The 72,089-nt window shown below is 44.4% G+C and overlaps 1 long non-coding RNA gene across 1 annotated transcript; it reads right to left on the bottom strand.

Moving 5' to 3' along the window:
• Nucleotides 1-16,006: 16,006 nt before the first annotated feature.
• LOC120401639 lies at nucleotides 16,007-70,108 on the bottom strand. The gene is made up of 5 exons (XR_005596609.1): nucleotides 69,921-70,108; nucleotides 53,845-53,939; nucleotides 43,026-43,068; nucleotides 35,600-35,704; nucleotides 16,007-16,747 (listed from the first exon to the last, which is right to left on the bottom strand). It is a non-coding gene; the product is annotated as an uncharacterized LOC120401639 (long non-coding RNA).
• Nucleotides 70,109-72,089: the final 1,981 nt, after the last annotated feature.

The following is a 72,089-nucleotide window of genomic DNA, read 5'->3' as shown; positions in this document are numbered from 1 at the left end:
AAAATTTTTAGTTTGTGAATATTTTCAAGATCTTTGACTTTTCATCCTTATTCAAGGTGGGAGAGGGGAATCTGAACTGTCAAAAATATTGTGTAGGGGTGGCAGCCACAATCTTGGCCAACATTGTGGATTGAACCCATAATCTCCAGTTTTAGTCTCTATAGCTTGAATGAAAAGGACACATTCTGTAGCTGAGGGCTGTAGCAGATTCGTATTCTCTGGATCAGACGCACACACAAATCAGTGGGTTACACAAGGAGGAACCAGGATTTGAGGCAGCCACATGGGAGGTGTTCTCTTCCTGTGTGACAAGCTCTGCAGGGGCTCCATTGTATAGAGAAGTCATGGGAAGGACTGGACTGGGGAATAGAAAGGGTGGGGGGGGCGAGGCCAGAGGTTTTGCCACTACACAGATTTTCTGGTCCTTCCCCTTTCCTCATCCCCATAGGAGTGTTGGGCCGTTGCTTAGCATACTCCATTTCTTAGGCTGGGCTAGCAGATGCCCATTTCCTTCACACCTGTGCTGCTGCCTAGGGCGTGCGGATTCCTCGCTCTCATGAAGACCCCCTGTGTTCAGCCTTGGGCTTGGCACTTGGAGAGAATTTGGCCCTAAGAAATGAATGTATATACAGTATAGTCATCGACATGCCTTGACAATAACACTGGTTTCTGTCCTGACTGTGCGCCTCAAAAGTCCTCATGCAAAAGATAAAAACAAGCCCGCTTTTTCCAGGATTAAAAAAAAATCCAGAGAGAAAAGACTAGATTTACAATCATTAAACTGAAACAATCTAGGGAGGCAGCTAGAGAGCTTGCAATTTTAATACTTGTAAGGTAGAAATTGTGGAAATTAACAATGAAGTTGTGGAAATTAGAAGGTATTATTACAAAGCCTCTATTTAAGGGATAATGTTCTTGGCAGAGAAGTATATGAGGCAATAAAAATTAGTAGCTGATTACATTCCACATGCAAAACTGCACTGGTGGCTGATTAAGTAACCATAAGCACCATTATACAACAAGGAAAAGATACAAGCCATGATATTTTGCCTCTCTTTTCTTTAATTTACTTTTCTTGTCATAGGAGGGTGCCTGCGAGTTCTGTGCCTTTTACTTCCTGGATTTCCCATTGGGGTCATGTTTAGGGCCACTTTAGCTAAGCAGTTGTTAGTGGATGGAAGCAAGAGGGATTATATTCAGCCAGGTGCAGAGAGCCCTGGGCAGTCCCTTTGTACGCTGCAAGCCCCGCAGTGGTGCCACACAGAGTGTTTGTGGGCAGTGGCTGGGGAAGAGTCGGGGGTGCTCATCTTCAGCAGCCCAACTGCCTCTAAGTGGCCATCAATGATGATTCCAAATTGACAAGCACAGAGGGCACCATTAGAGGTGGGCCATGGAGAGGTCAACAGAGGCCCATTTACTCAGGTCCCAGTGGCCCAAAACCCAACCAGCTGAGGTTTGGTGGTGTGTGGCTCCTATTCCTGCCAAAGGTCATACAGAGATTGCTTCACAGCCCATAGCCTGGCCATAGGTTGGGGATGATGAATCCATCTTCCCTGCGTTTAGTTCTCTGTACAAACCCTGATTACCCGGGGCGAATTTCAACCGAAGGAAATAACTCTTCCAGGAAGTAGCCTACAAAGAGGTGGGCAGAATATAGCTTTCCTGTTTCATGAATATTTTCAAGAGTTCAAAATTTTCTCCTGTCTCCAATAAGGATAAAAGAACAAGATCTCAACAATACTTACAAACCGAGTAACTGAAATTTTGTTTGGTTTGGATCAAGGGAAACATTTTGTTTTGATATTTTCAAAAATGTTTTTGTTTCCACGTCTACATTTTTCAGTCTAATTAGCTTAATTTCTAAGCCAAACATCATTTTGAGCTGGAAGATTAGAATTTTTCATTTTGAAAATGCTGCAATGAAACATTTTGACAATTTCAAAACTGTTCTTTCAACATTTTTTTGAGTCGGGAAATTTGTCAAACCCCATCCTGTTTTGCAAACTCTTTCAATTAATCATTTTTTCCCATCAAACAATTCCCAATCAGCTCTAAGACTATCCCTCAACCTTCCAGATATTCTCTGTACCCCCAATAGAATATTCTCTTTCTCCACCTCCCCCATTTCTAATTATGCAAACTGAACCCTGGGCTATATCATCACTCTACCAAGTATCAATTGTAGGAACAGAACTGTAAGCATTTTCAGCAGATGCACTCAATGTACTTCAATGGTGCTTCAATGGGGGGAGGAATCGCTCAGTGGTTTGAACATTGGCCTGTTAAACCCAAGGTTGTGAGTTCAATCCTTGAGGGGGTCATTTATGGCTCTAGGGCAAAAATTTGTCTGGGGATTAGTCCTGCTTTGAGCAGGGGGTTGGGCTAGATGACCTCCTGAGGTCCCTTTCAACCCTGATATTCTATGCTACACACACTTATACCAGTTGAGGATCTGGCCCCAACATTGGTGCTAAACTTTTCCCACTCTCTCCCTTACCTCTGCTGTGACCTGTTGGCCCCAAGTGGTATTTCCATTGCTGTTGAGAATCAGAGTAGAATATACTAACCTATTTAGAATACACTAACCAAGTTAGAAGTTGAAACCTGCTGGAGTGGCCAATGAACAGGTCAGCCATTTATGCTATTACTAGGAAAGAAAAAGTCCTTAAAAAAACATGGTTTTAAATTGCCCAGAGCCTTGCTGTGAGTTGTTACAAATTACTGTACTGAGATTCAAAAAACCAACAGGTAAGGATTTCTATTTCTGCACCTTCAGTACAGTAATTTATAGCTGACAGGATCTGACAAACATCCCATTGGGGGAAAAAATTACCTCCATAGACAAGGTCGGCTCCAGACCCCAGCACGCCAAGCGCATGCTTGGGGTGACATGCCGTGGGGGGGCGCTCTGCTGGTCGCCGGGAGGGCGGCAGGCGGCTCTGGTGGACCTCCCGCAGGCGTGCCTGTGGAGGGTTCGCTGGTCCCATGGCTCCGGTGAACCTCCCGCAGGCGTGCCTGCGGAGGGTGCGCCGTGGCCGCGCAGGACCAGCGCACCCTCCGCAGGCATGCCTGCGGGAGGTCCACCGGAGCCGCGGGACCAGCGACCGGCAGAGCACCCCCCGCGGCATGCCGCCCTGCTTGGGGTGGTGAAATGTCTAGAGCCGCCCCTGTCCATAGATGTGCCTCGAACCCCATGGGAGCATCAAGGCTGAGGACAGGAAAAATGGAGTGAAGACCTCTGTGCCTGAAGGTGAAAACAGATGAAGTAAATGTGTTCAGCAATAGCATTTGGAACCGGCGTGCAAGAAGGAAGAAACAGCTGCCCTGTATAGTTCTACAGTTGAGCTTCATGTGGATCAAATGTGTTCTTAAACCAGCAAGGTGAGGAAGATCTCCAATGGAATGAGACTGTTCTGTTCAATTTCTTATCTATGGTCTTAAACCTGCACCCACTGAAGTTAACCAGCGTTGCCACTGATTTCACTGGACACCAGATCAAGCCCTGACATGGGCTTTCTGACCCTTGCTGAGGAGAAAAGGCCTTTCTGGACTGTGGATAGGCATAGTTCTGGACAGGCAATCTTCCAGAATTTCCCAAGGTCCATTTCTTCTGTGTCTGAACATGGGTGAGGAGCAATTAATTGGACTGGGAATGAAAACATTAAGTAGGAAGGAGACATAGTGTAAAGAACAGCCTTGTCTCTTTGGAAAATTGCATATAGAGAAAATGGGAAAGGTCAGCTAATTCCCAAATTGTGCGTGCTAAACTACCCAGAAAACTTTGTTATAGCTGACCTGAAAGAGAACAGATTTCAGGGGAGACTCACATAAGTGTCTCCGGACCATGTTCCGCTTCCAGGACAGAATACTAGGCCATACAGGGTGTCTTGAGAGGGAAGATGTCCAGAAACTGAATAACAAGGAAATGAGACCTGTTGGGATAGCCTCAACAGCCCTATAGGGGGACACTTGTCCTATTGTGGGGGCTAAGAGAATGTATTGCTCAGTAGAAATTGAACTAAAAAGAGTAATTCTATATATTCTAGGGAAGATTGGCTTCTACTAGAAAGACCTCCAGAGAATTGTCTGAATTTTTTGAAGAATGATGGCCAGGAGGGACCCATGGCTTGTAATGCTTGGTCCACATGCTCCCTGAAGAGGTTTTCTCCCTTAAAAGAGAGTGATAACAATATAAGACTTTGTCGAGAACTTTCCAACCAAAGTGTGCAGCCTTCCCTGCTGTCCTTAGCACTGAATGAAGTGCTGATGCCACCAATGAGCCACATCCTATAGAAAGGTGGTTGTTAGGCTGCAGCAATGCAAGATCTCTTTCACTCGCTTAAGCCTAGAGCTACTGGCAAGTTCAAACCATTTGGACCCCTTGGTGAACAGGAGTCGCCACAAGATATTAACTACATGGCATTATAATCAATATGCTTTCTGAGGCCCGCACCAGTCTCTTCCAAGTCATCCAACTAGTGGAATGCAAGGTCTCCTGAAACGCAAAGTTAGTGAGGGTGGGGGTGTGTCTCAATCTATGAGATTGAACTTGTATCTCAGCAAATCCTTTGGGAAGTTTGAACATCTTTTATGAGCCCAAGGTAGAAAGAACTAGCAGCCTGGATTCACCTACAGAAATGGACACAGGATTCCCTTGCCAGAGGAATGGGGAAAATGCCGTCACCCCCATCCTTCTGTACAATTACAGCTCCTGCCTTGGTTGGTTTTGGAGTCTGATGGCAAGGAGAGCTGCAGGATGGAGGAAAGCAGCTTGATGGCTGTGGTTAAACCTTTTACAATAAACATGAAACTCAACCTTCCCTTTAAAGCTAGCGACCTCAGGGGAGGAGTTCCCCTTCCTCGCAAGGGCACAAGAGACCAGTCAGAGGTATTATGAGACGCCTCACCAAATTCTGGAGGCTGATTCCCTTTCAGCCTCTGCCTCCTCCTCTTCTTCCAGCTTGTGGAAGTAGTTGTAAGATGGCTGAAATGACATGGAGTTGCATGAAGTTCCAGGACTTCTGACTGGGAGGTATGAGAGGAGGGGCCTCGGCCACAGAGACTGGAAGCAGTTGTAGAGGGTCCAGCAGGTACGGTGGTTCACTTCACTACAAACTCTGCAGCAACTAAGCAGAAAGCATGACACAAATCTTCCACAAAATCCCCTTATGCATTGCAGTATCGGGAGGAGTTCTAAGGCAGACAGCTAGATAGCATGTTTTACTTCAACAACTAGTTGATGACATTTGGCTGTAGAGTGCTCACAGTATAGGTAGCAGAGTGAGTGATTTTTCTGTGAGCATTTTTCAGCCCATGTACGTAGGCCAGGTAACTGTTGGTAGGCCCACCATCCTCTAACTGCCTCCTGGGGCAATGCAGCAGATCCAAATTTGCATATCAACCACGTTGCAGATGCCTGTAGGGGGAATTCAGGTTCCCTATGTTTTCTCCCATTTCTGGGTATGAGTCATGCGTGAGTTAAGTATTCTAGTGTAGATACACCAGGAGGTTTGCAGATACACCAGGAGGTTTGTAGGGGCACAGTGTGATTGTCTCCCTCAGGGGCAGAGAACAAAGAGAGGCAAAGACAGCTAGACACAGGTAAGGGTGGAGAAGAAGGATGAGGAAAATTCTGTCATGATTGGCTTTTCCACCCTTCAATTATGAGAAAGAAGGAGCAACATACATATCACATACCCTAGTGCTGGGGCATTTAAACAGATGCCTTCAAGATATGTTAAGGAAGGAGTAGCAAGCACACAGGTGAGCTGTTTGTTTTTAAATGGATTTTTAATTGAAAGGCAACATGGGGAAAGACAAGACAGAGGTCTGATCCAAGTGCCCACGGCAGGCATGTTAATGGTTTTGAGCAGGGTAACAGACACATAGTCAGAGCTGAAAATGAGTTGGAAGAGATGAGCAGATTTGGGGTCAGAGCAAAAAAGGCCTCTGACCCTTGCTGGAAGAACAGCGCTCTAAGATTCAGCCAGGGAGCCCAGGTGAGAATCGTGCTGCTTTGCTATTGGAATTCTCTCAGTTCTGAGTCCATTTGCAGCAACTGCATATGTGTCAATAAGAGCAGATTGGAACAATTTAATAAGCTCGTGCCTGCTGTCCATTCATTTTTCTTCCTTAAAAGAAATAAGCCACCTTTCCAGTTCCTACGTGCTATCCACTTGGCATGGAGACAAATTTGGGCTTGGATCTTCAGCACTGAAAGGTCAAACTACTCGATTAACACTGGCAGTTTAAAGCCAATTTAAAAGTCTTCAAAAATCTGTCTTTGATGAGAAGAATAATGTTGTTTAATTGAAAAGTCTCCTTTTCTGGAACCGCTGGATTTCCACAAGCTGCAGCAACTTCAAACGGATTCCCAGTAATATCAGAGCCTCTTACGTTTAAACTGTCACCAGCATGAGAACTGTTATAGGCGTTTGTCTCCTGTAGGTTTCTAAAGACTATACTGTATAAATATTCATATAAAGTGGTAGAAGTGCTTTAAAAAAGAAGGGGAAATGCTAAGAGCCATTCCTCTCAAAAAACTAGTGAGTTCAGTAACTGTCATGGACTGATTTTCATAGGGGGTGGATATTTATTTTTTTTAATGTTACTACTTTTGTTTTCTTGTTACTTAATTTACACTGTATGTAAATTGTTCTGAGAATAGTTGTTGCACACAGGTAAGAAAACGTAGAATTCCAGTGATATTTGAGCAATAATACATTGCATCTAAATGCAGATGGCAAATGCACTTAAGCATGCATTATTATACCATAATGTATGCCCTGTCATGTTTCATCAGACTTGACTAAAACTTGGTAACTCTTTACACTGCTGGCACAAAAAAATAGCACTGTGCCAGAATATGGCTAGACATATGATATTCTGTGCCAGGGTAAGCAAATAGTGGCTTAGTAAAAGTAATGGCACATGCTACCTCAACAAAGCACTTAAAATTAAATAGTGTTTGCTTTTTTAAATTTTGAATAAACTTCCATGCCTTAAATTTCATGACCAGTGCACAGTATTTTCTGTTTCTATATTTTGTTTAAAATCTATGGTGCATGGTGTCTTCAGTGTATTTTCTATAGATTAGAAAAAGCCAGCAGTAAATATAAAAACACCAAATATAGACAGATATAAACAATGGGGTTCTGCTGATCAGGCAGACAAGGAAGAACAAGCAGTGACTTACCTGAATGCATGAATTTATGGGACCAATTGTTGTATTGGTAAGGCAGGGAAGGGCTGCAACCATCTGATCATGGGAAATCTGTTCCATATCATGGTATGCTGCTACATATGAGGAAGACCGGTCCAGTGATTCACATGCTGGCTGTGCGCTTGTGAGCTACTGGTTCAATTCCCTGTTCTGCCTGAGAATTGGACAAGTCTCTGTGTCTCAGTCTCCCATCTGCACAATGGGAATAACAGTTGTGATGATAAATACATTAAAGATTGCCAGTTGCTTGGATACCATGGTGATGGGAGCCATGTATTAGTATGCTACACAGTATATGAAATTAAAATCCCCTTAAAATATATATTTAATGACCGCTGATCGTATCACTTTAAGGAAATCCTATGTACAGTACATGTAAGGATCCTTTTGCAATGTATTAATATCAGTTGATTGTGCTAGAACAATTAAGCCAATATATTTACTCTACTGTTTTACACTCTGGTATGTGCAGCTGATGTATTTCTAAATAGTCTTTTCTTGTTTGTCAGTAAATATCGGGTGCTTGTTTAGATTCTGTGCAATTATTTATATAGCTGTGCTATACACACTGAGCCAAATGTGTCCCTGGTGTAGGTCTATTAAGTTAGCGGAGTTGCAACAGGGATGAATTTGGCTCACTGCACTTAAATATCTTTGTATTTGATACTCATGGAAGTAATTATATATGAAGCAATATGTCCCTTATTACCAGCATAAGTCTTAGTAACAGCATAAACCCTGAATGCATAAGATATTTAGCCAATAAAAATGGCCAGGATCTGATCCTTTTTTGCATTGAAGTCAATGGCAAACCTCCCATAAACTTTAATGGGAGCAGAATCAGGCCCCAACTTTTCTGCCCCTTGGAGGGAAAGCTGCATTACCAGTAAGAGGTAATCTCCCCATAATGAGGAGTCGCTCACTTTGCAGTACATAACATTTTATGAAGTAGAGAATCTCTTTACCTAAGCAATTACAATTTTGAGAGAGAGGTTTTCAGATATTTGGAAAGCTTCTCCATTTCACAGCCCACCCCGTTCCGAATGGCTGCAGCTTCACAATGCAGCTGACCGGTCATTTACTATCGTAAATAATTTGTGAAATTTGATTTATTTAGAAATGAGAGATCCCAGCTGGATAATAAAATGCATGCTAGGGTTTTGAATCCACAGGCTTTTTCATTAAATGTATCATCCCACTTCTTCAGCTTTTTGCTTATAAGTGCCTGTTTCTCATCTAAAAACAGTAACCTTTATCCTTCTTGCTCTTACATTGAATTAGGGTGACCAGATGTCCCGATTTTATAGAGACAGTCCCAATATTTGGGGCTTTGTCTTGTATAGATGCCAATTACCTCCTCCCCCCCCCCCACAAGCCCCCGTCCCAATTTTTCACCCTTAATATCCAGTCACCCTACGCTGAGTGCTCTACACCTGTCCTGAAAAAGGTTCCCTTCGATTTTTTCATCTAATATTTAAAACAGCAAGAGAAACTAATTGCATACGTAATAATGTCAGCAACTGCAACTACAAGTAATCACCTTTGAAAACTAAACAGTTATCTCAGCACTGGTGGTATTTTAGGTATTCTTCTAGTAAACAAGAAGATGTGTAGGTAATACTGCCAATACGGAAGGAGGGTGGTTTCAATATCTAAGGCAAAATTGGCAGTGTACAGAGGAATATCATTAAAATTCAGTGGCTACCAAAATAAAGGAAAACCTGTTGCTTATTATTCAGCTCTGTTGTGTGGAATACAAAGAGTTAACAAATAGAGGGTAAGCCTCCCAGCCACATCTCTTTGTTAAGGAACAGAAAACACAAAGAAATAGGTAGAATATTGATTGGCACTTGCCTCGTTGAGGGTGTTTTTTTCCACCCAAGAAATAGTATATAGTAATTTAAGCAAAACAGCAATATTACCTTGACTAATTTCTCCCTCTAGTGGTCAACATGAAGAATAACCCATACCTTCACAAGCAACATTAGATTTTAAGTGCAACGCACACCAGCCTATAAATTCACATCCCACTTTTGCCCTTTTAATGTGGACAATTTAGAGCTGCAGCTCCTCGGCTAGTAGACTTACCATCTTTACTTTCAAGCAAGAGTTTGGGTGGGAACCCTAAACAAGAATGTCTGATTTTCCTCCAACAACCCTACCAGATCTGCTCATTGGACTCCCTGCCAACTCCTGACCAGGTCAAAGATTTGTTTCCCCAACCATGACAGTATTTGAAAGGCCACTGGTTTTGCAAAAATATCGAATTCTTTGTTCACAGAGGAAAATACAGTTATTTTAATCTGCAACTCGTCATATTTTCTGTACATAGCTATCCATTGAGAACATCTAAAGGTGTGCTAGTTTACTTCCATTTAAGACCCAAATTATCTAGCAGCATTGTAAATCTATCCCTAACATTTCAGATTTATGTGCTTCCAAAATTGTAGAAGGTGACTTTAAAAATGTGACGCAGCAACAGAAGTTGTATATCACAGTATATGAAACAGCTTTGGAAAAGATGGGACTAAGTATATTCTTTACAGAATACTTTCATTATGGGTAATTCTTTACATTCAAAGGTTCAACTTGCATGACACTGATACATAAGTCTAGTGCTTAATGATATTTAACTCTGACCATACAGTTTGTATAAATTACTGCTTAAGCTTAACATTCCTGATTATGAGATATACAATAACGTGATGTCATGAAGGCAAAATCTGTAAATTATAGTCTGTCATTTTACTTTAAATAAGTGCATTTCTTCAGACTATTTGTGTGATAAATATAAATGAAAATGAACCTCAGATCTCTTCAATTATTCTTATTTAGGATTCCTTTCCGTATGAACTTTCATGTATCTCAAATGACAATCTCTCCGCTATAAATCAAAGAGAGGTATGTCTTTGTGATAACAGAGACTTAAAATAGTGAAGCAACACCTCTGATTATTAAAGATAACATTTCAGTGTCCCAAGTTTGCTTTATGGCAATACAGTCCTATGTATCAGGCTGTGTTTCCTGTGCTTTTGAGGGCTTTTAGTATTCCTCCACTTGCTGTATAACGACCTCCACTTGCTGTATAACGAATACCTCACAACAGTTCCAATTAAATCTGTGATTAAAAATCCATATAAACTGTATTTACTTTTAGAACTATTAAGGGTAACCTAAGTAAACATAAATACCCCCCTAACTCTTCTTGTGTGAGATCTGGAGTATTTCCTGTTATGGCCATTGGTCGGCATATGATTGACACCATGATGTCAAGATGGGCCTGGCCTCCCAAACTGGGTTCCAGATCTGAATTCAAAATTCAAGAGGAGTGGAGATCTGGCGATTGGGTTCAGGCTCCTCCCTAGTGTGATGTTTTGGGCCCTGATCCTGCCAACACTTGTGCATGTGCATGTGAGAAGTTCCACTGTAGTCAATGCGGTCACTCAAATGCCTAAAGTGAAGCACGTCTGTAAGTGTTTGAAGGACTGGGGCCTGGGATTTGGAATTCTGAGCAATGATTCCTTCAGGTTTGTTCTTCCCACACCTGTTCTCATTGAGATTCCCAAATGTCTTTTATATTCCACCCCCTCCCCCATTGTCTTGGTCTTTGTGATCTGCAGTTGAGCAACTTATCGCACTTCCTGGGCTGCTTCTCCAGATTTGTGAGTCTTCTTGCTTCCTTTCACTGACACTGTCCTATTGTGAGCTGGTATGGTAGGCATAAAGGCAAAGAGATAATCAGGCAAGCGATGCGGATTGAACACTGCTCTTGTTATCTCTTTATGCATTCTCTCTTCAAACTGTCTGACCTGCATTTCAGGCACCCTTGGGCTTGGGATTTACATTTTTAATACTGGGGGTTTGTGACGTAGTTCATCTTGTTGGTTAATTGGTATCACAGCAAGTGTTTTCCCTTCCACTGAAATAAATCTCCACTAAATCTGCAATTGCTCATTCTTTTGTTCCATCCCTCATTTGAAATGGGTCCTGCAAAGCCTCTATACCCTGCTAAATAATCTTCGAGACTCACTTTTGGAAATCTATTGGTTTATGCTTTAATGGCTTTGATGGGCTTTACTATTCAGTCTTGTTACTTAAACTACTTTCCCCATATTCTTAAACTCTGTTTTCACTCATCCTTACCACTCCGAGCCCTTTGAGGCTGAAAGGATTTATTTATTATCCAGAATATTTTTCATAATTTTGGAAGCATACATTTTTAAATGACAATGTGACACATTTCAGAGTGTTTTCTTAGTCTAGAATCTCAAGCCTAAAACAAACATCATATTTAGTGTTCTGATTTGCTGAAAAATCCATATGCAGCTTTCAGGGACTCATTTTTCCAACAGATCCGCCTCAACTCCAAACAATTGAAATGTTGTGCTTATCATCGGTTTAATGTGATTTGAAATAACATTCTGTTCAAATTCAGTCATTAGTGGTGTTAATAAGAGCTAATCACTGGCAAGAGTGAAAATGTCTGGAAGATCATTGCATATGAACTGTAATTCACTGTCTTCAAATGCATTGCAATTTTAAATTAAACTAATTTGGACACGTAGAAAATGTCAGCCTGGGGTAACACTGTATAAACACACTGAAATATCACAGGGAAAGATCGGGAACAAATAAAGTTGGCTGTATGACTTTGTTCTTAAATCAATGTTGACAGGGCAACTTTGAGCTTTCATTACAGGTGATCCTTCTTGTGTGATTATGGAAATATCTAAAGGCGTAGTAATAATTTTGTCATTCTTTAATTTGACAAATACATTGAAACATTTGCGGCATTTCTGATAGAAATATCAGTCTAAGGCACTCAATTTGGCCTTCAAAACAGCATTGTGGTTCTCTGAAGTTTGGAATTGTGCGTGCGTGCATACTGGGGAGTTCTTCCATTCTCAAAAAAAGTTATCACATTCAGATGTCTTATGGGGTTTTGATGCCAAGTTTCCAAAACAGGACATGGTTTGACCAAAACTTAGTCCAGTGCATAAGTCAGTGGGCCTCTTCCCATTGATTTCAATCAATTTTGGATCAGGCCTTGAAAGAGATGGATCTTGTGTTAACACAGAGCTTGATCTTGCTTCCATTGGCTTCAATGGGAGCAGGGCTGAGTCCATACCGAGGACAAGTTACTACCCTGATGTGGAATAACATTTGTGTAACTAATCAGGAACTGGCTGGATGCAGTCGCTGCTTCTTATTGCGTAGCCGGCTAGAATGGCCGATCACCTGTTCAAAGTAGTTAACCATACACACGGGTTTGTAGGAAAGTGACAGAATGTCCCAGGCTGCTCTCTCATGCATCGGTGACCTCATTGTAACACAATCCCATAGAATTGGAATATGGCTCTATACTGCGGAAAAATTAGCTATTGGCCCTCACAGGTTTTGAATTTCTATTTGGTCATTCATCTCTCGCATGCTGCAATCCCACGTTGTAGGCTGATATTTTAGTTCTGGGGGCATGGTGTAAGCAAGAAGCTTGGAGTTAGGGGCTCCAAAATCTGTAATCCTGGCTGTGTGGTCCTGGGCCAACTATTTACCCATGCTGTTGCCATCTTCCTATTTATAAATTGGGGATAACAACATTTATTTTACTGGCTTGCAGTGGTTTTACGAGGCTTAGTTACAGCATCAAACCCCTTTATGAGCATTAAAGTGCGTTAAGTGCTAAGTACCATGGTTGTGTTTGGAACATGAGACCACTACCCACACCTTCACCAAATCGCTTTGGGGAGACTGTCTTCTCTGGGTGACAAGTGTCAGAACTTCAAGTCATGCAATTCCCAGTTCCTGGTTTATCTTATAACTAGGAAAGACTTGGGATCCTGCTTTGTGCAGAGAAGCCAAGTTGAAACACATCCAGAAGTATTTTCAGAATAAAACCCTTTTTTTCCATATTTATTTAATAAACAAAAATATCTTGGAGCTATTTACATCCCAGCGATTCTTACGTGCTTGTGCACTGAATTTCCTACAAGATCAGAAATGAAATTCAGTCTGCCCTGCAGATGCATTCTGGTCCAGATCCTTATCCCAATTAAGTCACTGGGAATTTTGCCATGTAGTTCTATGAGAGCACTAACTAGGTCCTACAGCTATGCCCTTAGTGTTATTTATATTGCAGTGACATCCAGAGGCCCTGATCCAGGATTAGGGCCCCATTGTGCTAGGTGCTGTCCAAACAGAGGAGGGGGGGGGAAAAACAGTCCCAGCCCCAAATGTCATACAACCTTAGGAGATGAAGCCCTATCTAGGTGATAACTTTGAGGCCAAGGCTTTGTCCACATGCAGTGTTTCTAACTATTTCAGTTAGGGTGTGTTTTTTACCAAAATAGTTATTCCCGTACATCCCCTTGTGTGAGCAGTTATATGAGTGCATAGGTGCCTTATACCAGTATAGCTGATTCCCCTTCCCATATGGGAATAGCTAAACTGGGGTAAAACACCTTTATACAGGTATAACTGAATCTGCACCTTAGCTATACCTGTCTGGTTAAAGTTGGTCAACTTGCGTGTAGACAAAAATGTGTGCAAGAAATGCTCTGTTTGGTCCAAGTCCAGCCCCTTCACACAACCTATTTCTACTAAGAGTGCATTGAGTCTGGGCATGCTGGTCATTGCTACATGCGGGCCCATGTAAGTACCTAAACCTTCACAGACTGCATCCCCTACCCCAAAGAATATGGAGCAGCCTGACCCTACTTATGCCCCGTGCTGCTGCAGATACTGGTTCTCGTTTTTCTAGTGTGAATCATCTGCATGTGCAGCACCAGCCCAGAATCTGGTTCAGGCAGACTGAACTTTGTGAACAAAACACAAATATCCTTCTCTTTGTTCACTGATTACTACGTCTTTCTGGCTGCTTCTACTCACTCTTAAAACCTACCATTCAAGGAGTGAAAACTTTTCCTCATTAGTGAGAATAATCAGATGAAAAATACTTGTCTTACTAATTACGGGTATTGTATTCTAATTCCTTTTCCTCTTGATCACCACTTCTTAATCCTTACGTTTTTCCTTGTGGTGCTGCCTCTGCTTATGTGGTGTGGTTCAGTGGATAGGGCATAGAGTCAGAAATCAGGAGACCTAGGTGCTATTCCTGGTTCCATCACTAACTTCCTGTGTAACCATGGGCAAGTCATTTCCTATGTCTCTGGCCGGGCTCCCTATCTGTATAATAGGAGATATGATTCTTACTCTTCTTTGTAAAGTACTTTGAAATCTAGGGATGAAAAGTGCTGTGTAATATTATTCATTAGAAAGCAACAACTGCCTCCTAAATCAGATTAGCCTTCAGTTTTCTCCAGCTTTAGCTATTTTCACAGAATTTATTCTCCATCCCATCTTGTGCTTGTACCACTTTAACTCCACTCAAGGAAAGAAATCAGGTAAGTCATATCTTGCAAAGACTAAATGCTGATATGACTTTCTGGATCATGAGCAAGGGCTATTGGATGAGAGCCAAAGCAAAACATCATTAAGCTTCAGAAAGAAAGTTAGAAGTAGAGCTGAGCTTAACACTCGAAATTGACATTTCCAAACTTGTTTTTATTAATCTTGTTTGCAGTGAGATAAATCTCGTTAGAGTTGAATTTCTGCAGAGCATCACAGTGACATCCAGTGGGCCAGTTGCAAAGCATGCATTTCCTCTAAATGTCCAAAGCAATCTCTCTGGACCCGGAGCTACAGGCAGCTGTTAGCTAGAAAGCCAAACTTGGGCAAAATAACTCTTCCAAGCTTGCATACTTACTCCAATTTGCCAATTAGGCATGTGAAGAGACTAAGGGGAAAAAAATCACAGCACTGCGTTGCCAGAAAGCTTCAATGTGCTCCAGTGATGGGAGCCAGTTGATCTACTGACACTATAATATAATATTCAGAGTGAGACTGCTGCCTCCCGATCCTGAAAGTAATCTGTAATTACTCTTTCTACAGCCTAGGAGGATTTTTCTCTTTAAGGGAGCCAGAAATCTCAAACTCCAACCTTTTGTGACTGCATGTGGTCAGGCTACCTATCAGGCTGCCTATCAAAGCACTAAAGGAAAGGCCAACATCTCTGCCTTGGAAAAAGTGACAGCTTCTGTGTATGGAAACCTAACGGACAACAATGCAATAGGGAACAGGGTGTACTAGTGAAGGACTGAAGTCAAAACCACTAATCTACTGGGATGATGAATAAAAGCAGGAAATGCTTGTACATCTGAATTACCATGAGGTATTACTCCCCGCCAGCTCACTCCGACAGCTGACCCAGCAAAATGACTCCCCAAAAGTTCTGTCCAAGGTTTAGTGTCTATCTCCTGCTACCAAACCCCAGAGAGGCATACAACCAGCCATCAAATAGGCTAGAGTGCATTTATATGCTTGTGTAAGATGTTTTATGTCAGCCATAACCTAACCTCTAATTTTGCTCAAGCAGATTTTGTTTGTGCATTCAGTTGTATATGAAATTTTAATTAAAAGCTACTTTAAAAAAAATGGCCTTTAATGTCCATTCACTTTTACTCAGTTTACCCAAGGCCCAGTGAGATGGCAAGTAAAATTATCCAGGCTTTTATTTTCAATCCCCTTTGATTTTATATTTTCATTGGTTTAAAATCTGAATGTATATGATCAGTAACTTCATCCTGTGATCTACATTTCCAGCTTTCCAGTGTATTAGCTTTCCAAGTTATTAGTACCAAATATGACCAAAGAAACTGTTTATAAGAAGGTACAGCTCAGACAAGTTATGACATGTATACAGTCTTTGCTTATTAATAGTCTAATATTTCTTTTGATTTATGAAGGCATAACAATGATCATCACTCTGGGTGCTTCTGACATTATTTAAAGTATATTTAATAAATACCCTTAGCTGTAGCCAGTTGTAATACTCTTTATAAAAATGAAAAATTGACTATTCTTCAATAATACTCCAAGCATTATAGTAACATTAATGCAATCTGTAAGTTGGACCATTACTGTAGAATATTCCAGCAGGCTTTTTTAAAAAAAATTGCATAATTATCAAAAAACTACACATTGATCATTTATTATCCTGTTACTGCAAGACCTCAAATAAAAATAAGTTTAAAAAATAAAGACAATTGGCTTTCAGAGCTTGCTTACTAAGCATGTTCTCCCAAACATCCCTCAGCTCTACAGTTATCCACTACTGCAAAGCTGCTGCCCAGAAGTGAAAACTTACAGGAGTTCCGAAGGGGAGGAAAAGCGGTTTTTAACCAAAAAAATCTTAAGTGGGTTTGGCCATTTTAAAATACATAAGGTTGCAACCACAAAATTTAAAAGTTTTCTGTTTAAGACATTTTTATATTCTTGTTTAACTGAAAACAGCTTCATATAAAAATATAGTTTTGCACGTCTGTCACATCCATAAAGTGAACTGTTCCCTTGTGCTTTGCGATATCTGTGTCCATTCCCTCCTGATACTTCAGGGATTTGGGTCACAACTGCTGTTCGCACTGATGAGAGTTATTCCCCATAAACTTCCTGCCTGGTGATATTAGACCTCTGAAATACAGACCCAAGTCAATGGGTGGAAAAACAGCATTAATTCTGAATTTATTTGGTGTTTTTGAACATGCAAAATTGTTGTGCGCTGATTTTAGGTCCTGATCCTTTAAAGACTCACACACATTTAATTTTACACACTGTCTTCAATAAAATTCTTCACAATGCAAAAGCTGAGCATGTGTGTAAGTCTTTAGACCAGTTTTCAACCTTTTGCATTTGTGGACCCCTAAAAAATTTCAAATGGAGATGCGGAGCTCTTTGGAAATCTTGGACATAGTTGGTGGACCCCCAGTGATCTGTGGACCACAGGTTGGAAACCACTGTTCTATGGTAATGACAACCTTTCGTGGACCCCTTAGACATAGCATGCAGACCTCCAGGTGTCTAAAGCAATGGTTTCCAACCTGTGGTCTACAGAGGAAGAGACCTTAGAAGTTGGTTTGAAAACATGGCCCTTCATATCACTTTAAAGGGACACCATCAATTGGAAAATCCCATTCACATCTGAAAAGTTTGTACCTACATTGGTTACCCATAACACCCAAGATTATTACAGCTGAAAGAAGTCAACAGGGAAAACACACCCTCTTTTTTTCCAGGTTGCACTCGTTGTGTATTTGACAGCCCTTCATGCACATTCAGTAAGGTCCCAATCCTGCAATGACCCTTGTACCCACACAGAGCGCTATGGACGTCACTACGGGGCTCTGCCTTTACAAAGGTCATTACAGGATCATACCCCTAGTCAATTTTCCCTTGCTTGAAAAGAACCTTATGAATGGGGCCCAACCAAATTCATGGTCCATTTTGGTAAATTTCACGGTCATGGGATTTTAAAAATCTTAAATGTCATGGTTTCAGATATGTAAATCTTAAACTTCACGGTGTTGTAACCATTGGGGTCCCAATCCAAAAGGAAGTTGTGGGGAAGGTAGTAAGGGGGGTTGCAATATTGCCACCCTTATTTCTGCTGGTGGCGGTGCTACCGTCAGAGCTGGGTGCCGAGCCAGCAGCAGCCACTCTCTAGCTGCCCAGCTCTGAAGCCAGTGCAGAAGTAATACTATGACCCCTCCTAAAATAGCCAGATTTCACGTGGGAGTCTGGATTCCATGGTCCGTGACGCATCTTTCACAGCCATTAATTTGGTAGGGCCTATATATGAACATCAACGAGCAAGCAGAAAAATATTTTTTAAATATGTTTTTCTTTAAAAAAAAATCAAAAAGAGGATTTAAATGGTCCTGGTCTCAGAAATTGGGGGGCTTATTCCTCTAATAAATCATTTATTAAAAAGGCAAATTGACAATGTCCCTTTAAACACTGGATGCTACATTAGGCCTACACTATTATAAATAAAGGGTATGCTCCTGCATGGTTCTGAGTACCACTTCTGAGAACCTTGAACTCATTTAGACCTTAGTGAGAACTGAGTGTGCTCAGCATCTCCTGGGCTGGTGCCCCAAAACTAATTTACTTCCATCTAACTAAGCATTAGTGTGTTTATGATTAAATCACATTTTACCTAATACCCTAAATTTATCCTTTCCCTGGTATTTGAAACTCAATAAAAATTATATATAGTCACCAGCATTACACATCCTATTGAATTTGAAGTTAATTTTCAGATTCTTGTCTTAAAAAACACAAGGGTTTCACAACAAATATGTGTTGCTATAGCGACAGAGTAAGCCTATGTAAACTTCAGGCATTCATATTCATAGAAACTCTTGAAGCAAGACTGAATCCTGGCCAGAATATCCCTACTCTTGCCAAGTTTCAAATAGTGCGTGAATTATGCCAAAAATAAATGGGTGTGACTAATACAAGCACAGCACACGGAAGAAACAAGCTTTTGCCTTTAAGGCAACATTTGTTGCTAGAGAAGATAGGTGTTTGGACAGTATAATTCCCCCCGCCCCCGATATATCTTTGCTTTATTTACACTGCACAAAAGACCTGCGTGCACATTTTTTCCATGCATTGTCCAACTGCTAGGAATCCCATCTTTGTACCCTATAGAACAAATCGATCTGACACTTGCTCCCTTTGTACTCGCCTGGCATTTAGGAGCATGTGTGTGCTGGAGCTGTTTTAACTCGTCCTGCTCCACACATAAGATCTCCACTTACAGAGTTGTCAGCAAGCCTTTTTGCAGCCATCAACCTCTAGGCTCAGATCCACCTTATCAACTCTGCATTGAAATCGGCAATGTAGAATCAGCCCTCTAGCTTTCTTTCTTCCTCTCTCCATCCCAGGACCCCTAGCTCTGTGCACCCCATGCCTAATTCACCAAGGTCAGCCTTCTCAAAGAGCTTGTCCTGCATTTACTGTGTCATGTCCAGATCCAGAAACGTCCTGCTAATTACTGTGGTCACACTCCCTCATCCAACAAGCAACAAACTGCAGGGTAGTCTCTCAGACGGAATAGGTCACCTAGCTGTCTGATCCAGGTCATTCAATTGGCAGTTCTTTCGTGATAAGAGGTAGCTTTGCAAGGTAGTTGTTCCAACACAAATGGTAACATGGGCTAATAATCTAGGACACACCCACTCTGACTCATGCAATACCACTGAGGGGGTGGGGGGGAAGCGATGCATAAGACAGGCAAGTTCATTGTGTACAATAGCCCCTCTATTCAGATACTGATTTTCTTCTATCCCATATGGAATCTGTGTCCTCTCAATTTTCTTCCTATGATTTACTAATGACAAGAATGTGAAGTTATTCAAATAAAACAAACACAGGGGTTAGGTCCCTCAGAGGGCAGTTCCCCCATCTCTCCCTGGTCTGATAGAGCAGCAGCTCCCCCCACAGCTTCCCCTCTTCTCCCTGGTGTGGCTGAGCAGTGCTCCCCTCTCAGCTCCCCCTCCTTGGCTGGTGCACTGAAACACAATGAGGAGTCTTGGTACCCTGCTTAGCTCCTAGCAGCCAGGCCCATCCCTCTCCACATCTAGGGAGGGAGTTTGTGTGCTCATGGCCCACTGCCCTCTTATAAAGGCCAGCTGGGCCCTGATTGGGGCATGACTGCATCTGTGGCTGGCTCCCCAATCAGCTGAGGCGTTCGGCTTTTCCTAGCAGCAGCCCTCTCGGAGCCTCAGCCCTCTCCCAGGGCTGATTTCAAGTCCTTCAGGGCATAAGCGTGTGGCCACCCCACTACAGCATGCTGCCTATTTGCAGCACATTAACAATATTTTTAGTCTTTCTGCCATGGCGCCTAGAGACCTTCAGGAATGGGTAAAGTAGATTATGAAATATTAGTATGAGAATACACATCATGTGTACAGTTTGATGAGAGTCCATGAACTCATTTTGTGTGCAGACTGCTGATAGGAGCCAAACCTGTACACTGGGAGATCTCATGGAAGAAACAATGAAAAGCTGGGAGAGTTGTCAAAACACTGGTGCTCACAAACAGCTTCTTGGATTATTTCAGAACGCCCATCCTACCTAAGTAACTGACCTCACTCTGCTCTAATGCACATTCTAGTTCAGGTTTGTATCGTGTCTCCACTTGCTAGAGGCAGAATTTACCCAAAATATCTCATCAGGTGATATGGGCCTGCCTCCAAGTGATACAGCTTAACACAACACTTAAAAATGCACGTATTCAGAGGGCTTTGCCAATCCACTACGCCTGTTTCAAACTGAGGTGGGCTTTCAATATTAACTGCAATGGTCTTTGGATCAGGCTCTCCCTTCTCCCATAATTGGGCTCTTATGCGTGCACACGCATGTAACCCACGCACCCCATGGGTGTGGTGTTCTGTCCCATCTAGTGGCACTGAGACTATGTAAAGAGAGATATGTAAAGAGAGATAAAATGAGTCTGCTCTACACCCTTTGCTAACAGCCAGTTGGCTTTTAGCTCATGCGCTAGAGGCTCCTGCACTAAGCTCGAGGTCCCAGGTTCAGTCCCGACGACCAGGTGGTGTCAGTATTACATATATGTGTAAGGCTTCTTATTGAGAGCATTTTTATCCTCTTGTGGGAAGTTTTATATGTTTGTTTTAAATACTGGCCACCTGGTGTATCCTGCTCCATTTCTAAGGCACAAGATTTGCACTTCTGTATTTTTGTGAGCCAAAAGTGTGTCCTCTAAGGCACAGTCAGCTGAGCCGTACTCTTAGAGGGAGTGAAATCCATTAAAGGAAACATCATCTCCCCTCAGAGCTTTAGTAAGGGGCTTCTATGACCTCCCTTCCTGCACATCCCTTCCTGCTTTGCCCACAACCCAGGCCTTTCCCATTCTTAGACTATTAACACAAGAGCTCCTGGGGGAAATGTGAGATACTCTTCCTGATGAGGAAGAGGTGGCATGGGACTGACTTCTGCTCTCACCTGGATGCATTTCCTTTTTGTTGTACTTTACTCTGTGTGCAGAAATGTTATTGAACCCAGGAGGACATCTGTGAATGTATGCTGTTCTAGGCTACTTTCGTGGTAGGTTCTCCCCAGCACCATACTGCCAAGGGCTCTGATCCAGCAAAGACTTACGCTCATGCTCTACTCTGAGGCTTGTTCATCTGCACATCTACCAATGTGATATATGCCATCATGTGCCAGCAATGCCCCTGTGCCATATACATTGGCCAAACCGGACAGTCTCTATGCAAAAGAATAAATGGACACAAATCAGATGTCAAGAATTATAACATTCAAAAATTAGTCGGAGAACACTTCAATCTCCCTGGACACTCAATTACAGACCTAAAAGTGGCAATACTCCAATAAAAAAACCTTCAAAAACAGACTCCAACAAGAAACTGCTGAATTGGAATTAATTTGCAAACTAGACACCATTAATTTAGGCTTGAATAAAGACTGGGAGTGGATGGGTCATTACACAAAGAACTATTCCCCCTACTGTTACTCACACCTTCTTGTCAATTGTTGGAAATGGGCCATCCTGATTATCACTACAAAAGTTTTCTCCTGCTGACAATAGCCCACCTTAACTGATTACACTCGTTATAGTTGGTACGGGAAAACCCATTTTTCCATGTTGTGTGTGTGTGTGTGTGTGAAATATATATATATTATACACACACACACACACTGCATACATCTGATGAAGTGGGTTTTAGCCCATGAAAGCTTATGTTTAAATAAATGTGTTAGTCTCGAAGGTGCCACAAGTAATCCTTGTTCTCTGTGCACGGAGCAGTCCTGTTGAAGGCAATGGAGATTACTCATGGTGTGCAATGTTAAGTATAGGGGTAAGACTTGGGAGGATTAGTGCTAAGGATTTAAATGGGGCTGCGCTGTAATATTTTATGAGTGGAAAAAATTTATTGTTGGAAAACTTCATTAATCATTTCAGTGTGGGCCAAAATTTTCAAACTTGTCTTTCTAACATTAGACACCCACATGGCCTGATAAGGATTTTTCTATATAATTTAATCTACCTTCTAAAAGGAGCATTTAAAATGATATATAATTGAATGTTTATGATTGTTCCTCCAGTAATATTTGTAGGCACCTGTACTGGGAGGGTGTGAGGGGAAAAAAATTTCAGTCAAAAAATTAAATTTAATTGTGGCAATCCTGCTAATTCCAAATAGTATCTGTAATGGCCATATATTTACAATAAGTCCTTTACAGCCATTTTAGAAAAGGAATATGGGTTGCAATCTTTAGACACACGCTAGCATGCGTAGGGAGAATTCCTGGTAGAAATCCCAATCACTTGATATAATGAATGTTTAAGTTAAATGGATAGGACTACTTATGATCACTTTGGCCTTGAGCCAACCCCCACTAAGTCAATGGGAAGACTCCATTGATTTTAACGGAACTGGACCAGACCCTATACTTGTTAGTAAATGTTTGCAGGATTGGGCTCATAACTTGCATTATATAGGGGATTTTTTTTTGTTTCGTTTCACTTTTAAACAAGGGGTAAAATTGCCTTCCCAGATTTTTTACACACACACACACACACACACACACACACACCCCAAATATCAAATAAATATCTATGGAAGCATCAAAAAAGAAAAAGAATGGCTCTGAGTTTACCAAATTAAAGTTGCCATCTTCCCTGTAACAGGATGAAAGTTTGGTGAATTGAGATGGAAAGTGTACCTCCTTGGTTTGATTTTAAATGGGAAAAGCATTTTACTTTGGGACCCCCCACTCCTAGGCATGTACTTATGTATACTAATGAATAGGGAACAGACTTAAGCCCATTTATAAGAGCTTTATGGAAGTGAGCCCTGAGTACAGTCACATGAGTTTCAACATGGATTTACAGGTATATGGACCAGCACTTGACAGATGCCCTTGATTCCTTTAAAAGACAAAAGGAGAGTCAACAAATTATAAAATGAGTGTCTGAAGGGAACGTGCTAGATGTAACACACTTGGCTTTAGCAAAGTACTTTGTACAGTGTTCCATGAAATCTTGTTCTCATTAATTGTGTTCCGTTTGGATATAAACAGTGTCACATGGACTGAAAATTGGCTGAAAGACCATAAACAAAGGATTATAAGTATAGAGTGGGGAGGTCTTTAATGGCATGCCAAGGAGAATTTTTGTTAAGTCCAGTCTTGTTCAAAAATGATCAGGAATAAGGAGTAAACAGCAAGTTAATGGAATTTGCAGATTATTCTAATAGGAAAGGAGCTGAAGCGCCAGAGATGGGAGAGAAATGCAGCCATACAAAGCACCTAGAGTGTTAGAAACATGGACAGAAAGTAATAAAATGAGATTCAACGTGGAAAAAGGCAAGCTAATATACAACTTTGTATATTAAGTCTTTGGCAGGGATTTATGGATTTTGATCAGCCTGAAAAACAACCACAAATAAGAGGATAGCTTTATTCACAAGGACTGCCGGCAGAATGCACTTTACAGTAGTCTGAACATTCATGTAGCTTTTGAGAGTAGCTTCACACATGTGGTATATAGGGCATATTGCTCCAGTCTTGTAGTTCATGGTTTTAGAATAATAGAATCAGTGTTAGAAGGGACCACAAGGGTCATCTAGTCCAACCCCCTGCCAAGATGCAGGATTTGTTGTGTCTAAACCATCCAAGACAGGTGGTTCTCCAGCCTCCTTATGAAAACCTCCAGTGGAGGTGCTTCCACAACCTCCCAAGGCATCTGTTCCATTGTCCTACTGTTCTTACAGTTAGGAAGTTTTTCCTGAAATTTAATCTAAAACTGCCATGCTGTAGTTTTAACCCATTGCCTTGTGTCCTGCCCTCTGTGGGCAGAGCAACTTTTCTCTCTTTTTTTTTTTAATGGCAGCCTTTCAAGTATCTGAAGACTGCTATCATATCCCCCCTTAATCTCCTCTTTCCAAACTAACCATACCCAGTTCCTTCAGCCTTTGCTCATATGACTTGTGTTCCATCCCTTTGATCATCTTTACTGCTCGCCTCTGGATCCTTTTGTTTCTCTACATCCTTTCTATACATTGGTGACCAAAACTGGATTCCAACAGACACCCAAGCAGAGCAGCACTGCACCTCCCATGATTTGCATGTGATGCCTCTGTTAATGCAACCTGAAATTGCATTTGCCTTTTTTTTTTTTTTTTTTTGCAACAGCACTGCATTACCAACTCATGTTGAGGCTGTGATCCACCACAATTCCCAGATCCTTCTTAGCAGTGCTGCTGCCAAGCCAGTTATCCCCCATTCTGTATTTGGGAATTTGTTTTCTTTTCCCTAATTGCAGGGCCGGCTCCAGGCCCCAGCACGCCAAGCGCGTGCTCGGGGCGGCATGCCGCGGGGGGCACTCTGCCGGTCGTCGGGAGGGCGGCAGGCGGCTCTGGTGGACCTCCCGCAGGCGTGCCTGAGGAGGGTCCGCTGGTCCCACAGCTCCGGTGGACCTCCCACAGGCGTGCCTGCAGATGCGCCACCAGAGCCGTGGGACTGGCAACCGCCAGAGCGCCCCCCACGGAGTGCCGCCGTGCTTGGGGCGGCGAAATTGCTAGAGCCGCCCCTGCCTAAGTGTAGCACCTTACATTTGTCTTTGTTGAATTTTATTTTGTTGTCTATAGCCCAGTTCTCCAATTTATCAAGATCCCTCTGAATTTTAGCTCTAGCCTCTTAAATATTGGCAACTCCCTCTAGCTTTGTCTCATCTGCAGACTTGATCAGCATGCTCTCTATTCCTACATTCAGGTCATTAATAAAGATATTAATGACCACTGGACCCAGAACACATCCCTGTGGAACCACCCTTGATATATAGCACAACACTTCCTCCTTTTCTCCCATACCTATCCTTTCTGAACAAGCTATGTCCCTCAGTGCTGGTACTCCAATCATGGTACTTATCCTACCAAGTCTCTGATCCCAGTTAAGTCATAATGTTCTTCATACACCATGGCTTCCAGTTCATCCTGCTTGTTTCCCATATTCCTTGCATTTGTATATAGGCATCTAAGATATTTTGCTGACTGGCCTGTTGCTTGTATTTTTGCCTTTTTAATGCAGTTGTGATTTCGAGACTTCTCCAGAAATTAGCCCCTTCCTCCTTGTCCAGCACATTGGCTGGATTTTTGTCACCATCCCCCACAAGACCTAGTTTAAAGTTCTCCTTATCGGGCTAGCCAGACGATGTCCAAAGATGCTCTTCGCAGTATTTGATAGATGGCGCCCACCCCAGCACAGTAATTCTCTTTCCTGGAACATCAGCTCATTGTCTAAGAAGCCAAAGCCCTCTCTCTGACACACCTGTGTAGCCACACATTTACTTCCACAATTCAACAGTCCCTGCCTGAGCCCTTTCCTTCAACAGGGGGGGAAAATGGACAACCTACTTTGGTTTCAGAATCCAGAAAAATTGGGAATTATTGTAGTCCAGTCTGCAAGTAGCCTGCTCTGTATCCAGGTGAAGGGAAAAAAATCCAGCCCAAGAGAAAGATGTTCCAAGATGGGATGTGAAGTGTTACAGCACATTCCGTAAGAGAAACAAGCTTGGCAAGGCTATTCCCATTCTAGTTCCAGATCAATGGAATCTAACACAGTATTTGACTCATCATTCTTGTCACAGGTGGATTATGGTTTTGTGGAGCCCTGGGCCTGGACAAGTGGTGGGGGGGGCTCTCCACCCCTTCCACCTGCAGTTCCCCATCACTCTCCCCTGCACTCCTGCCAGGGAAATGGGGTTGGGACACAGGAGCTTCCCCCCTCCGCCCTGCCCACCCGGTGCTCCTGCCAGCCATGTCCCTATTTGAGACCTCAGCAGTATTTTTTTTTTCCTGATCCTGTCTCTCACACCTTCTTTCCTCCCCACAGCTGAACATTCCAGAATCCTTCTATTTCCTGTCAGTGTTTCTGGACTGTGAACACACTGCATGCAAAAATGGCTATTCCTGTTTTTCACATTGAAAAAACAGATGTTGCCATGACATTTCACCAATAAGCAGAATTTCCTGGCTGAAAACCATCATAAATGGAATGGAGACATTGTTTGCAGGACATTTGGTGAAGAAACCATTCCTTACTTACACAAGCAATAAGGCTGAGGCCCTGCTCTGTGCCACCAGGAAGTAGGGTTGCCAGGCGTCCGGGTTTCTAATGGAATGCCCGGTTGAAAAGGGACCCTGGCGGCTCCAGTCACCACCACCGATGGGGCCATTAAAAGTCTGGTCGGTGGCGCAGCGGGGCTAAGGCAGGCTCCCTACCTGCCCTGGCTCCGAGCAGCTCCCGGAAGTGACTGGCAAGTTCCTGCGGCCCCTAAGCGCTGAGTGCCACCTCCGCAGCTCTGATTGGCTGGGAACTGTGGCCAATGGGAACTGCAGGGACACTGTCTGCAGGGACAGGCAGTGCGCATCACACGAAGCCACCTGGCTGCACCTCCGCCTAGGAGCTGGACATGGCAGCTGCTTCTAAGAGCACCACGGAGCCAGGGCTGGCAGGGAGCCTGCCTTAGCCCTGCTGTGCCGCTGACCAGGAGCTGCTGGAGGTAAGTACCACCCGGCTGGAGCCTGCACCCCAAGCCCCCTGCCCCAGGTCGGAACCCCTCCTGCACCCAAATGCCCTCCCAGAGACTGTCAGGATGGCTGGGACCAGGTTAAAAGGGGGACTGTCCCAGTCAAAACAGAACATATGGTTACCTTAACAGATGGCTGGAGCTGCATAAGAGAGGCTGGAGTGTAGGACAGAATCTGTCCCTAAATCTTTGTACCCAGAGAAATATGGATACATGAGATTTTTACAGGCCTCATATTGGAAATATTTATCCTCTCTTCCTTGTACATTTGTGGAATGCACAGCCCTCTGTTAGGTGTGCGGGCACGTCAAAAATCAGAAGAGGACTTCTGCTGAATGGTTATCTCTTGCCTGTGACTTCAGTGGGCTGGGTCTACCCACGCGAAACAGCCTGCAGGATAAGGGCCTATATTTGCTTCGTGAACCAACAGATATCAGTATGGTTGATCTCAACTCAGATATTCTGCTCTTTTTATATATGTGTAGCACTCTGCCACTCTGATTAGAGAAAACAAAACACTGGAGTCTACATCATTCTGCACTATAGATCTGAGAGCACAATTTAGCCAGAAGACACATTTCCCTATTAGTTCGGCATTTTTAAAAGCCACTATGGCTGTGACAGTGATATATCACGTTCCAGATTATAGAAAAGTAATTTAATCTGCCTGTCAATTAATCTACATATCCTTCTGAAAGTACCTTTAAATAAAATGTTTTCCTACAACTCTAATCCCATTTAGAATTTTTACCATGTGGGAATTAACTAACATTCATCAAAGCCTTCAATCAACGGGATATACAAGAACAAAGTGTGGTAAATGTATTTCAGAGAAGAATTATGTATTCTGTGTAACAATAAAGTTTCCTATCTAGAAACATGATATTGATAACGCTGTTCACCACTACTGCCAAAACTCTTTACAGTCCCAGATAAGTTTTTAGCCTAGATATTTACAAAATCAATTTCTTTTATAAATTTAAACACATTTAAATACTTTGGATAAATAATACTTCATAGAATTCCTAATACATTTGATTATATTTAATACCTCCATAGCTATTGACATTTTTAAAGGGCTGTGTAGCTGAATCAATAAGCTTTTTTCAGTAATAAATATCCCATGAAAAGTTAGTTTTATTTCTAACTAGTCAATGGCACAGGGTTGCAAATCATTCTTTAATAACAAAAAATCATGTTATCTAGCTTTCTAGAGTACAAGCACCTAATTCTATAATAACTTATTGCACCTTGTGATGGAGTTGGGACTCACCACCGTGGCGCCTCCCGCTGGTCACTTCAGGAATTAGCTCAGTCCAATGGGGTGTCCTCTCCCAGTGGTGTCCCATCCAGCGTCTCACCCTCGGTTGGCATGTGGAGCCACGTTGCTCCCCGCTCAGCAGCATCCTCTTCAGGCTACTGCCTTCCTCACCCCCTTCCGGGGGGGAGTTAGCAACAGTCCTTGCACTGGCCTCAGAGGCCAACCACAACCTCCAAAGTCTAGCCCCTTCTCTCAAGGGCCAGTTGCAGTTTGTTTCAGCCACCCTACTGCATGGCCAGGTGCAGTACAAGGGGGCAGGGGGGGACCCAGGCACGCCCACTACTCTGGGTCCCAACCCAGAGACCTTTTAGTGGCAGCCTCCCTGCCCTCCTTCTCTCCCCTTGTGCGCCTCTCTCCCTGGGCAGCTTCCCCTTTGGCCTCTTTGCATCAGCTAGGGCCTTCCCTCAAGGCCTACAGCCTGGCAGGTAGTGGGCTGGGGTTCCCTTCTGCTTCCCCAGTGCTGGTCTCCTCACTCTGGATACAGCCCTTCCCCTCTGAAGGTCTGGGAGAAACTACCTACTGCCCTTCTGGGCAGCCCTTATATAGGGCCAAGCTGAGCCTTGATTGGCTGTCTCTAATGTCGGCCCTGATTGGCTCTCAGTAAGCCCTTTTCTAATTGGCTGCCAGCCTGTGCAGCCACTCTGGCTTACTCTAGCCCCCTCTCACATGGGTGTGGGGCAGTTGCCCCACCACACCCCTACATAACTTCTTCCACCCAGTGAGTTCAACAAGCTTCACAAACATTAGCTGAATAGCCTATCACTTCTAGGAAGTGACAGGTATTAGCATCCCCATCCTACATATGAGGAAACTGAGGCACAGAAGATGAAATTCACCCCTGTGCATTGTCAGCACAGGGTCCATGCACTGCTTCAGTGTGCCAAACAGGGCTTAAGTAGCACACAGGCCTTGAGTTGGCACCTCTGCCCAGGTGTGAATTTTACACAAAGATGTTTGGAGCATGGTTGTCGGAAGTGCTGACCACTTGCAGTTCCCATTGACTTTAACTGAAGGTGGAGGTGCTCAGCATGTCTAAGAATCAGTCCCTAAGTGATTTTTCAATTATCAAGCGCATAGTCTCCCAATTCCAGCTCTAATCACCAAACAGCGCTGCCAGGGTTTGCTTTTGAACATGTAACTACCACAAGCTTAATTCATCATTAGACTAGATATCATGAGAGAGGACATGCTGCTGCCAAGGAGACCACAGAGCCTCCAGGACCTTCTGCCTCCATCATTCCCAGCTGGGAGTCTCTTCTCAGGGCCAGGCCTCTAAACCCTCACTCCTGAAGCTGGTACCCTGTCCTGCTGATTTACCCTGGTTCTAGTCCCTGGCAAGGACTCCTGTCCCCAGCTGGGTGCTGGCATGTCAGCGGGGGATGCGGAGCTGCCCTTAAGGACCTCCCAGTTCTTCAGCCAGGCACCTAAGGTGAGAGGAAGACTGCTGAGAAGAGGGAGAGTCTGGGCGAGGGCAGCAGTATGTGAGATGTCCTAGGAACTGACTGGTGTCATCCCTGACTGCACTGCTGTGCACCTCAAATGCTGGCTGCCCCTTCTCCCTTTGGAGGAGAGCAGCCTGGGAAGCTGGTGGGGCCCTGCCCAGACCCCACAGTGGCCTGAACAACACTTGGCTTTTCCCGAGCCCCTTTCCTTCAAGGACCTCCAAGCCCTTGACTTGCAAATGAAATCCCCATGCCCCTTGGGAGCTGTAGCAAGTCTGTCCCAGAAAGGAAAACTGGGTCATGGCGTGGAAGTGACAAGCAGGGTCCCACAGAGCTGGGAACAGAACCCAGGAGTCTGGGCTCCCAGTGCCCTGCTGTACGCACCACTGCACTCTTCTCCTGCCCACGCACAGATTCAGTATGCTGTGCTCAGCCCTGCTGCTCGGCTCTAGGGTACGGGCCAGATGCTCAGGGGCTGCCTGGTCGGACTGTGTCCATGTCAGCACATCCTGAATGCAAACATACTGGAAGGATCCCACTGCTGTGTGTCAGGGTCTCCCAACAACTGACCACTCAGCTCCAGCATCATAATGGGACCAAATCTGAGGGCCCAGATAATCTCCATCCAAGAATATTAAAGGAGTTGGCAGAAACTACAAGCCCAATAGCAAGGAGTTTTAATGAATCTGTAAACTGCAGGGTCATGCCCAATGATTGGAGAATTGGAAATATAGCACCTATATTTAAGAAAGGGGGAAAAGTGATCCCGGAAATTACAGGCTCATTCGTTTGACCAATTGTATGCAAGGTCTTAAAACAAATTTTGAGAGAGAGAGTAATTAAATGTTTGCAGTGTTGTTATAGCCAGCTATTATATCCCAGGCTATTAGAGGGACAGCTCAGTGGTTTGAGCATTCCCCTACTAAACCCAGGCTTGTGAGTTCAATCCTTGAGGGGGCCACTTAGGGATTTAGAGCAAAAATCAGTACTTGGTCCTGCCTAGTGAAGGCAGGGGACTGGACTCAGTGACCTTTCAAGGTCCCTTCTAGTTCTGGGAGACAGGTATATCTTCAATTATTATGAGATGGGTGAGGCTTTTGGGCTGAATGGGGCTCTTCAGTTCTGGGGAAGGGGACAAAGTACCAGACACTCTGCTTCCTTCCCTGGGTTTGGGGGTGAGCTCTGTGTAGCTCAGGGGCGTGTCTTCCACCAAAAGAAGTATAATTAAAGACATAGAGGTAAATGGTAATTTGTATAAAATACAACATTGTTTTACAAAAGGTAGATTTGTGCCAGACCTGTCTTTGAGAAGATAACCAATTTTCTAGACAAAGGAAATAGACTTCAGTAAAACATTTGATACAGTTCCACATGGGAAATTATTAGTTAAATTGGAGAAGATGGGGATTAATACGAGAATCAAAAAGGTAGGTAAGAAACTGGATGAAGGAGAGACTACAATGGGTCATACTGAAAGGTGAACTATCAGGCTGGAGGGAGGTTACTAGTGGAGTTCCTCAGGGATCAGTCGTGGGATCAGTCTTATTTAACTTTTTCATTAATGACCTTGACACAAAAAGTGGGAGTGTGCTAATAAAATTTGTGCATGACACGAAGTTGGGAGGTATTGCCAATACCGAGGAGGACCAGAATATCATACAAGAAGATTTGGACAATCTTAAAAACTGAAAAAATAGAAATGGGATGAAATTTAATAGTGCAAAGTCATGCACTTAGGGACTAACAACAAGAGCTTTTTCTATAAGATGGGGACTTACCAGTCGGAAACGACAGAGGAGGAAAAAGACTTGGGTGTATTTGTCGATCTCAGGATGACTATGAGCTACCAATGTGATGCGGCCATGAAAAAGGCTAATGCAGTCCTGTATCGGGGTGGTCACCTGCTCCTGCCTCCTAGGACTATAACAATGTTTAAAAGGGGACTGGATAAATTCATGGTGGCTAAGTCCATAAATGGCTATTAGCCAGGATGGGTAAGAATGGTGTCCCTAGCCTCTGTTCGTCAGAGGATGGAGATGGATGGCAGGAGAGAGATCACTTGATCATTGCCTGTTAGGTTCACTCCCTCAGGGGTACCTGGCATTGGCCACTGTCAGTAGACAGATACTGGGCTAGATGGATCTTTGGTCTGACCCGGTACGGCCTTTCTTATGTTCTTATGTTATGTTCTTAAAAGAGCTTAAAACAGCCTTGGGAGTGGGCTGTGGCAGGGGAAAGGCTAAGCTGATTGGAAAGCAGCCACAGTTGTGGCTGGCTTAATGGGGTCCCAGCTGGCCCTTATAAGAGGGCTGGGGCCAGAAGCCAGGGACAGACTCTCTCTAGCTTTGAGAGGGAGGGACCTGGTGCAGGAAGCTCAGAGAAGGTACCTGGAGTGGAGCAGGGCTGGGGGAAGGCTAAGGGAGCTGGAGAGCTCTGGCCTGGAAACCCCCCAGGCTGTGGCCTAGTGGAAGACCAATTAGGTACTGGGGCTGCAGGGGGCAGCCCACAGGTAGGCAGAGGCAGCAGGTCCAAACCCCCCTTGGCTATGATGAGTGGCTTATACTGCAGTCTACCCCAGGGAGCAGGGGCTAAATGGTGACTGGCTGTAGCCCATGGCTAAGGCAAGGTGGGGATAGAGGGTTGGGGGTTCCCCTAGGTGGCAGGGCTGCCCAGAGGATTCAGGGGGCCTGTGGTTTTTGGCAGCGGGGTCCTTCTGCTCTGGGTCTTCAGGGCACTTAGGTGGTGGGTCCCGGAGCGAGGGAAGGACCCACCGCTGAACTGCTGCCAAAGACCTGGAGCAAAAGGAGCCCTCGCCACCAAATTGCTGCTGAAGACCCGGAGCAGAAGAAGCTCCAGGTCTTTGGCAGCAGGTACTTCACTTGCTCTGGGTGTGTTTGGCGGCACTGAAGGACCTGCCGCCGAAGACTTGCCCAAAACTCTTGTGGTGGCCCCTGTGGGGCCCAGGGCAAATTGCCCCACTTGCCCCCCCTGGGCAGCCCTGATGGGTGGGGAGACCCTGAAACTGTAGGGGTATTGCCAGGGGGCAGCACCCCAAAGACGAGGGACACAGGGGCTAGTGGTAGCGGAACGCCAGCCTGCAGAAGGTGCTCTGGAGACTGGAAATGCTAATTCCCTGAGATGACCAGCAGGAGGTGCCGCAGCGGTGAGTTGTACTAAGATGCATTATGTGAGGTATTTCCAGTAGAGATAAGGAAGCGTTATCATCACTGTACAAGGTACTGGTGAGACCTCATCTGCAATACTGTGTGCATTTCTGGCCTCCCATGTTTAAGAAAGATGAATTCAAACTGGAAAAGGTGCAGATAAGGGCTACAAGGATGATGAGAAGAATGGAAAACCTACCTTATGAGAAGTGAGCTTTTTACCCACGAAAGCTTATGCCCAAATAAGTCTTTAAGGTGCCACCAGACTCCTCGTTACCTTATGAGAAAAGACTTAAGGAGCTTTGCTTGTTTAGCCTCATCAAGTGAAGGCTGAGGGGAGATATGATTGCTCTCTCTAAATACATCAGAGGGAGAGGAGTTATTTAAGATAAGGGCCAATGCTGGCACAAGAACAAATGGCTATAAACTGGCCATCAATAAGTTTAGGCTTGGAATTAGACAAAGGTTTCTAATCATCAGATTAGTGATGGTTCTGGAACAGCTTTCCAAGGGGATCGGTGGGGGCAAAAAACCTAACTTGTTTCAAGAGTGAGCTTGATAAATTTATGGAGCAGATGGTATGATTGCCTACAACAGCATATAGCCCATCCATGACTGTTGTTAACAAATCCTCCAATGGCCAGAAATGAGACACTAGATGGAGAGGGCTCTGAGTTACTACAGAGAATTTTTCCCAGGTGTCTGGCTGGTGGGTCTCATCCAGATGCTCAGGGTCTAAATGATCAACATATTTGGAGTTAGGAAGGAATTTTCCTCCAGGTCAGATTGACATAGACCTTAGGGGTTGTTGGCCTTCCTCTGCAGCATGGGGCATGGGTCACCTATTGGTTTAACCAGAATAAATGGTACATTCTGTCACCTGAAATCTTTAAATCAAGATCTGAGGACTTCAGTAACTCAGCCAGAGGTAATAGACCTACTACTACCAGAGTGGGTGGGTGAAGTTCTGTGGTCTGCAAGATGATCATGATGGTCCCTTCTGGTCTTAGAGCCTATGAGACTGAGCTATATGGACATTGAAAAATGCATAAGTATGCAAACACTGCAGGATAAATGAATAACTATATACAAAAATGGAGCCAAATTCTTTTCTCAGTTACACTGGAGTAAATCCAAAGTAACTCCATTTCAATTGTAATTTTATTGATTTATTTACACCATTGTAAAAGCGAACATTTTGGAGACACACAATTAAAATACATTTGTGTCTTCTTAATGCACTGCATGTACCAAGGGATATTGCTCATATGAGTGAGCTAAATAACAAAACTTCTCTTTATTCAATTGTGACCTCCACTGTTCCTTGTACATTTTGGAATAATTTTGAGTTTCCCATCAAACTTACTGCAGAAAAATCCTTGTAGTCATTCTTGCCATCCTCAAAGTGATTCCTTTAATTATCAATTCAGCCTGAGATAATGAGTTTTTGCTACACACATTTACATATATATTTAGATTAGATGATACTTTTCAGACTTTGAATTTCATTCATAAGAGATACATTACCAAATGCAGGCTATGAATTAATATTTCCTTTTGGATGAAATCTGACCTGCCATACGTGATGAATTTTGAGACCACTATGGATGTTCTCAATCAAGAGCCATACTTTTTTATTATTAGAAAGTTAGAGAAAGTAGATCAATATTGGACTAGCTTTTTAAGGTGGAATTTAAATCAAAGGGACCACACTGCTCTGATCCAAGGGACTTACCTTGGGCAACTTAGACGCATGTTAAAATGGAGTAGAAGTACTTCACAGTTGTCTGACAGTTGGCTAAAATTTAGCATGTTTTGCTAAATTTCATAACAAATTTTATTAATTGGGACAGGGGTACATCAGAAGTGCAATGACAATGGCGTTTCAAAGACATGCTGCGATAAGAATATTAATCTGTTGACCAGCAATGCAAATCAAAATATATACGAGGAACCACAGGGCCAGATTCTGCTGTTCTGTACACCTGCCTAAATCCAAAGTAATTCCACTTACACCAAACTTACACTGATGTAATGCAAGTGTTCAACAACTTGCAGGATGCTTAGAGGAGAGTTTGGCCCCATGCATTTATTCTTTCCATAAAGCATCATACACACCTAAAGGGGCTATATACAAATGTTAAATAACTAACAACAATCATGCATCACATTCTTTTAACTCATTCCTGACTTCAGGAAATTGCAGCTGATTTCTCAAATGACCGCTGGGCTCAAGAGGTAAAGAGACCAGCAATCCATTATTAATTGCTAGGCCATATCCTGAGATCCTCCCTCAAGTTTAACTCTTTCCCTCCTCTGGCCAGGTTCCACTGATTGCTCAAATGATTTCAATGGGAACTTGCTGGAGTAAGGGCTATGGTAAATTTGAGCAAGGACCTCAGGAACTGGCCCAATAATGGGCAGGTAATAATGGGGAGATTAGCTGCAAGTCAGAAAGTCAATTTTCAAGCTGGATTCAAGGAATGGCTTTTTCTTCCCAAGGTTGGTTGGCGTATGAAACAGCCTGCAGGTTGAAATACTGGATGTTGCTTGTATAAGTGAAATTAAGAACTATTTGGGGGATCATAATACACCCATTCAGAAATGGAATGTCCTGCTAAAAGGCAAAGGATGCATTTGATATTCTTACTCTGTTTACTTCCTCAATTTTTTTTCAAGTTTCTTTGGAAAATGTTTCAGATTAATTTGAATTTATCACTTGAATGAAAACCTAATTTAAGAGTGATCTTTAACATAAATTGACTTCAAACAAACTGGATGTGTTTTCTAGAGCGAAAGGCTCCAGTTCAGCAAAGTGCTTAAAATGGGCCTAAATCCTGTTGACCTTAATGGGACTTAAGCACTTGCTTAAAGTTAGGTATGTGATTAAATGCTTTGCTGAATCAGAGAATCAATATGCAATCATGAAAGAAGAATGGGGTTAACTTGTGACATCTAGAATTTCTGACCTACCAATCCTGATGTGTGTGGTTAGGCTGAATAATGGCAATTGCTTTGCTTCCATAACTGCTGAGGAAGGTCAGGAGATTTCAATGCTGTTTCTTTACTTTGCTGAACCTGCAAAAAAGGTTCAAACAAAAAATTAATGTGCATCACCTATAATTGCCTGATATCCATCACATATATCTTTCTATGGGAAATGCTACAGGTAGATGGCAGGATATCACCAGGGAAGAGTAAAATATGCTTAGAAGAATAGTCACCCTAATAGAACATGTTCGTGAAATTGACAATAGGATCAGAAAAGACCTCATCAATTTCAATCATTTTGTATCAATCTTAATAAGTTTGGAAAGTTCAACCAGCAAAGATTTTTAAGTTGGCTGATACCCAAATGCCAAGACACACCTGACCTTTTGTGTTCCACTGACTGTAAACGCAAAGTGAGTGAATGTTCCCCTTGAGATTCTGCTGGAAAGTGAGAGATTTCTAAATTTATTTAAAGTGATGCAGCACCCCAAGAAATGTCCATATATTTTGACTTCTCTTAAAACTCAGGGCAAAGTGACTACAGGGTTCAACCCAAAAAAAGGACATCAATAGTGTATAAAGAAATGAGATGGTACAAGTGGCTTGTTAGAGTAACTTCATTATCCTCATCTTACACAGGTGCTAAATGTTCTGCCTTTAGCATGGAGGAGGAAAGGAATTGGCCTCAGATGGAAGTGGCTGGTTGGTTCAAATACATTTGTGCAGTTGTAATTGAGGTTTTGTGTTGGGGTTTCAATTATAAACTCCCACCATCAGTAATGGTTAGCACTTACCCAGACTGTCTACTTTGTGGGATCTGAGATGCCACAGTTCTTTCAGCAGCTACAATGTCGTAATTGTGGGGGAATGATTACTTTTAAATAACCATCATTGTATAGACTTCAGTGGTGACCTTGGCTAGTGTCTATGTACTCCACTGCCCTCTACTGGGTGGAGTTAAAATTTTTCAACATGACATCTAATGACAGGAGGACTTGAAGTCTATCCCCTCTGTCACTAAGAAGTTCTGAACAATCAGGGTTTGTAGTGTGAGACTTCCCAGTTGTCCTTCAGTTGCCAGGGTTTGTTACAATACATTGCGTCTGGGCCTTTCTGTCCTTCCACAATGTGCACCATGGACTTTCGGTGAGTTGGGATAGGAAGCCTGCTTGTGCGCGTGATCATTTTGCTGTCTAAAGACTGTAACCTAAAAAGTACATACTTCCTGTTAGCAGTAACCTTTATGTTGTATAGTAGTTTTAGGAACTAACTGGCCATTATGAAGTTGCAGGACATTAAAGAGCTGAAAGCCATCCTCCTCAAAGCCAGGGGCAGGATGCATGGCTGCAAGACAATTTCTCTCCTGGCCACTAGTGCAGCCTGTGTGCTGGAATATCAAGTGCAGTCCCATTTTACCAGCATGGTGGGGACATTAGAGCTTCATAAACATGGATCCTGCAGCCCTTCTCCTAGCCCACTGGTATCACTACTCTTCACTCCAGCCTAAGCCAGGCCAGCACGCGACTTCCTCCGCTGCCGCAGAGCTCAAAGAGGGGCAGAGGAGTCCCTGCACAGCTGCTCTGCCACCAGCCACACTCCCAGACCCAGCGTGGCCATTAAACCATGCAGGGGCTCTTTTGCTGGCCCTCCACACTAGGGTTTCAGTATGACATTTCTAGGAGGAAAACAAATGCTCTACTTTTAACCCCTTGGGGGGGGGGGAGAGAGAGACAGAGACAGAGAGAACGCGCACACGCATGCCAGCTTATAAACAGGGAGATGAACTAAGATCAGCAGAGATCAAGCTGTCTCAAAGCCTAAATGTAACTGTATCCAGACAAAAATATAAAGCACTTTTGAATAACGTACCCTGAGTGACTTAGGAGCCCAAGTCCCATTTTCAAAAATGACTAAGGGCCAGATTTTTAAAGATCATTAGGCATCTAATGATGCAGATAAGAACCTAGTGGGATTTCTAAAGTGCCTAAGCTTTTGATCATTTTTAGGTGATTAAATACCTTTAAAAATCTGGCCCTAAGCCACCTGCAAGCCTAAGTCTCATAGGGTATGTCTACATTGCAATTAGACACCCGTGGCCAGCCCATGGCAGCTGACTCAGTCTTGTGGGGCTTAGGCTAAGGAGCAGTTTAATTGCAATGTAGACTGGGCTCTGGGACGCTGTGAGCTGGGAGGGACCCAGAATTCGGACTGCAGCCCAAGCCTGAGCACCACAATTAAACAGCTCCTTAGTATGAGCCCGAGTCAGCTGCCACAGGTGTGTAATTGCAGTGTAGACATACCCACTGAAAGTCAATGGGATGGAGGCTCCTAAGTCATTTAGAGGCTTTAAAAAAAATAGCCTTAAAGCTCACCTTTCCGATGACGCCTTTTTCCAGCAATGTGCATGTCTCTATACAAACAGATAACTAATGCAGTCTCCACAGGGTTAGTGACAGAGCCTGTTTTTCTCTCCCATAAATGTACCATTTGGAAACCCAGGTGCAGATGGCCAGCAAAAGAACCTAAAATATTTGTTTATTTTCAGTAGTTCAGATCTAAGCATCAAACCTTTTTATTTTAAAAGCACCAAATATTCCAAGTGGAGCCCTCTCCCAGGGTTTTATGGGATTTTTTTGGTTTCTCTTTTTCATTTCTGTCTATACTGAGTTACATTCAAACTTGGGCTCAGTCTAATCTCCTCTGGTCTCTATTCCCATCCATGTAGGCCTATAGCTATTTAAAATACCTTTTTCCAAATGACTGGCAAAGCTAACAACATCTGAATTAGAGTAAGAACAACAGGAAATTAACAAAATTCCCTTTATTGTATTGTATTTTCTTTGAACATTTTTGTTGACACTATCTATATAAGCTGAAACAAAGAAAACATGCTTTCTCCTTATATTCCCAGCAGCATCTTTTTGTTTTGCTTTGGGGTCTCTGAGATCTGAAAACACACTGAAATTTTTCACAAAGATATAAACAAATTTAAGGTCAGACATTCCCTGCTTGAACAGAGACAGTGAAAGTTTTTCTAATTGGAGCATGCTTTTCTCCTTCAGTTTTTATTAGAGACTCAATGTGGTCTCCTTAAGGCTTACGATAAATTCAAGAATTGCTAGCAGATATAATTTACTGTCTAAGACTTATCAGAGATCAAAGAATAGGGAAAAGAGGCCTCTCGTCATTCTTGTTCTTCCTGGCATGAATCGTTCAGATCTCTTAGATCTGGAGCACAGAAGACTGGAAGCTAAGAGAAAAAGGAACATAGCATGAGGCTATAAATGCTCACAGAAGAAAGATTCAGGTCTATGCTAGACTAGCTAAGGGACATGAACGATGACTTTCAAAAACTTCATAATTAGACATATATTGTAAGTCAGATGCAAATTACTAAGCACCATGAGCCAGATCCACAGCTGCTATAAATCAGCTTCAATGGAGCTATGCCAATTTATACCAGCTGAGGATCTGGCCCCCCCCTACTGGCAACCCTGCGGCAGATTTTGAAAGTCTCTCCACTCCATGACCTCTGTGTGTCAAACTGCCAGCCTGTGAGCCGATGTTTATCCAGCAGACTTCTCTCCAGTATCGCATGCTCTGCCAGCACCACCTCATTTCAGAGGTCACTGGACAGCCATCAGAAGGCAACTATGTTCAGTCACTACACACCTGGACAAAATTTCAACCAGGCAAGCAAAATCATCCACATCCAATTACTTGTCTTTTCATCCAACTATTATCTCCTCACAAGCTTCCCAACACTGCCAGAGAACAGGCTTGAAAGCTGCTGTCAAGGGGCTACTGCTAGGAGAACACAGATCCATTCCCAAGCCCAGAAAGTCTTTGGGCACTGTGTGGAAATTGCCTAAAAGGTTATTCATCGGTGCCATCTGTAATGAGTTCTGTGGTGTGGGGTACGAGTTAACTGACTGATACTACCAGCTCATTTTACATAAAGCAATGAACCACCAACTAGCATATGGGAACACATACTGGATCAGACCCATGGTCCATCTAGTCCAGTATCCCATCTTAGACAGTACCCAGAACCAAATGCTTCTGGGAAAGGTACAAAACTCTGCTCTCCATCCTAACCACTAATCGTTAGAGGTTGCCTTGAAGCATGAGGTTTCATGTCCCTTCCAAAACTCTTTTAGCATTAACTATTATAAATCTGAATAGTCTTGTTATGCAGATATGTATATGTAACATGGCAATCTGGCTCTTTAATAGCCCATGGGACAGGGAACCAGGAGCAGCTGACCACGTCCCAGAGAGAAGCCCAGCAGGCAGGTGCTGGGAATCAGCTGACACAGCTGATCAACATTGCATGATTGGCCCACACTCTCAGCTGGACAATATAAAAGGGGGAAAACCAGACAAGAAGAGGCTGGTAACCAGAGCAGGAGGCTCCAGGCTGGCAGACCCTGTGGAGCTCCCCCGGCAGAGTCAGAGTGAGTCCTACCCAGTAGCTACTGAAGGTTAGAGGACCTCACTTTGAACCACTAACCAGACTGTTTGTTACTTTTTGCGCACTTGTTTTCTTGTTTGTAAAGATAATAAACAGATCCCTGAAGAACGGAACAGAAAAAACTCACCTGGGCATGGCTGGCTGGCTATTCCCAAACTGGTGATTAGGGCCACCAGCATATAATATGCAATCCCTCTTTGAATCTTCCTAAATTCTTGGTCGCAACACCATCATGTGGCAATGAGTTCCACAGACTCGCTACATGTCATATGAAAGTCATTCCTTTTAGCAACTATTATCCTTCTAGCTCTTATCAGTTTTAAATTTGCCTCCTTTCATTGAATAACCCCTTGTTCTTGTGAGACAGGATGAATAGAAGCTCCCGCGCTACCTTCTCTAGACCAGTCATTATTCCATATACTTTCATTACGTCCCATCTTTTTCATCTCCTTTTAAGTTAAACAATCCCACTCTCAGGTAGCATCTTCCTTCAAATGGAGCAGTAGCTGGCCATTTGAAGCCATTGCTTGGCACTGGCAGTCTTGCCATATCTCACTCTATATTTCTAATCTTCTCATTTGGGAGGGAACTGCAGAGTGAAGCTGCAGGGAGAGAGGGTTTTCTGCAGTGGTCCCTGAGGAAGGGACAGTTCCTCAGGGAGGAGGGGCTGTGCCCTGCTTCAGCCGGAGGAGAAGATAGCTTGTGTGTGTGTGTGTTTGAGAACTTTGTTAATTTAATAAAAACCTAGACCCTAAAAAGGGCTGTGACTGAAAGAGAGACTGTGGCATTTGTTGAGGCAACCCCAGTAAAGAGGAAAACGGGCAGGACAAAGCGAAGGCACGCGGGCTATGAGGGGGCACTCAAGTGGCAGTTGACCCTTTTACAGGCCTGAATTTCAGAGGTGCTGAGTCTCCACAGCTCCCATTGTCTTCAGAAAGAGTTGTATAGTGCTCAGTGCCTCTGAAAAAAATCAGCCCTTTTTTTTATATAGAGCATTTCCTACTACGCATTGTTTGTATTCCAATATAAGGATGATGAAAACTGGCTGCTAATGTTTTACAGAAAGCAGTTTTATTTCAAATGGAACTGGAATCCAGTCCAAAATTCTAGAGTATGCACAGTAGCTGCTTCCAAAATGGCCGTAACTTTTAAAATATTTATGGGCATGATTACTTCGCAGCCTGCAGAAATCTGATTGTATCTCCATACCGAAATCTAAGTCTTCTGAACATTTATAAAGCTTGTTATCTTTGCAAAGTCAAAATGTTTGGAAATTACCAGAAAAACAAATAAAACATAAAACCTGTGCTGCCTTATAAAAGCCTGCCATGGCTGACAGCTGCCCAGAAAAGAATATACAATGAAATAAACATGAAAGCAGTCGTTCTTCCGCATTAGTTTACTGCGATTCTTGAACAGCAGGAAGCACTTGTTGAAATGGGTATTTTTGCGGTAGTGGAACTGTTCTGGTGCAATAGTAGTAATAATAATACCTTGTTCTTATGTAACATCTTTTATCCCTAGATCACAGCATGCTTTATAAAGGAGTATAAATAGTACTATCTCCATTTACAGGTAGGGAACCTTAGGCACTGAGAGGTGACGCGACTTACCTGCAGTCAGCCAGCAGGCCAGTGCTAGTACTAGGAATAGAACCCAGGTGTGCTGAGTCCTAGTGTGCTGATGTGCCTACTCAGAAACATCACTTCCCACAAGTGAACCCAGAGTGAGGGTGGGTAACTGAGCCACTTTCCTGAGGGCTTTCACCTGTGGAGCCCCACAGGGATTCATACTCTCTCTTCCCTCCTTTTCAATATCTATATGAGACCACATGGAAATGTAGTGAGATACAACGCTAGGCTGATGGCAGTCAGCTGTAAGCCATTTTCCACAGATGCAACCAAACCTACTACTAAGATATCACAATGTCTCCAAGATAACACTTCAGCTTCTGGATGAAGAGCAGCTGGCTCAAACTCAACTCAGGCACGAGTGAAGTGATGCTATTCGGCAGGGAGAATGGTTTGAAGAGCTTGCCAAGGCCCTATTTCCCCCCTCCATTTAATGAATTTGTCAAAGCTCATTTGACTCATCACAGAGCTTAGATGATCAGGTAGCTCCAGTAATTGAACCGTATACATATTCCTTCACCACTAGGAGACACTGCCCCTTCCTCTCAGACAAAGAGGGCCTGAATTTGTCACCTCCAGACCAGATTTGTGTCATTGACTGCATCACTAGCCAAATGTGCAAACAATGCCAAGGTTCCAGCTTCTGAAAAACACAAGCTGCCTGTCTCCTTGTTGTGTGACATCTGTGTGCATATTAAGCCTGTGCCCTGGTCCCTCCGCTGGCTCCCAGCCCAATTCCATTAGCAGTTCAAGGCCTGGGTCCTCATCTGCAAAGCCATCAATAGATCAGGTCAAGGGCCAGGTACATTAGTGAGCACATATCCATCAATGAACTGCCAGGACAGAGCAGAAAACCCAGGATGAAGTACACAAGAGCTTCAGATAAACATTTCTCATGGAGAGGATGTGGCTGTGGAATGAACTTGCAGAGAAGATTAGACTGACCCAGACCCCCTTCAGGTCATGCTGCAAGACCTTTCTCCTTAAGAAGGCTTTTCTGGGATGTTTACAAAAACAAACACCCTGTGACAATTCCCAGGGCACCCCTGGCAGAGTCTCCTTGTTACCACCTGCTTCCAGTGTGAGGTGTTGGCTCCTAACACAACCAGCCAGTCAGCCACTCAAGCACTCTCCTCAGGGCTACGCCAACCCAGTCTTTTGCAGACTGACAACAGATACACCCCACCTTTGTGTCCCTTCAGAGTGTCCCCTGGTGGTACCCCACCCTGACCACTGGATACCCACAGATATCCCAGATCCTCTGTTCCCAAAGGAACAGTGTGCCACAGTTGACCAGTTTTACCTTCCACCACTGCTCCTGTATTACGTCTAGTGCTTGAGTTCAACTATAGTAAAAACAAAAGGAAATTTATTTAAGAAAGAATAGAGATTCAAATAAAAACCAGTGTGTGACATGGGAACAAATGGTTACATCTAAAACATCATCATAACACTCTTTCTAGAGACTAAACTTAACTAACAAGGTATTCACCTATCTCCTACATGACAGCCTATCCCAAGTTCTCTCCCCAGTGTTTTCAACCCGTTTGGCTGACACCCCTTTTCATTAGATCAGCTTGTCCTCACAGACTGAAGGAATGCCAGGGTGTCTTTCTTCACCCCCAATATACCAGAACCAGACCTTTGATGTTCAGTTCAATATAGGATCATTTCACACACACACACACATCAGGAGCGGCAGAAGCTCCCTAAAATTGGACCCCGAACCATGGCCCTAGCCCCCCTGAGGCCCTGCCCTCCCGCCGCTCCTGCTCCCTGAACCCCAACCCTCACACTACCTATTCTCCCCGAGCCCCTGCCTTTGCACTGCCTTTTTCCCCGAGGCCCCGCCCTCTGTTCGCTCCTCTCCGCCCTCTCCCTCCCTCCATTGCTCACCCTTATGGCAAGTAAAATGTGCCCTCCTACTTTTAAAAGTGAGGGGCCATGACCCTCTGCCCCCACCTTGTTCTGGCCCCTCTGCCCCCCTCCATTGTGTACTTCCTCTTATTAATTTCCTTCTGAAGTATTTGCCAGCTCTTCATTAGCATTTGACTTAGAATGCTAATAGACTCCCACCGTAAGACAGAAAGTAAGACAGGTCCTCAAGGAAACCATTTTGAAGCACTTGGAGGAGAGGAAGGTAATCAGGAACAGTCAACATGGATTCACCAAGGGCAAGCCATGCCTGACCAACCTGATTGCCTTCTATCATGATGAGATAACTGGCTCTGTGGATATGGAGAAAGCAGTGGACATGATCTATCTTGACTTTAGCAAAGCCTTTGATACAGTCTCCCACAGTATTCTTGCCAGAAAGTTTAAAAAGTATGGATTGGACGAATGGACTATACGGTAGATAGAAAGCTGTCTAGATTATCAGTCTCAATGGGTAGTGATCAACAGCTCGATGTCTAGTTGGCAGCCGGTATCAAACGGAGTACCCCAGGGGTCGGTCCTGGGGCTGGTTTTGTTTAACATCTTTATTAATGATCTGGATGATGGGATGGATTTCACTCTGTAGTGGGGTGATCACCCCGCTCCAGCCATGGAAGGGTGAAAGCAGCCCTGGAAAGGGCTGTGGCTGGGGAAAGGCTGATTGGGGAAGCACCCTCAGCTGGGGACACACCCCAATCGGGCCGCAGCTGGCCCTTTAAAGGGGCTGCTAAGCTTGAGCAGAGAGAGTCTCTCTCTAGCTGTTGAGAGGAATGTGCCTGGCTGCTGGGAGATGAGCAGGGTACCTAAAATGGAGCAGGGCTGGGGAAAGGCCAGAGGAGCTGGGGAGCTCCGGCCTGGAAAACCCCCAGGCTGCAGGCCTCGTTAAAGGCCAAGAAGGATACTGGGGTTGCAGGGGAGCAGCCCAAGGGTAGGCAGAGGCAGCAGGTCCAAACCCTCCTTGCCAATGATGAATGGCAATTATACTGCAGTCTGCCCCAGTGAGTGGGGGCTAGGTGGTGACTGGCAGTAGCCCAAGACTGAGGCGAGGTGGGGATAGGGGGTTAGGGGTTCCCCAGGGAGGGGAGACCCAGCAAGACTGCGGAGTACTTCAGGGCAGGCAGAGCCCCGAGAGAAAGGGCACCGGGGTCCAGGAGGGACACTGGGGCCAGTGGCAAGCGAAACACTGGCCTTCAGAGGGTGCTCCTGAGTGGCCAGAGCTAATTCCCAGGACGACCAGCAGGAGGCACCATGTTGGTGAGTCGTCGCCCTGCTACACACCCTCAGCAAGTTCACAGATCACAGTAAACTGGGGGGAGAGGTAGATACGCTGGAGGGTAGGGATAGGGTCTAGAGTGACAGACAAATTGGAGGATTGTGCCAAAAGAAATCTGATGAGGTTCAACAAGGACAAGTGCAGAGTCCTGCATTTAGGAAGAAAGAATCCCATGCACCAGTACAGGCTGGGGACTGACTGGCTAAGCAGTAGTTCTGCAGAAAAGGACCTGAGGATTACAGTGGATGAGAAGCTGGATATGAGTCAACAATGTGCCCTTGTTGCCAAGAAGGCTAACAACATATTGGACTCCATTAGTAGGAGCATTGCCAGTAGATCAAGGGAAGTGATTATTCCCCTCTATTTGGCACTGGTGAGGCCACTTCTGGAGTATTGCATCCAGTTTTGGGCCCCCCACTATAGAAAGGGGGTGGACAAATTGGAGAGAGTCCAGCAGAGGGCAATGAAAATCATTAGGGGACTGGGGCACATGACTTATGAGGAGAGGCTGAGGGAACTGGGCTTGTTTAGTCTGCAGAAGAGAAGGCTGCTATCAAATCCCCCCTCACTCTTCAACTACCTGAAGGGGGGTTCCAAATAGGATGGATCTAGGCTGTTCTCAGTGGTAGCAGATGACAAAACAAGGAGCAATGGTCTCAAGTTGCAGTGGGGGAGGTCTAGGTTGGATATTAGGAAACACTATTTCACTAGGAAGGTGGTGAAGCACTGGAATGGGTTACCTAGGGAGGTGGTGGAATCTCCATCCTAGGAAGTTTTTAAGGCCCGGCTTGACAAAGCCCTGGCTGGGATGATTTAGTTGGTGTTGGTCCTGCTTTGAGCAGGGGATTGGACTAGATGATCTCCTGAGGACTCTTCCAACCCTGATATTCTATGATTCTATAAAGTACACAGTGGTTTGCCTTGGAGATAAGAACCTCCCACCCCTTGCCTGAAGGAGTTTGTCTCAAGACATACTACCTTTGGGTGACTGTTTTTTAACTACAGACCTAGAAATTTTTAGTATATATACACACACAGACACCCTCACATATTCTCCATACATACATCTTGCAATGATTATGATGACCAGTGTGACACAGGCTTTCATTTGAGACCTTATATGGCATTCTTTTGGTGAACCTAGGGGATCCCTGTACCTATATATATACCCCAGTGCCCTCTGCCAATTGGCATCCAGAGGTTCTTGGGTCATACCTCCACACCCCCAAAAGAAACCTCTCTCTAAGGCAGTGGTTCCCAAACTGTGGGGTGTGCCCCCTTAGGGAGTGCAGAGGAAAGTTGGGGGTGGCCCCCATAGAGGAGCGCCACACTTCCAGCCATGCTCTGCCACCAGAGCAGCTCCACCCCCAGGCTTGTTCCTTCTCCAACTCCATTCAGTCCCCAGTCTTGATCTGCCTCCAGGCCAGCTGTGCCCTCACTCCCTCTGCACCCCTAGACCAGCTCCACCCTCAGCCACAGCTCCACTCCACCCCATGCTCCACCTCAGCCAGGCTCTGCCCTCAGTCCCTCTCTGCCCCCCCACCCTGTTCGCCCCAGGGGCGTGGCCTCGGCCCACCCACTTGGCATCCAGGCCCACCCAAATCTGAGCAGGGGTGTAGTCCTGCCACAGCAGCCTGAAGCATCATTCAGGCACCTGAAATCCAGGACGGGGCTATGCACCCGCCCTTCAGAAAGCTACACCCCAGCAGCTCTGCCCTGCCATTTTCTGAGCTGCCCCACTGCCCAGCTCGGCTGGTGAAGCCCTGTGTCTGGGGGCACCAGGGCTAGGAAGGGAGCGTGGCATCGGGGGAGAAGCTGAGCTAGCACAGTCTGTCATTGCCCGTTCACCTGAAAGTCGGGGCCCACCTGAATTTCCACTCCTAGCTACGCCACTGCTCCGCCCCCAGCCCAGCTACGCTCTCATTCCCTCTCCACCCCCCAGCCCAGCTCTGTCTCTAGCCCCAGCTCCTTCCCCTTCCACACGAGCTCAGGTGCTGAGAAAGCCTTGGCTGTGAAGTAATGGGAGGTCACATAGGGCGCAGACAGATTCCATTACTGGTACTAAGGGAGGCACGATGGAAAAAGTTTGAGCACCACTGCCCTAAGCAGAGCTTCCTATAACCAGAGAAGGGAGAAAAGCTGAGGACTCCATGAAGCCCACTAGAGACCTCACTATGCCAATCTGTGAAACCTGGGAAATGCTCAGATACTAACTACAGTGATGGGCACCAGCATAACATCTTAAAACAGGCAGCTAAAGACTAGACAGATATATTTTCTTTTTATGAATATTGAGAGCTACAATCAGCTGTGCCTAATTATCACATATTGCACTTAATTTATTTGTAAGGGTTTGATTTAACTGCATCTGTCCTTAATCCGTGCCTTTGTGGCTTTTTTATTAATAGACGTGAGATGTGCAATCTCTCTAGAAAAAGAAACAATTTAATAAAAAGATATAGAAGTCTTAATGTGCAGATAATAAAACTACCACAAGATGTCGCACTTACCTAAGCCAGGGGTTAAGGTGGCCCTATGCTGGTCCGTTTACAGGGCAGTTGTGCTCAAATAAATTTGTTAGTCTCTAAGGTGCCACAAGCACTCCTGTTCTTAATGTAAAATTGGTACCTTTTTGCTCAGCAGGTCTGCTCATTTTGATCACATTCATAATCAAAATATATTTAAAAGCTACTTTTTACTCTTATTAGCCCTGAATAGTCAACCCAGAGAGGTGAAACAAAACTATATGATTCATGTGGCTAATAAGTCCGCAGCCAGCTCAAACAACAAGGTCTATAGTAAAACGAATTCAGTGCTTGTGTAGTTGAATGCATGCAGGCATTATGGGTCATATTCACATCGGGCATAACTACCAACTTGCATGGAGTTCAGTCAAGGATGAATTGGCGCCTAAGCTCCATAATAACTAGAGAATAAGATTCAGAAAACCACAAAAACTCCATTCATTTAATCATCTTTGATCTCTCAGAATAATTCCCAGACAGGTCCATAATATTTTACAAATATATTTTTAAAGCTACCCTAAAGCTGTCATTTTTATCATTTACTTGTTTTCCCTTCCCTTTCATCTCACATCCATTTCAAATTATATGAAATCAACATGACTATCAAGAAAAGTGAAAGCCACAGGTCTTAAATTCCTGGTGCCTTCATATGGTCTAGCAAATACTGCTTCAAAAAGTTAAAAACAGCAATCTAAAAGAATGCTTGCTATTCTCTGTTGCTAGGAGCTTTCCATTGATATATTATGACTCAGTATTAAGGTAAAAGAACTAGCATCTTTACTGAACACTTCCATCTGGACTGAATGTCCTTATAAAAATGACTAAACACTTCCAAATCTCTGATCCCAGCATGCAGTGGTCTTTCACAAAACTGAGCAAGAATTCTTCAGGATCTGCCTCTACTCTGATGCAAAGGAATTCTGGAAGAGACAACACAACAATTACACCCAGCCCTAGTTTTTTCCAGTCACACCAATGCGTGATCCAGTTGTGAGAGCCCTGGACCAGGGATCAGGAATTCCTGACTTCTGCGCCCACCTTTTCAAGTGACTCACTGGCTGACCCTGTATAAATAATTTGTTTCCCCATCTGTAAAATGGCAATGAACACCTCCCTACCTCGAAGAGGTACGGTGAGATTTAACTACATAATGTGTGTAAAGTGCTTTGAACTGCTAAAAAAGTGCTAGGTATTTTTGCTGGGTGCTAAGAGAAACAAGCTGCACAATGACACAGACGGGACAGGAAAAAGAAAACCGCTGTGAATTGCCAGGTGGCTTTGATAGTTTGCAAACCTCCGCTCAGGCACATGAGCTGATGAAGGCTGAGAATGAGGTTAACTTTCTCTCAGACTTACTGCTAAACCTCCACCATCTGCATCTCGGTTGTCCCAAAGAGCTACCCACAGTCCCTGACATACACCGCACCCACATGTAGTCCACAACATATGCTCCAGTGCTATCTTTTCATGAAGTGTGGCGGGGGGGAACCAGCCATGAGAGCAACCCAGTATGGCTGAGCCATTTTATAACAACAATCCCAGGCATGTAAATGATGCAGGAAAAATATTTAGGGCAGGAATCTGCCACCTTCATTCACACTGAGTAATAACTTACTCCACGTGTAATGCCACTGATGTCAGTGAACTACTCCTGGATTAGGGATGGCAAACCCTGGCCCTCAGAAAGGAATCAAGTTTCATTTTAAAACATTCACAGGATTATGATGAACATCTGTGAAAACACTTATTTTTAAAGTTATGGATAAGATCTTGACAGTCTCCTTTTTAGTGATAACTGGCTCTTAATGGCAGGACTCAGAAATTCTCACTGTACAGCTTTGAACACAGTTTTCTGATGTCAGTGTCGTCCTCATAAGAACCTAATGAGATTACGGCTCACTATATAACTAGCTTCACAGGCAAATTGTAGCCCCCAGTGTGGGGAGTTTTCCTGAAAGAGTATTTTATATTTAAGCACTTTTTCTTTTAAATGCACAGGTTTATTATCACATGATAAATACAATGGGGATTAGATGTTCATTTGGAACCTTTGCAAGAAGATTTAATGGTACTAAATACTGTGCAGGAAGCTACAGGGGGATGAAAGAGTTATATAGTGATTCAAGGCATGATTTATACAAGGCAGAGACCTGGAGCACAAGAGGATCCTGCCTAATCAACTCACTGTGTCAGATTTTACTGGTCTTCACTGGAAGTGGGAATTATGGGCTATTCCCATTTAAAAGAAGTGATGTAAAAGAAAAAAAACCTCTCCATTAAGAATATGATTATATTGAATCAGAATTATCTTCTACTAAACAAGGCAAATTTCATTACCATCCTGGCTTCTATGAAACCTATGCGATTTAGCATTGTAAGGAACTTATTTTCCATTTCCATAATAGAAACAGAGGGGGAGGGATAGCTCAGTGGTTTGAACATTGGCCTGCTAAACCCAGCATTGTGAGTTCAATCCTTAAGGGGGCCACTTAGGGATCTGGGGCAAAATCAGTACTTGGTCCTGCTAGTGAAGGCAGGGGGCTGGACTTTGATGACCCTTCAGGGTCCTTTCCAGTTCTAGGAGACAGGATATCTCCATGATTAGATCAGAAAGAAGATTTTGTGGTATTCGATCATCATCACCTCTTTAATCTGTGCCGCTCTGGTTTGACCATAATCCCTTTCAACTCCTGAGCTTTCCCTTCCAGAATGTATAACTGCTGACCTTTACTGTTCTTCCCTTTTACCCACAGAGGTAATAAAACATAAAGGTCTCTCAAAAACATCCAGTGATGACACTTGTAAATTAGCTGGCCTGGGAAAAAGAAAGCTCTGTTTGTATGAATAAATATTCAACACAAATCCAAGACTTGCAATAACTAGGAGTTAATTATCCCTATCTTTTATGACGCTGTTGCCTACTGGGTATACCCACCTTGAAATAGCCAAAATAATCCTTTGTCCATAATGCACTTTAACTACTCTATACAAACAATTTGGGTGGGGGGGGAAAATACATAGAAATTGCTGAATAATGATAACGTTTCTTATCTCCCATAGTCACTGCCTCTAGATAGCTAGCCTAGCAGGCACAATCCCTTATTATGACCTTTGATCACTCCAGTGGTTCTGGATCATACCCAAATTCAATTAGTGACACCCACAAGGAAAACAAAATGCAAGCCGTTCTTATTCAATACATTTTCTCTTCTTGTCTGTTAACCCTTGCTGTATCCTGTAAGTTGGCAGAGTTCCCATGCAGCTCCAGCAACCTACACGCTTGTTGTAAATATTTAAAAAAAAAAAAAAAAAGTCACCCCTTACCAGGGTTTGGCTGTATTAACATTCCATAAGTCCCAGCCCTCCACAGGCTTGTCTGCTTTCAGGGTTCCTTTCCTTTACGGTTGTCTGTCCCAGACCCTAGCTTCTATTCCTGCCCCAGTGAGTCAACAGTGATTGGCTAGAAGCTCCCTGAAGGGTTCCAACACCTGATAATCAGTGATAATCCTATTACCCTATACCTTGTGTATGGAAACTTCAGGCATACCCAACTCTCCAAGTCACAGTGAGACCTTTACTACTAGCAGTGTCTTCAACATACAGTACAGATACCTGTGACAGTCGGTGTATTGCACCTTACACACTGTCTGTTATATATAATGGCAGGGAATTTTATATTATGTTCTGTGTTATACTAGATAACAATTAACTTGGAAACAGAAGCTAACTATTTGCATGGTAATGAACCTGCAAGAGGGGGTCAAAAATAAATAAAATAGTTAATGAGATTTCATGTAAAACACCTGCGGGGCATGTCACCTTAGAACAGATCAAAGACTTTCAGCTAGAAGTGGGGGAAAGTGTATCACATACAAACAAGTGTTCTTTTAAGGACTGCAACAGCAAGAGAAACCAAAAACAGAATAAAAACAAAGACATGTAGTATTGGCAACCCTCACGAGTGTCAGAATACTTGATGTTTTACTTAAAGACCCAGCTCCTGGATTCAAGTGATGACATGAGAATCTCAGTTTTCTTTTTTCATGGTTTCATGGTTTCAGAGAAAAGCTTGAAAACATAATCCAAGTGTGCCTTAAAGGCTCAAAAACTAGAAGGCAAATAAAAGAACCCCAAATTTGTTACTTTTTTTAAATCTCATGATTTTTTAGCCAATATATGATTTTGAGGGGGCCTAATTCATGATTTCTGAACATTTGGGGTTGGCGATACTGCATCGGTTGGATCAGCAACAGGAAGCAACATTATATTACTGTGTAGCTATCTCCAAGGATAATGAGGCCCTTTCACAGCAGAGTATTTAACTTGGTAGAATAAATGCTTCCTTTTCACACAACAGAGAAATCAGATATCAAGAAGAGGGGGAGGAGGGGCAGAGAACTGCACATTGCTGAGATGGGGGACATAGACTTCTAGAGACATGCTGATGCTGTATGGCCAACATTTTCAAACTTGGGTCCCTAAAATAGGTCAGGCACTTAAATCCATATTTAGGCACCTAACTAAATAGCCTGATTTTCAGAGGTGCCAAGCACTCATAACACCCACTGATGTCAAGGGGCTAACAGCTGTATAATTCTGATTACAATGGTCTACCTCCAAATTACACACCACAAAGCTTAGGTGCGTATCTGATTTTCAGGGGCATCTTCCCTTCTTTTTATCCATTTCCCCAGCTGGGTTGACTAAGGCACAAGAAGGTCAGATGACTTATACCGAGATCAGAAATGAGTCAGCATCTCACCCCAGTGACTATAACATAATGCTCATTTGTACACTATAATTTTTCATGCGGTCGTACATAACTTTTAAAATGAATATATGGGAAAATACACCCACATATGACAAATGTACTTACACTCACTCAGATTTGGGTGAACATTCTGTTAGTCACAGAAAAGCATCTGTGCAAATCTTTTTTTGTTACTGTTGTTCTTTGCTTCCCTAGACATTTCATCAAATGGTCACTGAGTCAGACTAAGTGGGTTTTGCTATTAAAGTGTGTGTGGAGGCTGCATTCCAAAGCACTTGTAAGGCTGGAAGAGAAATATCCCCACATTGCAAATCGAACACCCTTTGTAAAAACTGAATATTTATGAAGACAGCTCCTAACTAAAGACTTTATAATCATCTTGGATTTAAAAGCGGAGCACTGCAGATGTTCATTTTGAGGCAGTAAAGTAGGAGTTAATTTAAACTGGTGTCAATTGCTCAACATGTGTTCCTACAGTGCTAAAGAAAATACTAATTTATTTGTGAACTAATTCCAACAGCAACCAAATGTCCAGTAGCAACCGCATGCAGCCACTAGGCAGCTAAACGGCTTACTTTCCTTGTAAACTCTTTAGGGCAGGAAACACCTTTCTGTTCTGGGTTTGTAGCGTGCCTCGCGCAGTGGAGTACTGGGATGTGCAGAGGGCGCTGCTTTGATGGGGGTCAATGAGTTGTGCACAGGGGGTGGGGCTGGCAGCCAATGACAGATATGGTGGTCCCTCCCTTTCCTCTTCCTCAGCCTACAAGTCCTGCCACTGCCCCTGCCCTGCCTTCTTCTTTCCATGTGCCAAGCCCAGAGGAAGGGTGTTTTAAGGACTCAAACTGAAGGAGGAGGGTTCAGGAGGAGGCTTTGTGAGGATGGGGGATTGATCTGGTGGGAGGATGCTCTCTCTAGGTATTTATACTACATTCATAACCATGGTGTCTGGTTGCTTGAGGTGTATTTAATATGCACATGTGCTCATCCAGCCTGTTGCATATTGCACCAGCCTGTCAGGCAGCTTCATAAGGTAGCCAGAGTTAAACTGGATTGCTCACTGCAAGACAAAGCACCATTGTCTGTACAGAGAGACCAGGGCAGGCCCTGGATGTAGAGATGTTCCCATTTGTCAGGGACACGTGGTTACCAGATGCATATTTGACAAAGATTTTTGTTTTTTAATCTATAGCCTAAACCCTGAGGGAAGTAACTCGCCAGAGGAGCTCAGAGCTGCTTCTCATAATGGCCCATGCTGTGTTGTTGAAAGTAGCATGCCTTGGATTGTGTGCAGGTGGTAAGGCATCAAAGAGAACAAGGGAGGGCCAACATGCGTGCTGCCTCAGCACAGCAACAGTGATTGGAGAACAGGGGAGAGGGAGCAAGACAAACCCAGTGGAGCATAGGCAGGCAATAACAGCAGCAGCAGGAAACCAGCTAGGGTTACCAACTTTCTATTTGCAGAAAACGGAACACCCAGCCCCGCCCCCTACCCTGCCCCTTCTCATGCCATCCCCCCTCCCTGTGTCGCTCTTGCTCCCCAACCCTCGCTCACTCCTTCATTTTCACTGGGCTGGAGCGTGAGAAGGGGTTTGGGGTGCAGGCTCTGGGCAGCACTTACCTCATGAGACTCCCAGAAAGCTGCCGGCATGTCCTTCTGTCAGCCCAGCAGCTGAGTATGCCTCAGCTTCAAGAGTTAATAGCCAGAAGACAAGTCTGCCCTGTGCAAAAAATTAAGTCATTCTATGCAAGATGGTGAAGAGCAACCCATTCCGTGAGAACTATCTCCCATCTCCATGTAACACCAAGGGATTTAATGCAGAAAGTGATCATTTCCCCCCTCTCCACTATGTTTGCCTTTCCTTCTCTTCATTCTGGGGATCTTTCCCCTCCCCTCCCCTCCCCACTCCACCCCACCCCCACCTAACTCAGGGCTGGTTCAGACCAAACCTGCAGCCACAGAATGCTCCCAGCCCTATTGCATCTAGGACAGGTTGAAATGACAGAGGAGCATTTACTACTATCTATCTAGGTACTTATATGGTGCCCATCACCGCTGATTCTGAATACCCCACAGTCATGAATAGATTTTATCCTACAGCATTCCTGCACGGGAGGGAAATATTTCCCCCCTTTTACCAATGCGGAACAGCATATATTAAATGACTTGCTCAAGGACACAGAGGAAGTCTGCAGCAGAGCTAGGAATTGAACCCAGTTTAGTCCCAGTCCATCCTTCCTGCCATGCTCCAATGCTACCTAGGATGGGGTACAAACTGCTTCGTGCTGTGGAGATAACTTGAGCCTGTTGGAGGAAAATACATACACCAGTTTGAACACTCTATACTGGCCTCCATCCTATGGATCTTAAGCCTTCGTTGTCTGGCTATTTGAGGACGGTTAGGACAGGGGAGGAGGCAGATATGTTTGAATTGGCCTGGTCCCAGCCCACTGCTGCCATTCTGATAGTGGCATAGGGGAAAACTGTGTACAATCAACATGCTCAACCTGGTGTGCCTAGTTCATCAAACTCAGGATCTGAACACCCAGGCAATTAATGTCCACGAAAAGCTAAGAAGATGAATGAATAACCATGTTGAAATATCAGATCATCCCAAGAACAATGCAAGCTTCAAGCAGCTACAAACCATAGTACTGTTGCCTTTATTTAAACTATCTATTTAGAACTGAAAACCTGTTCAGGCCAGAATTCTTTGGAAATATGCTACTGAACGTGCCTCTAATGTTGAGATAAAACAAAGGAGTTAAAGCTGCTAGGAGATTTGATAATGACGATGAGGGACTGGTTGCAGCCTGCAGAAACCTGAAAGGAAACTGGAGAGTGCAAGAATTAGAAGGCATTGCTATGGCAACAAAGCAAACCACCCCTAAAGAGAATAGAAAATATGTATAGCGAAGCCAGGATCATAAGGAAAGAAATGTATATTCCCAGTGGAGGCGAATGATAAATTGACTTAAAATGTATAAGAAGTCATGCTAAAGGCATGATTTTGATTTCAATTATGTACATGTTCACTAAACACATGGTTTTTTGGGGGGGTAAAAGACATTTCCCCAAAACCAGCACTTAGCCATGTCTTTAGGCTTTGAGGAGATGTAATGATATCATATGGTACATATTTTTGTTTTAATCCTAGATGTTAATTAGTCCCCGGGGTGGAAGGGAACAGAATCTTCTTTACACTATTCTGCCCTTAACCCAGTCACAACTAATGTACTTTTGTTTTAATTCAGTGTTAAAGATCTTTTTTCCTCCCTCGAATAAAGTTAGGCTGCTATTTGTAAATGAGGGTTTTTTTAAAATTCATATTCATAGTCCATTCCCCTTCATTCTCTGGTGCAACTGATTGGAAATTTCTTTAGGAGCTGTATTTAGTTTTGAAAAAGTGGTGGGGGGAGTATAGTGGGGTGACTGCCCCACTCTGATAGGCAGGGGTTCAAAGCAGCCTTGGAGAGGGCTGCAGCTGGGAAAAGGAGTGAAAGCACCTGAGTGAGTACCTGACCACAGGTGTGACCAGCTCAATTAGGGCTCAGCTGGCCCTGGTAAGAGGGCTGGGGGCCAGAAGTGAGAGGAGTCTCTCTCCAGCCCTGGAGGGAGAAGGATTAGCTGCCTGAGAGCAAGGTACCTGAACTGGAGCAGAGCAGAGCAGGGCAGAGCAGTGCTGGGGAAGGGCAAAGGGAGCTGGGGAGCTCCAGCCTGGTAAACCTCCTGGCTGCGGGTCTTGGTGAAGGCCTACCAAAAGGTACTAGAGCTGCAGAGGGGCAGCCCAGGAATAGGCAAAGGCAACTGGTCCAACCCTCTTGCCAGTTACGAGTGGCCATTACAGACTGCAGTTTGCTCCAGTGAGCGGGGAGGGGAGACCCAGAGCAGGGGTACTGCAGGGGCAGAACCCTGAGGTAAAGGGGCACCGGGGTCCAGGAGGGATATGGGCAGCCTGAGGCAGGCGAGCCACCAGCCTGCAGAGGGCGCTCTGGGCTGGAATCAAGCTAATTCCCAAGATGACCAGCAGGAGGCGCCGCGCCACTGAGTCTCGCTTTGCTACAGGGGGTTAAAATTAATTCATAAAAATGAATACTGCAGTCAGTTCAGTAGCTCTGGGATGTGTGCACTGCTCCTTTAAATCTGTAGCAAGAAGCCACACAGAAAGGGAAACTAGGGAAGTCTCAGGATCATGAGGGGGGCATGGGCAGTCAGGCCTAACAGTTGGAGCTCTGGGTGGGCCAGGGCTGGAGATTAGAGCAGAGATGAGCTGGAATGAATTATATGGACAATGCAGAGCCAAGGGCCAGAGCCAGGGATCAGAAGCCAGTTGCCAGAGTCAGTGGGTGAGCTGGAAATGGGATCAGGAAGCAGAGCCAGGAGTCAACACTTGGTTTGTCAAGGATGGATACAGGCAGGAACTGAAGCAGGAACAAGAGGAGGCTGGGCAGGAGCAGCCACAGGAAACAGGACCAAGTTCAGCTGTGGGCGTAGCTCTGGCTGCTGCTGGGTCAAGTAGTAGCTAGCTCCACCAATCAGGAAGTGCAATCACTCAGGCAGCCCTTGCCAGGATGAGCTGTGTCCAGTGTGTTGCTAGGAGACAGACCTTGCTGCAGCTGGCTCCCTGATGTTACCTTTCCCCAAAGGGTACCAAGTGTCTCATAGATTTGGTCCAGCATGTCCCAGAAAATGTCATTCACAAAATGCTGAAACATAGCTGTAGCATTACATAGCCCAAATGGCATGACTGAATACTCAAAATGCCCATATTGAGCATGGAACACCACCTTTCATTCATTGCCTTCCCGGATTCGAATGAGATTGCAGGCTCCATGAAGGTCCAATTTAGAAAAAAACCTGTCCAAGCAAAGTCTTCCAAAAAGTTCATTAATAAATGGCAAAGAATAGCAATTTCAAACTGTCACTCTATTCAGAGCCCAGTAACCAGCACAGGGGCACATCGAGCCGTCTTTTTTTGCTAAAGAAGGATGCAGGTAGAAGGATGAATAAACCTCTCTTCTAAATTCTCATAGAGATATTCCTGAAGCGTCGGGAGTTCCAATTCGGAGAGGGAGTAAATATGACTGAAGGGAATGTCAGTTGCAGGGGTGCAGGTGGGTTAGGGCAATCATAACTGCAATGCAGAGGCAAAGAATCTGCCCTCCTTTTGTCAGAAATATCAGCATGGTCTCAGGATTTCTTCTGAATACCCAAAGTGGATGAAGAGACGACAGAGTGGGTGGCATCTACCTTGGAAATCTCCACTTCAACCACTGCATTGTAAAGGGGTTTGAGTCTGACACCCAACCTTGGGAGATATGACTGGAAGCAGAATCTTGACATAAATCGCACTGTGCCTGAGCCCTACTGGATACAGAGGTTATGGGTGACCAGCCAAGGAATGCCAAGGGTGACAGGGAAGTGAGGGGTGCAGATCAGTCCAAACTGCAGAACCTCCTGGTGACCCTAGAAGGTGGTCACAGTCAGCTCTGTTGTTTGATGAATAACTGGGCCAAAAGGGGGGACCCATCAATGGATTCCAACAATATTGGGGTTGCTCTTATGCTGAGTGAGAATGTTATGGGTCCAAGCAAAACCTTGGTCCTTGAAGTTGTCAGGGGGCTCTGAGTCCACGAGCTTCCTCAGCTCGACCTCAGACATGGCAGGATGCTATGACTGAAGAGGAAGTTGGAGGAAGGTGCCTCACTGGCTGACCCTAACCAGGGTATATAATAATAATTGGAGATATACCTATTTCCTAAAACTGGAAGGGACCATGGAAGGTCATTGAGTCCAGCCCCCTGCCTTCACTAGCAGGACCAAGTACTGATTTTTGCCTCAGATCCCTAAGTGGACCCCTCAAGGATTGAACTCACAACCCTGGGTTTAGCAGGCCAATGCTCAAACCACTGAGCTATCCCTCCCCCTCAAAAGACAAAAAGAGGCTCTACCTGTGCCAGGTCGTGCTTGATTTTTTTCATTCAAGGCATGCTGGAAATGGTACTGATATACTGCCTCATTCCATCTAGTGTTGGCTGCTAAGCACTGGAATTCCACAGCAAACCCACCAACTGATCTATTACCCTAGCATAGGTACTGAAACGCATGCTCAGCAGAGCAGGTACAATTCGGGTCATCAAAAACAATCACGGCTCAAATGAATTCCTTGGGCTGCCCCAGCAAAGGGCTATAAAAGTCTCCAGGAGTGGAGAATGCCTAGGCCAGGGCCTCTCAGGCTAACCGACTGAAAATGAGCCCCACTTGGGCCCAGTCAGTGGGAAATGACAGAGGTTGTGCATGAACAAAAAGCAGCATTGATTCAGAAAGCCACAACATTTCCAGCAGTCACCATCAAACTGGACCAAAGCACAATCTTCAGTTCCTGACACGCCTGGGTCCCAGGTAGCGAGGCCTGAACCTGCAGAGCTGTGATCTAGGTCTGCAGCCTCTGCAAGGTAGCCATTACCTCAGTCAGGAAAAGGGAGGCCTTAACAAGGGTCACCTCACAGTTGAGCCCAGTCTTCAGTCTCTCTCTCTTGGGCTGCTCAAACTGTCAGGATCACTACCGGGACGTGGGCAGGTGGACTGGATGGCTGGAACCATGCCTGGAAAGCAGAGCTGGAGTCAAGAATTAAGGCCCCAGCATGTCCAGGGGGCATAGTTGCAAGCAGAGCAGAGGGTCAGAGCCAAGGATCTGAAGCCAAATGCCAGAGCCAATGGGTAAGCCGAAGACGTGGCCAGGAAGCGGAGCCAGCGGTCAAAGCAGGAGTGTCAAGGATGGAACAGCCACAAGAAGCAGGAGCAAGGGCAGCTGTGGGTGTATCTCTGGCTGCCGCAAGGTGACGTAGTAGCTAGCTCCACCCCGTCACCAATCAGAAAGTGTAATCAGTCAAGCAGCCCCAGCCAGGAGCAACTGTGTCCAGTGCACTACTAGGAGACTGACTCTGCTGCAGATGGCTCCCTGACAGGAAGTTTCTGGACAGAAACTCTGCTCTGAAGAAGAGAGAGAGTGAAAGACTTTGTTCTCATTCTAAGTGCAGCTCTTTTTGCAATTCCTTTGGCACACCTATCTCTCTTAGGCACTACTTACATGACCCCCTTTAACACAGTATCTAAGTGTCTCTCACAGCACCCCTGGAAAGCAGAAAAATGCTATTATCCCTATTTTACAGATAGGGAACTGAGGCAAAGACAGACTACGTGACCTGACCAAGGTCAAACAGAAAATCTGCGACAGAGCAGGGAATTGACCCCATGTCTCCTGAATCCCAGGCTAGCACCCCAACTACTGTTAACCTTTGACACTGTCTTATGTAAGGGAGGAAAGTGACTTATTTTAACTAGAAGTCGAAGAGGAGAAAACATGCCAAATTTCAACCCTTCACAGATTATTTCATGGGATTATCCCTTGGAATGGTGTGAATGGCTGTGAACATAACAAAGTTTAACACAGAGACCAGTGAAATACAGGTAAACTTGTTAATTTTACACAACAAGGAGTGAATCTGAACATATTTATTCATAATTTGCCTTTGCTAAGAAAGGAGATGATGACATTGTCCTTAAAAAGTCTGAGGAACATTTCATTGCAAAAAGATATGTGATACACAAAGAAGCATGCATTTGCCACATGGCTCACAGGGCCAGAGAGCATATGGAAGCCTTCATAAGGAATATATATGAACAAACAGAGCAGTGGCACTTCCGTATCAGTAAGGAAGGCCACAAAGAAAATGTCTAATAGTTGACATTTTAAATAAGGAGCATTTTAGAAAAATTACAGTTAATGTTTGAGCTCAATCTGGAACTGGCAGGAAAGTCTGAGCTAGTTGAAATGCAAGTCACTGAGCAAGAAAATAGTGGAAGGCAATTGCAAGCAGTAAAGAAAAGTTTTCCATGCAGAAAAGAGAAGCACCATTAAGAGGACTGAATTCCACAGGCACAAACATGATGGGTGTAGCAAGGACAAACACAGCAACGAGGAGGCCTGGCCACCCAGGGGAAGTATATGGGAACAATGAGAGCATGTCCTTTGAAACAAAGGAATCAGGGAGGAAGGATGAGTGAGTGAGTGATGTCCATTTCCTTGACTGTATTCACTGGTATTCTCAAGATCTGTAACACTGTTATACATTTGAAATGGATTCAAGAGGGGTACTGGTTGTGATTTGTAAAGAAACTTTTAAGGGGATGATTCCTAGCCCTAAACTGAAATAGCTCAGAGAAGTGCTCAATATCCCAGAGGGACAGATAAATTGCTTGGGGCAATCAATGGCCCATTATTAGTGAACAAGACAAGGAGTAGGTGTATTACACCTTCATCATTAATGGGGCTACTCCAAGCACCCTGCTAGGCCAAACCACAGCTTGTGATAGGCCACAAAAAGCCCACTGGGGAAGTTAGAGTGGTGGGGCATTTGGCCTTTGGAGGAAATGGCCTTTTTAAAGGAGAACCATGAAAAAATTGTGGATCACGTGGAAAAAGGGGTCCAAAACTCTATGCTCATCCACAAGGGGTCCATTCCACTGTATCCCAAAGTGAAGGAAGAACTGGATAGACTGGAAACGAATGATTTAACTGTGCAATAAAGAACTGCCGCAAGTGTGTCCCTATAGAGCATGTTATGCAAACCAAGAGGCATTTCCAAATCTAGGAGCTTGTCTAAATGGGACATTTTTCCAGTTATAGTTATACCAGTATAACTCCCTGTGTGGACACTCTTGTTTGCCTTTTCCCCATTTAGCTTCTGTCATTTTGGAAATGGTTTAAGCTAAGCCAAAAAACAGACTAGAAAAATACTGGCTTCCCCTTTCCTACTAGCTTCTGCTGATCTGGGACATTCATTTATTCCCATAAGATATCTGTCAGCACTCTATGATCAACTCCATCAATGACTGCTGAGGGATCCAGCAGTATCAGCATAGAAGTTTGTTTATTGTTCAGATGCTGGAGAATAGACGCCATCATTTTCCTGATAACATTACTATGATAAGGAAGGTTGGAGACTGCGTGGTAGTTGGTGGTCACTGGCATTAGGTTGTATGCTTCTTTAAGGTCTGCCAGACTACTCCATGCCTTAGAGTATTTAATGGGTTCCTTTTTTTGAAAGAGGGTTTGATAATAGCTATCAAAAGGCCTAGTTAGATTTTACAAGGCATGAAGATTTTACAGGTGGTGGCTCAGCCATTTCCAAGAGCCACCAAGGTTCTGATTGAGTGACTGGCTGGAACTCCATCAAAGTAGAAGGTGTGGGAGGGGAAGGGCGGGCTTCACCCATGTTTTGGGGTGTTTTCCTTTGTCACTGTAAGGCCCTCTTTGATTTTTTTTTTTTGTCCATGAAATAAAGAAAAAAAACACCACCTCCTCTCACACAGACTTTTAAGACTAAACTGAATAACTCTGTACGATCTTCATTGCCCACTACAGGCCTGTAAGCTCCACTGCTTTTGCTCAAGACTCTTTTCTACCACTGCCAAGGCTGTCCTTACCCAGAGTTCCAAGTGCAGTGTACAGTTATAGAAAATAATGATATTACTGGAATACACTCAGTGCATTACACCACCAAATTACCAAATGAAAAACATTGTCCCAGACCAAACAACATACTGCACCGACCAACACAAATATTATTTTCCTTCTCTAAAACGAATGGTTCTTCTACAACATGAAGTCACCTCATAAGTTTTAGACTGCAAACCATGTACATATGTTTTACTGACCTTCTTTTGATAAATACAGCTGGGCTTCACTCCCCTTTGACAGATAATAACTACACCTATCATTTTTAGTGAGCAGGCAAGCCCTCTTTGCACTTCTCCAGAAGGGGGAGGTATATAATTAACACCTTGTTGGGATAATGTACCTTCTTTAAGAACATTATTCCATTTCTTACAGATTTACAATTGAGGTTTTAAACATTAGTTTCAGCTCATTTTCTCCTTGCTTAAAAACTAAACATCATGCTTAAAAATTAACCTCCCTCCCACTAGCCAAGCCATGTCTATACTACCAGTGCTACAGCAGCATACCTACAGCAATGCCACTGAAGTGTACACACTTCTGACAGCGAAGTGTTTTTCTGTCACTGTAGGTAATCCACCTCCCTGAGTGGCAGTAGGCAGGCCGACAGAAGAATTCCCGAGCTGCGATTACACCAGGTGGTAGGTCAGCACAGCCATGATGCTCAGGGGTGTGAATTTTTCACAACCCTGAGAGCCACAGCTATGTCAACTTAATTTTTAAATGTAGACCAGGCCTCTGTGTGTAAACACACAAGGCAGCTGAGTTTCAGAACACTGAAGCAAGAGCTTAATTAAAATGTTTGTCTACATAATTGTATCTCCTAACTTTTAAGGGGAAGATTTGGGGTGATGGCATCAGCAGGAGTCTGCAGGATCAGTTGTATCAATGGGAAGATTATTTCAAAACAGCTCTCAATTGTGTGATGCCTGCAGTCCCTCTTCCATGTGAAGAGAGGTAAGAAGTTCCAATAGAGTCTCCTTCCTTCAGTTAACGAGAGATCTGGATCGCAGTCCATAAACCGAAGTCTGGGAAGGCACCGGGGGTTTGTAACATCATCCTTGAGTTGCTGAAGACAGATGAGAGTATTGTTGTACTGTGGGCTGCATAGGCTCTTCCAGACTATCTGGTGTACTAATATCATCCCCACTGACTGTAAGAAAGGTGTTATTCTGCCTAGTGATAAGCCTGAATATAGCAACTATTGCGGTATTACGCTGTTGTTGGTCCCAGAGAAAGTTTTCTCTTCCATCTCAGTGTCTCAAATCAATGATGCACTTCATGGCAAAGGCCAGGATAGTCAGTGCGGCTTCAGACCTGGTCATTCCACTGTTGGCCAGATCTTTGCCTTGAGACAGCTTTTTGAGAAAATGACTGACTTCAATAATGCACAGTACTTTTTATAGATTTTTGTCAGGCCTTTGATTCAGTGCATTAAGAAAGTTTGTGGGATCTGGTGAGGTGACTCAGCATCCCTAAGAAGACAGCGTCATTGTCAGAAGAGCTCTACAATGGAATGAAAAGATGAGTTTGAGTCAACAGCAGATACATGACATGGTTTCCTATCTCCACAGGAGTGTGTTCTGTCACCATTGTTCAATTTTGTCATTGACTGGTTGATGGATAAGCTTGAGGAGACAGCTGTCGGTGGTGTAAAGCTGAACAGCATTCTGCTTTGAGATCTGAGTATACTGATGACATTGTCTTCTTGGCTCAATCTGGTGAATTGCTGCAGCTGATGGCCGATCTGGTCAGGCAAGAAGCAGCATGCATTGGTCTGGTTATTAATTTGGATAAAACTAAGTCCTTGGCCATTACCGTTAAGCAGCCTCCAGCTCCAGATTACAACCAGTTCAGTGTTAACCTGTTGGGATGAGACACTGAGCAGGTGGCAGCTGCTGGATATTTGGACAGCATCATAGGGCTGGAGGATGCTCAAAAGATGTGGATATGTTTATAGCAGCAGCTGCTGCCATGTTTTGGGCCCTTCAAGTTGCCTCCCTGGGGACATTGTGACATCAAGCCTGCTATGACTTTGTGGATGTACAGAATCACAGTTATACCAACTCTACTGTAGGGAAGTGAAATGTGGACACTGAGGAAAGCTAAAAAACATCAGATTGTTGTTTTCAAGTCTCATTGTCCTTGTGAGCTGCTTCATCCTGAGTACTGGAAGGACAAGATCAGAAAAGGAGATATTTGAAACCAAACCCAACAACTGCCTCCATCAGCACTGGTTTGATTTTGGCAGCCTTCTTGGAATGGACATGTTATAAGAATGGAAGACCAACAAATCCCGAAGTTTGTGTACAAAGCAATGCCGCTACATGGCCAGCAATCACGTAAATGTCAAAAGCTTCAATGGTGCAACAAGATAGCCAGTGATGGACATAAACTGAATATACAATCAGACTACCTTAAGCGTCTTGCCAGAGATTGATCCAAGTGGCACTTGCAGGGAGGTCACTGTTCCTTTGGGATCTGCCAGGATGATGACAGAGGATCTCTGCTCTGTCCAAAGCCTTTTGCCATTAATGGCCGGGGACAAAGGGGGCCGTGCAGCCTTTCCCTGAATGCAAAAGGAAGCCCAGCCATCAATCTCCCTGAAGAGGACTGCTCTGGGAAGAGTGCTCTAGCCTGAAAGGGTACGAATGTGGGGAGAAAGGTACAGAAGGTAACAGAATAAAGAAAAAGCAGAGATGGGCCATAACACTTGACTAAAATCTCAGATTTTACTCACATATGCTGAAACGCCTCCCTTCCAATTTTCCATGACAAATTAACTGACAGACCAACAAATGTCAAAGGAAACTTCTAGCACCCATCCTTTCCAAACTGATTACTCTAACTTCCATGTCTTAGGACATATGTAATGGCCAAATGGGTTTTCTTTAATCAGAGCAATACAGCTCAGTGTGAATCAAGTGTTAGCATTCTCACTGCTGAGTCCAAAGATCAGGTGTGAAAATCTCACAACATAACTGCTCTTATTCACACTCAGTGGTGACATTTTGGAGTGGTACAAGATGGTTGCTGTGTATACTGACATTCTTGTTAAAAATCTCTCTTTGCTTCACCAACACTGCAAGCTACACTGGGAACACTAGTGTAGATGGGTCATTGGCAACTACTGGCATTTTAACTACTATGTCATCTAGACTACTCTGCTCTGGGTTACAGGATACAGAAGTTAAAACAAAGATGGCTGTCTGCATTAGCACTCTCATAATTGTGACCACCAGTGGTAGTGCAATGGTTGGAAATTTGAACAAAGGTGTTAGTGTAAACAAGGCCGCAGCGTGCCTCCGAGCCTGGATAGACAAACACGTGCTCAGGTGAGTAGCCCCTCAGGCCACAACATTCAAACTGCTATTTTTAGCATGCTAGCTCAAGCAGAGCTAGCACGTCTGTTTTACCAGACTGGGCACATTCCCAGCTGCAGTGTAGCTATACCCAGAAGTTCTGTCCTTTGGATCAGATGTTAACCTGATGCCTGTTCTAACTACCTCCAGCAGCTGTCGAAGTGGAAATTAAAAATGCCATCATGATTTTAAAAAGAAAAAAGGATAACCTTAATCCTGATGCTTTGGCCAACATTGGCTCTCTCAGGAAAACGGATTCTAATTAGATCCGTGTTAAACTTTCACAACTAAACCTGAAACCAGTTTATTTGTTTTAGGTTCTGTTACAAACCTAAAAGTCAGATCAAGTTTGCAAAAACTGGGCTGCATTTCAAGTGAATCCATGCCAACGTATGGTTTTGAGTGGAAACCAGGCTCAATTCAGTAGTTTCACAGTGTTTTGATCTGAAACCAGGCCCAATCTGGCAGCTGCAAGTGAGGTTTGCTTTGAGATTTCGTTTCAAACTACATAAATTTGCATGAAGCTCTGAGAGTAAAAACCACCAAATTTCCTCTAATGTCCATGACTGTGGGGACCCTAGAGCAGTGGTTTTCAAACTTTTTTTCTGGCAACCCAGTTGAAGAAAATTGTTGATGCCCGTGACCCAACGGAACTGGGGATGAGGGATTTGGGGTGTGGTAAGAGTTCAGGGCTGGGGCAGAGGGTTGGGGTACGAGGGTGAGGGCTGCGGGATGGGGCCGGGAATGAGGGGTTCAGGGTGTGGAAGGGGGGCAGGGGGTTGGGGTGTGGGAGGGGATCAGGGCTCTGGGCTGGGGGTACAGGCTCTGGGGTTGGGCTGGGGATGAGGGCTTTGGGGTGCAGGAGGGGGCTCTGAGTTTGGGGGTGCTCAAGGCTAGGGTGGGAGTTGGGGTGTGAGGGGGTCAGGGCTCTGGGCTAGGGGTGCAGGAAGGGGCTCTAGGTTTGGGGGGCTCAGGGCTGGGGCAGGGGATTGGGGTGTGGGGTTACCTCAGGTGGCTCCCAGTCAGCGGTGCAGCAGGGGTGCTAAGGCAAGCTTCCTGCCTGTCGTGGCCCCAGAAGCGGCCAGCAGCAGGTCCAGCTCCTAGATGGAGGTGCGCAAGCAGCTTCATGTGGCTCTCACCCGCAGGCATCACCCCTGCCCAAGGTCCCATTGACTGGTTCCTGGCCAATGGGAGTGCATAGCTGGTGCTCGGTGCGGGGAGCACTGCCTCTCCCCACCCTCCACCTAGAAGCCAGACCTACTGCTGGTTGCTTCTGGAGCTCAGCGTGGTGTCAGAACAGGTAGGAATTAGCCTGCCTTAGCTGGGCAGCACCACTGACAGGACTTTTAACGTCCCGGTCGGCGATGCCCAGAGCCGCCGCGACCCAGTGCCTTACATTCCACGACCCAGTACTGGGTCACAACCCGCAGTCTGAAAACCACTGCCCTAGAGCAGTGTTTCCCAAACTTGGGACACCTCTTGTGCAGGGAAAGCCCCTGGCAGGCCAGGCCGATTTGTTTACCTGCCGCATCCGCAGGTCCAGCTGATCGTGGCTCCCACTGGCCGCGGTTCGCTGCTCCAGGCCAATGGGAGCTGCTGGAAGAGGCACGGGCCAAGGGACGTACTGGCCGCCACTTCCAGCAGCTCCCATTGGCCTGGAGCAGTGAACCACGGCCAGTGGGAGCCACGATCGGCCAGACCTGCGGATGTGGCACGTAAACAAACCAGCCCGGCCCGCCAGGGGCTTTCCCTACACAAGTGACGTCCCAAGTTTGGGAAACACTGCCCTAGGGGAATGAAGAGTGGGAAGAGACACACAATGGATGCCACGATTGCATACCCAGGCACTGCACTACTAATCCCTACATGCCATTGTAAATTGGCATGGTTCCATTTTTACACCAGCACAGGATTTGTGATATATTTTGAGAATGTTTGAGTAAAGAAGCTGTTACACCAACCAAATTCTGCTCTATAGTTGTCCACTTATTTTTTCCTTTTAAATAGGAACTTTTGATTTAGTACAGTTGACTTTTTATCAGATTGCAAACAAAGCTACGGTGGTCTGGTATCATAGGCCATAAGTTAGTTTCATTCCAGTGAGTTAGAATACTGTTGGAGAATAGATAGTAATACACCATTTGCGTTTAAAGAGAAGGCACATGCCATAAGACATACACATTGCTGCATTCATTATCTTTGGGTTTGCTCTCATCCTGCTCAACACAGATGTATGCATGTTTTATGTCTGTTATTTCTAAATACATTTTTTTGAATATTTTTAAAAGTTATGGCAGTTTATCTTATTGACAAATTTGATCTCAGTGCTCAGTAGTTTGTAAAGACAACCTTTGATAAGGCCAGAAAGTTAAACAAGAGTAACATGCAACAGACGCCATTATTTAAGAATATAGCACATTGTTTCAGAAGGTTATTTCACTCTACAAAATGTGAAGCCTCCCCTACACCAAAAACATCTCCAATCTCTATGTCCTACTTAACAAGGCTACTGCTGGGCATCGGGCAGAATCGGACCTTAAAAGGTTTTAGTGAAAAATCCTAGATGAATGTAGATTTTAACAAATAGAAGCAATTAGCCTGTGCTTCAGCATTAAGACAACTAAGCTCCAATCCCACAAAGATTTTACACACTGTGAGTAGTTCCAGTGACTTCAGTGGATTATGTGTAATGTTAAGCACATGCTTAAGGCTTTGCAGGACGGTGGGGCTTAGTTATTAACAAAACAAATACATAAATCATTTGCACTTATATAGTACCCTCCCTCCTAGTATCTTAACATTTAAGTAGACTAAACTTTGTAAAATTATAGTATTTCATGACAAAAATGTGAGTGAAAATGAATCTTTGTACAGGATACCAAAGAACCATCATGAGATGCAGCTTTGGTTAAGCAGGAGACCTCCAGCTGGCACAAAACAAGCGAACCGTCTTCAGCCATGAATATTCCACAAACCATCAGGAAGCCACAGGGAAGTTTTGCTCATTGTTTTCTATAGTGGTTTTAAAAGGAAAACTGATCATAAATAAGATGAGCTTAACATATGAGCAGTTCTTTAGTCAGTCAATTTGATTCACCTCTGCGGGTGCAGGGGAATAATTTACTCCCTATGTATTCCCCTTAGGGTGACCAGATAGCAAGTGTGAAAAATCGAGATGGGGGTGGGGGGCAATAGGCGCCTATATAAGAAAAAGCCCCAAATATCGGGACTTTCCTTATAAAATCAGGACATCTAGTCACCCTCACGCCCCTCGCTGTACTTGCTGAAGCAGTTATGCCCAAGGGGCAGTTCATCCATAGAAAAAGGGGAGGCTTAAACTCCAACCAGGGACCCATATAAGCCTGTCAGTGGAAGCTGACCAGGGGATTCACTCAATCAGTGGATCTCTTGGGAGTCTTGGTTCCTCCACCCCCTTTCTCCATGACCTCACCCACTGAATGGGCTGTGACAGTCCTCTTCAGGTCCTTATCAGAGCAGTGATTGCAAGGAAGCAGCCTTTGTCTGTGTGCTATCCCTCCAGGTGGACTTTCTGTCCTTAGGGACACAGCCTGCGTTCTGCCAGAAGAAGATGGTTGAATCCAGGCAATGAACAGCCCAGTGGCTGCCAAAAACATGAGTAACTCTATTCCTTGCCAGACAGAAGGCAGTTTGGGCTGGTATTCCTTTATTTATCATTCCCAAATTTACAAGGCTATGAGATCTGTTAAAAGTGTAAATCATCCCAGGCAAATCAAGTTAGGGAGGAATTTCTAGATGCAAATAATGATTGCCAGAGACTCCACAGCAATCTGCACACTGAACTACTTGAACAACAAGCCAAATTCATCCCTGATGTAATTCCACTGAAACAAATTACATTCCACAAGGGGTAAATCTGTCCCACTCCTTCTAAAGACACATGCCATGCTGTAATCCAGTTTTCTATTTAAATTTTAAGTAACCCTCTCAGACAATACCATGAATTAGAAAACAAAGCAGTTTTGAAAAAAATTGTGCTAGTAACACTGGTTACAAAAGAAAATTATTCCATCTGGGACACCGCTAGATGACTTTTTGTTGTTATTGTTTTATGCCCTTTGAGATAGAAACTAAGTCCCCATTCCAATGATAGAATAATGCATGCTGGGAGCCCACTGCTTCATTACAAAATAATGCACCAGAGTGGATCAGAAGTTATCCAGCTTGTTATGAGGACTTAACATTTAGAAAAAAAACTAAACTATCTTAAAACTATCTATGGGCAGAATTCCCCTCCAGCTCCTTCTATTTGGAGCACGCAACATTTTAATTATTTGATGACTTATAAATATCACACATTACCTAAGTATATAGCACTCATCATAAAATACAGAACTAAAAAGGTCTGCTCTCATCATAATCATCCCAAAGACATGTGTTCTCCTTGCAAATCGAGCACCACCCACATCAATCTCTAGCAAGGTACTTAAGGTGATCTGATTGTATATTCAGTTTGATCTAAATATCTGTAAATCCTGTCCTTCAAATAATCCAGAAGTCAAGTACAAACTTGATTAGATAGGTACAATATACCTTAGGCTTGTCAAAATAGAGCTCCAGCAGACTTCCTGAGTGATCAGGCTCCTCCACTGAGAATGCCTTGCCATCAGTCCTGCAGTGTTCAACCCCAGAAAGTAAAGATATGAGACTTTGCTTCCTCCACTAGCATCCAGGCGTAAGCTGCTGGCGCATGGGAGGCCTACCTAATGGGTGGAGAAGAACCTTGCTGTGTGGTTGCGGTGGCAATTTGGAGCAATGGTGAGCCAAGTACTGACCTGAGGGTGAAGCCAGAGTCAGGGTCACGGAACCAAGCCAAAAGGGCAGAACCAGAGTCAGAATCAGAAACACCAAGCTAAAGGGTAAGCCGGAGTAGGGTCAAGAGGTCAAGCCAAACGTCAGTCTGAGTCAGAATCAAGGCAGGGAAGCAAGGACTAGACTCAAGCTGGCATGAGTCAAGGCAGGAGGAGGACCGGAACAGGAAGCGGAAGCAAAAGCGAAAGCAGTGCAAGCACAGAGCTGCTACTGCAAGCCTCAAGCAGCTCCCCTGCCCAGTCAGGAAGCATGACCATTTGGAAAAGGCTCAGTGGGCCCAGCTGAGCTTGCTGGGTTGCCTAGCAACCAGGCTGGGAGCCAGCTGTCTCCTGACACCAGGTGCTTTCCAGCCATAGCCCCAAATATGGCAGTGATCAGTCGCACTCCAGCCTCGGGCTACAAAAGTTTGAATTACTGTGACAAGGTCTGTGTCAGACCCTGAGGCCTCTGGGCCACCTATTAATGAAAAAAGGCACTGAATGCCACCGCAGTCCCCTGGGAATCCAAGACAGGCATAGCCATGATGGTGCAAGTGATGCAGGTTCCCAAGGGCCACAAGATTATGGGGGCCCAGCCAGCAGAGGCTGCTCTACCTTAGACATCATCATCTTTACGCCCCAGTCTATCTATAGGCAGACAGGGCTTGGAGGGACAAAAAGCAGCCCCCAACCAGGCAGAGAAGCCCTCTTGCCCCCTCCCCAGCCACTTCCAGCCCCCAGTGTAAATAAAATTGTGGCCGCCACTCCTCAGGCCCTGACTGGCTCAGGGCTGGTTCTGGTAGGTCCAGCCCGTACCTACTGCTCCATGCCGGGCCCCTGCCCTGACTGCTGCTGCCCTGGACTTGCACTGCGACCACTGATTAATCAGCGAGGAACTTATCCAGAAAGGCACAGGGCAGGGGGCAGAATGGGGGTGCAGAGGGCCAGGCAGGGGGAGTGGGCTGGGCTGAGGATGCAGGAGACAGGCAGGCTGCGCTTGTGGGAGTGTGCGGAGTGTGGGGGCCAGGTGGGCTGGACTGGGGGGTTCCTCAGGGCACATGAGCCCTCTGACTCCAGTTCTGCCGATCAAGACACAGGCCACAGGAAGTGGAGGAAACTGGGGAGAGGGTTGCGGGAGAGAGGGGACAGATGGGGATCAAGTCCCTGGCCCCAGATGCTGGAGAAGGATGCTGGGTGAGAGATGCAGGAGGCATATGGGGAGTGGCCCCTGATAAGAATTAATCTCTTTTCACTCTGTTATAATGTTTTTCTCCTAATGCAACTAGATTCACTTTTGCAATGGAGCTCACATCCAACATTTTGACATGGAAAACCATTGTCAACTTGGTCTGATCAGCCAGTTAAACTGGATTTATGGAGTGTCCCAAAATAGCTGAAGCATACCAGTGAACTTTGCCCCACGTTGGGAACGATCAAATCCAATCTGAACAGTGTGTGTATTTTAGAGGTAACTTAGAAGATGATATTGATATTGGTGAGGACTGGTTTTTTATCTAGATCAATTAACATTTTGATGATATGGAAACATGTGTCTGACTTACACTGTAATGTAAAACGGACTAGGTATCATAATCTTTGAAAAGTGCTGAGGATGTTATTATTTTAATTGTTTTTAATTGCATGGCAGTATGAATCATGGTGTTTGGTTTCTGTGACACAGAGACCACATCCTGAAGAGTGGTCTGTAAATTTGTGACAACACTTGTTTGCATTTGGTGCCACACCATTGGTGAATGCAAAGCTAATGCTGCTTGTGTTCAAATTGCAAGTTTTCCCATCGGCAAAATTGTAGGTTCAGCTATAAAGATTTGGGGCTTGATTCCCCATTACATTACTCCTCTTTCACAGTGGTGTAAGTCCAGACATTTAGTTCCAGTAGAGTTGTACCAACTTGAAACTGGAGTAATGCACAATGGTTACTCAAGCCCTTGGGCTTTTCGACTAACTCTATGTCTTGCTCCTTGATTAAAAGTCTCAGATATAAAAGGTGAGTTATTTGTATTTGTATTGCTAGAAATTTACACACCATTTTTAAAATGTTAAACAACTGAGTGGAGCGGCTAAATTCAAGAAGCAAAATTAAACTAGTGAACAAATTGCAAATTAGCCAGAATTGATGGTTTTCTTAACACT

The sequence above is a fragment of the Mauremys reevesii genome, linkage group 3 (genome assembly GCF_016161935.1).
Source record: "Mauremys reevesii isolate NIE-2019 linkage group 3, ASM1616193v1, whole genome shotgun sequence".
NCBI lineage: Eukaryota > Metazoa > Chordata > Testudines > Geoemydidae > Mauremys > Mauremys reevesii.
Note: the sequence above shows the minus strand (reverse complement) of the source record. Positions and strands in the feature narration are given on the sequence as shown.